At 31.8% G+C, this 64,238-nt stretch overlaps 4 protein-coding genes across 9 annotated transcripts in view; 2 read left to right on the top strand and 2 right to left on the bottom strand.

The window, feature by feature from the left end:
* The first annotated feature begins 8,500 nt into the window (after positions 1–8,500).
* LOC107449591 (protein unc-93 homolog A) lies at positions 8,501–18,222 on the top strand. Its single transcript, XM_016065171.3, has 4 exons — positions 8,501–8,703; positions 11,938–13,206; positions 15,500–15,767; positions 17,773–18,222. The coding sequence occupies exons 2-4, from the start codon at positions 11,959–11,961 to the stop codon at positions 17,982–17,984; spliced, it is 1,728 nt and encodes a 575-aa protein (XP_015920657.2). The 5' UTR covers positions 8,501–8,703; positions 11,938–11,958; the 3' UTR covers positions 17,985–18,222.
* An 8,372-nt stretch (positions 18,223–26,594) lies between these two features.
* On the top strand, positions 26,595–38,048 carry LOC107449590 (uncharacterized). The gene is made up of 4 exons (XM_016065170.4): positions 26,595–26,804; positions 29,581–29,716; positions 33,351–33,434; positions 34,302–38,048. Exons 2-4 carry the CDS (start codon positions 29,597–29,599, stop codon positions 34,629–34,631), a joined length of 534 nt encoding a protein of 177 aa, XP_015920656.1. The 5' UTR covers positions 26,595–26,804; positions 29,581–29,596; the 3' UTR covers positions 34,632–38,048.
* A 2,511-nt stretch (positions 38,049–40,559) lies between these two features.
* LOC107449580 (uncharacterized) lies at positions 40,560–55,485 on the bottom strand. The gene is made up of 7 exons (XM_071185982.1): positions 55,318–55,485; positions 50,034–51,227; positions 47,370–47,549; positions 45,525–45,631; positions 43,777–44,048; positions 43,067–43,227; positions 40,560–42,008 (listed from the first exon to the last, which is right to left on the bottom strand). The coding sequence occupies exons 2-7, from the start codon at positions 51,204–51,206 to the stop codon at positions 41,820–41,822; spliced, it is 2,082 nt and encodes a 693-aa protein (XP_071042083.1). The 5' UTR covers positions 51,207–51,227; positions 55,318–55,485; the 3' UTR covers positions 40,560–41,819.
* Positions 55,486–61,070: 5,585 nt separating this feature from the next.
* The window catches only part of LOC107449588 (uncharacterized), a 15,973-nt gene continuing 12,805 nt past the window's right edge, over positions 61,071–64,238 (bottom strand). For 5 of the 6 annotated variants that reach the window (XM_043047699.2, XM_043047702.2, XM_016065166.3 and 2 more), the window contains exon 5: positions 61,071–61,822. In XM_043047699.2, the coding sequence (XP_042903633.1) occupies positions 61,496–61,822 (327 nt within the window). In that variant the 3' untranslated portion in view covers positions 61,071–61,495. The remainder of the gene's footprint in view (positions 61,823–64,238) is intronic. The other variant, XM_043047700.2, reaches the window with a different exon arrangement.

Raw genomic sequence — 64,238 nt, 5'->3', positions numbered from 1 at the left:
CCGATCAATCACACATTTTCTTGCAATCACTAACAGCAATGTTTGACGATAGATCGTTTCAATTGTTGCATTAATTCTCATTTTCTTAATTTCATTTTAGCCTCTTATATTTTAATTATAAAAAGGTTCTTTTCAGTAGCAACTATATGGTAAATATTTGATTTTTGATTCAAAATACGAAATGTGTAGTAATTACAATGTTGAGCGTTTGTAAATGTTGTTTGCAATCTAGAGATATTTCTGAAACTGTTTCTCCTTTTACCTTAAAAATCTGGCAAAGACGGAGAAAAAAGTATGTTCAATGATGTATAAACATAAAATCTAAAAAGTTTTTATTCATGTGCCCATGACGTTGCTTTTTTTTACCATTATTAATTATAGTTAGTTTTTTCTTTTAATGTCATGTTATCATACTCCTCGTTCTCTTCAAATATGCTTTATTGGGTTTAAGTTTGGCAATTGAGGTGGTGGGCTAAAAGCTTATGGTCAATTATTGAGACATTGGGCACAAATGATGAGAGACGTTTGCTTATGATAGCAATTTTAATTAAAAACAAAGTTTCCAATATCCAAATTTTTGGCTGATTATTGTAAATGTGATTTAAAATATTTAAATAAATAGGTTGATTCATTATGCCATCAATAAATAACTAATTACCTTATCCTTATGTTGATATGCATCAACATACAAAGACACCACCACCATGCTTATCTGTTCCAACTGAGTTCTTTGGATAAAGTTCCTCATTTTTTCTGCTTCATAATGCACATCAAAACCCAACGTGTTAAATTTGTTTCCATTAGCCGATAAAACATTATTACTATATTAGGATCTATTTATCATTGATTTTGCAAAGTAAAGCCTTATCGAAAATGAAGTTTAAGCAGAATATTTTTATAAAATTTTGCAGAGATTTTTACAACTTTCATATGGGAATTTATGAATTTTTTCACAAATTTTATAATTTTAATTTCAGATCATGTTGATATGAAGTACGTCTTTTAAGCATTTTATCACATATTGCACAATGGAATGGGACAAAATAGTCTAATTCAGCAATATTCATTGCTGATTTACCTCTTATGATGACAAATAATCATCTTTCAAATGTTGTCTGTTGTATAATTATGACTACGATCCATTTTTAAATGATAGAAGAAAATATTATGGAATTAGCCAGCAAAAATTAAATTTATTTTGTTATTTTTCTATTGATTTCTTAAAAATAAACTTTTACTTTATTTTTAAAATATTCCATGATGATTTGCTAAAAAAAGATTATACATCTTATTATTAAATACCCATTCTGAAATATTCATTTTAATTAATGAAAAAAACCTTATTTCAATAAAAGTCATAAGTGTATGACACTTTTGGAAGCCACTGTAAAAATAAAATTTTTTTGATGTATAATCGCCTAGAATCTTTTTCTTTTGCTTAATGAAAATATATTTATATTATTTTGCTTATTAAACAATACTTATTTTTTGGTCGCTCTTTATTTGACATTTGGTACACTTTGTAAAAAAACTACTTAATGTATCACATTAAAACATTTTTTATTCAATAAAAACACTATATTCTACTAGCTAAAGATATTTTCTCCACATCAGTCTTAATTTTTTTTAAAATTTATCCAAACATTAAAGAATTAAAAACTAATATTTTACTAAGTTGTTAAAATCAATTTAGTCTGATTATTTTTCAGGGTGATATATTAAAAGAATAACATTTTAAATGAAATATTTTGTAATATTGACACTTTTCTTGTACCTATTCTACACTTTATGAGAAAAAAACATGATGACCTGGAAATTTTAGTATGTTTACCTGGAAAACATGAAAAAATCAGGGAAATTTAAAACCTGATTAAAGTGGCATTTTTTACAATAAAAAATTTTAAAAGATGAAAATATTTTATTTAAGATTTATTATAGTTTGTATAATATTATTAGTTTTAAATCTAAAAGATATTTTAATAAAATTTGTTAGTTTATTAATATTTTTTGTTACTTTATACAGTATTTTTCTGAAAAATCTACTCTAAGCTCTAAGCTTTTCAACTTATTATGAATGTTTTGGGAATGTATTATTTAATATTTGGCCTTGGTTTTTCACACTACTGTAGTGTTGCTACAGCATACTTGTTATGCAACCTGTTCTCTCTTTTTAAAAGTCTCTAATCTCTCCTTTTTATAGTTTCTAATTTCAGATTGATTTTTTTTTCTATTTTTATTTTTCATGTTTTTGAATGTTTGCATTCTTAAGTGCATGGGGAAATTTATAATTTTAAGTGAAAAAATTTGAAGTTCTATAGATTAAGAATGGTATTTATTGGTAAAAAGTCTATTATCAAGAAAAATAAACAAATCACTTTGAATCTGACAAAGAGTAAATATAATCTATAAAAATCTTTTTTTTTAAAAATTCATTTAATTGAAAAGTAGGCCTACAACGATTTATGTGCAGCTAATTGTGTGTTAATTTTTTTGTCATTTTTACAATAGTGTATTTTTTATAATTCTTATTTATATATATTGATTGTATATTAAGATAATAAATTTTATTCTTTTCATGTGAATTGTGCTTTTAACATAGGGAAAGTATTGTAAATAGAGAATAATTTTTTATATATTTTTGGATTGTAATAAAAAGTTTTCAGGGAAGTGGGCTGCAACATAAAAAGCTTTAATCTTTTTCTTATTTCATTATCTAAATCTTATTCTTAATTTATTATTCAAAACTAAACGCTTTCTCACACTTAATTATTCACTCATAATTTTATTCACACATATAAAATTTATTCTTTTTATGTTCATTGTGCTTCTAACATACGGAAAATATTGTATATAGAGAATACTTTTTTATGAATTTGCCTGGAACTTTTTTTTTTGCCATTCATGTTTGAAGTACTACTTATTGATTTTAATTTTATAGCTTGTGTGGTCTTTGAAGGTGAAAAAAAAATTTCTATATGGTTTTTTGATTATTTTTCTGACATTTGTCCAGAATTTTTATATTTAATATTTTTTGCTTTCCTTAAATTTTCATGTTTCAATTATTTATTAATTTTAATTTACAGCTGGTATTCTCTACAGACGAAGAAGAAATTGTAGTTTGATCTGTTGACCTGATGTTCTCTTTGCTTCTATAATTTCTTTTTAGCATTTGTCTGGAACTTTTATATTTCATATTTTTCTGCCTATTATAAATTCCATGTTTAAGGTATTAGTTGATTTTAATTTATAGCTTGTGGTCTCGAGATAAAGAAGAAATTGTTATATAATTGTTATATTTGGACCTACAGTTTTCCTAGCTTGTTGTAAAAAAATTCATCTGCCTGAATTTATTACATTTTTTTTCTTAATTTATATTTCCTTGTGCTAGAATTTTTCTTATATTTTTATGACTTTCATTAATGGTGATATTTCTATAATTTAGTTATTCATTAATCTTAATTTAATCTTAGAAATCTAAAGAATCCCAACCTGCTGTTTTCCTTGCTCCTGAAAGTTTTCTATAGAACCTGTACTTGTTGAGTTGCTATTTTGAAACTAATGTATTTCTGTTTGTAATAAAAGATGTTCATAATGCATTTACAGCCATCTTAATATAATGGTATATGCGTTGTTCACTCTTAAGTTTCTATTCTTTGTTTTTATTTGTGCTATGAAATCTTTTACTAAGAACTTAATCTAGTGTTCTTGATCTCTTCTTTCAAATTTAGCACTTGGTTTTAATATTTTCTTGGTTTTATTCTTAGTTTTCTTTTCCTGGAATATTTTCTCTAATTTTTGCGTAGAAACATTTCTTCAATTAGTACTTTTACTATACTATACTTAAAAGTAGTGGGCAGTACTTTATTTGTTATTTCATTTTATTTATTATAGGTTGCTCACACAGCTTTTACCTTTTCAGTTTATAAAAATATGTATACTAATACATATGTATATATTTTTCCATCTTTCAGCTTTCTCTTGGGTTTAGTAAATGCACATAATCACATTTTTATATCAGATTAGTTTAAATGTTTCATGCTGTATCATTCGGGATAAGTGTATGAAGTATCATCTATGTGACACCATATGTGTATTTGGCTAAATAACTAACTCCATTGAAGTTGATATTAGTAAACTATGCAACTTCCTTGGAGTTGATGATATTTAGTCATTAGTTAATGAAAAAGAAGCCAGAATGTTCTGATATTAAAAGCTTTGAAGGGTATACTTTTTATTTTACTTTTTTTTTCTGTTGATTTGAAAAGAAGAAAAAAACATTGTAAAAACTTACAAAGATTAGATATTTGACTTTAATGTTTTCTTGCTATAGGATTATTATCATGAACTATTTTCTTTTGGATATGTTAGCTTTTTTATTCATTTCGGCATTAATTTTTTTTATAAATTATTTATTTAAGCAACTATATTTAAATTTCCGTTCTCAAAATTCGTTTTATAGTACAGTTAATCTTGAAATTCAATTTCATAATAATGTGAGTTGTTAAACATGATGAAGTTTTCTTCCAGATTACTTTTAATGTTCTAAGCATGAAAGTACTATTTTCCATCCCTGTGTTGGATGGAATTATTGTTCTTAAATGATTAATTATGTGTATGTGTTGCTAAATATCCGTTTCCATTAGAAAAAACTACATAAAAAAACTTTACATAAACCAATTTAGTGCTTAGAAATAAAGTTTCTTACAATATAAGTTTTTTTTATAATATGAATCCAATTATTAAATTATTCTCTCCTTGCGAACTTTCAATTTTCCAACTGGCCTTGCACCTTTTTTCCTGCTCTTTTAATATTTCTTCTTGCAATTGTATTTCTACATATTTTTTTGNAAAAGGTTTCTTTATAATATGAATCCAATTATTAAATTATTCTCTCCTTGCGAACTTTTAATTTTGCAACTGGCCTTGCACCTTTTTTCCTGCTCTTTTAATATTTCTTCTTGCATTTGTATTTCTACATATTTTTTTGGCAAGGATTTTTACTATTACTTAGTTCTGATGGTTATTTATTTTAAGTTCTCAGCTTGCTCTTTGACTTAGTTAAAACACAAAATTATGCTTATTTCAAATTACTTTAAATGTTTTGGGTCCTAGAGGGGTGTTTTCCTTATGATTAGTGTGTGAAGTGTCATCCCTTGAGTCATCAGAAAAGCTAAATAATTGACTCCATTGAAGTTGATGTTAGCAAAACTATGCAACTCTTTGGAGTCAGTGATATTTGGCAAAGAGGTAAATGAAGCAGAAGTTCTCATGATGAAAATTGCCTGGGTATGACTTTTTTTTCTTCCTATTAATATGAAAAAATAGCATAAAATGTTCCAAATAGCATAAAGTAGCTCCAAATTTTAGAAACTCGATTTTTTTAGAAGGATACAAAAAATGACGTCTAACTTGTTATTAAAAAACATCAGATTTTTCTGTTGATTTTTCTTTATTGATTCTTGTTTTTGTGAAGCTTGATACTTTTTTCCGTTTCCTGAGGCAGATGTTACTGGTTTGCTGGTTTTATACAAATTCCATCCGTCTGGAAAAGGACAATAATTGTCCTATTTAGAAGCATACAAATAAAATACTAGCATTCATTTAGTTTTTCTTTCCTTTTTTTCAAAAAAAAAAAAATAATTTAACTGCAGAATATCAACTTATGCATCGTAAAATCAAATCCCTGTATATTTTTATTTATCAATCTCTCATCACGCATAAACAAAAATTAAAGACAAAAACAAAACATTAAAACTCTTTTTTTTTTCAAGTTCCTTCAATTAATATTAATATGATTTATAAATCCTAGGTCAGAATGTTCAGACACATTGTCGGTTTTATTTCTGAGGATGACAAATCGTGTTTATACAGATCTTGTGTCGCGTGTAGATTGCAATTTCCTCGATTCCAAAAATATCAAAGCATTTTTCTTCTGTTGTTGTTGTTGTTCATTTACGTCGCACTAGAGCTGCACAATGGGCTATTGGCGACGGTCTGGGAAACATCCCGGAGGATGATCCGAAGACATGCCATCACAATTTTGATCCTCTGCGGAGGGGATGGCACCCCCGCTTCGGTAGCCCGACGACCTGCACGCGAAGTCGAGCACTTTACGGTAGAACAGTTTAACGAGGACCCATACCGCACACCCTCGGTCCCTACGCAGACTGATCCAAGTGGTCACCCTACCGCACACTGACCGCAGCCAGTGATGCTTGACTTCGGTGATCTGCTGGGAACCGTGTCTTAACGATCAGTTCACTGCGGTGCCATTTTTCTTCTGAGAAAGGTTTTATTTATTTATTTTTGTTTGTTTTTGTCGTAACTTAAAATACTAACAATATGGCCTCTCCACTCATACACGATGGTCTGGTCAGTACAGCCCAAATTTAAACTGGATTCGTCGCTGAAGACGACCGTTTTTCGGTTGATTGAAGTCCAATCTTGCTCAGAACGGCACCACCCCAGACGGAGGTTGCACCGACCTCTTCTAGAGTTTGTGTAATGGTATGGGATGCACGAATATTGATTCCCTGACATTCTTCTGCCACATATTTCGATGTCTTTAAAGCAACTGTGGGTGCTTCACTGTCCTATTGAGCATAAACATTTATTCTGGCTTATTTCGATATTTGGGTTAACGGAAACTTTTGTTGAGCTAAGAATTCCTTAGGCACTGTGAAATATTTACATACTTAAGTGCCACATTTTGAATCCCTTAATTTGTCTTTAGTAATTTCCCTTACTATTGCACTGCAGTAACTTGTAATCTAATACCTGACAGAGGTCGAAACATCCCCGAGAATGGCCGGAAGACATGCCATCGCAATTTTTATCCTCTGCAGGGGGAGCTCCCCTGCTTTGGTTGCGAGCACTTTACGGTAGAACAGTTTAGCAAGGACCGATAACTAGCATCCTCGGCCCCTACGCAGACTGATCAAAGTGGTCACCCACCCGCTTACTGACAGCAGGCAGTGGTGCTTAATTACGGTGTTCAACTGGGAACACTGTCTTTACCATCCGTCCACTGCAGGACTAAATAGTAGTAAATTTGAGAACTAATCAAATCATGGTATGACTTAATACCAATAAAAGAATTATGTTTGATTACTGATCAAATGATAGCGGCTTTCATAACTGATTGAAAGAGATCGAGTGCTCATCAAAAGACAGTGAGTTGGATAATTAATCTAATGTAAGTGGATTTGAGACTAATAAAATTTTTTAAAAAAAGTTTCGTTTACTGATTAAATGATATCGGATTCCGATAAAAGGTTAGCGTGTTCGAATAATATTCAAAGGAGTATGCAAGTAGGCTTTGATCGTTAACAACAGTGCCAAGATATTCGAATGCATTAACCCCTACATATAGAATATTGTAACATTAATACATATAGAAGCATTGTAGTTGAGGATGAAAATTCCTTTCTTATATCTTCGTTAATAGAAAGGCCCGTCCCGCAGTTACGTTAAGACACGGTTCTCAGCAGATCACCGAAGTCAAGCATCTCTGGCTGAGGTCAGTGAGCGGATGGGTGACCACTTGGATTAGTCTGCGTAGGGACCGAGGGTTTGTAGTATGGGTCCTCGTTAAAATGTTCCACCGTAAAGGGCTCGATTTCGCGAGCAGGTCGTCGGACTACCGAAGTGGGGGTGCCATCCCCTCTGCAGGAGATCAAAATGGTGATGATCATCCTTCAAATCATCCTCAGGGATGTTTCCCAGACCATCGCTAATAGCCCATTGTGCAGCTGTAGTGTGACGTAAATGAACTACAACAACAACATAGAAAGGCCCATATATGTGGCTTCGAGAGCTCGAAAAGCCTGTTTCACCTCCCTTTCTGACCTTCCAATTATATCGATATCATCAGAGTAGGCCAAAACTTGGAAGTGACCTATTCCAGAGAGTGCCTCTTCGGTCCAATCCACTATCTCGGATACACTTCTCCAAAGCAATGTTAAAAGGCAAGGGAATGACGCAAGCCTCTTTCAGTTACAAAGGGTTCAGAAAGATGGTTTTGAATTTTAATCCTGCATCTCACATTATTGAGTCGCTATGCTATACAATTATTTAATATCTAAAGTACTAAACTTTCAAGAATATGTACTGATTAATTCTCTATTTTTATTATTTTACTAATCAATACAATACGCTTAGCAATGGGGCTCGTTCTGAGGAACGCAGACTGTATATTTTATTGAAAATACATTTAAAAGAATTTTTTTGACCGCTTTAAATCAATTGCTGGTTGATAAGGTGACTGACTCTCATGCCTAATTTGTCGCTGTTTTTTTTTCTACTTCATAGCATAGGAAGTGCGAAATGAAAAGTTTTACAATGTTTTTAACTGTTTCGGAATTTTTACGACTATTTTTGCTTTATTTTGCTTGAATTAAAAAATCACGCTTTAGCCATGAAGGTGAATATTCTTAAAATCTACGTCATTTTATCAAAAAACAAAGCCTATAAAAAGCAAAATGCATTGAAATGAATGACCATAAAAAAGGTAATGGAATGATAAAAATAAGATAATGCTGACAAAACAGCATTAGCCATCGCGTATTATTTTACGATCATAATTATCTAAAAAGTGTAATACATTGTCCATATCAAGGTTTTCGTATAAAAGAAATTGTCACGCAAAACACCGACATGCAAAAAGTTTAATAATTCTGATCACCTATAGCACATAAATAGCGGGTAAGTCATTGTGCATTATGTTAGTGCTTCTTAACTATTTTATTTTTATTTATTATCGAAAGAAACTAGAAAAAATATCGCTTTGAATAACTTTTGATTTAATGATCGGAGTTGCACTTTTTTTTTACCGACTAGTTTTTAATCGGATGATCAGACTTCCACATTTTTGGCGAATAACTTTAAATCTCTAGACAATTTTGACTAAGATCATTGAGTCACTGTTGATCTGATCTGCAGAGCCTGACTAAGGCAGGGGCATACGGGGCAGTTTCTCCGGGGATCCACATAAGAGGGCCCCCCAAATGGAATAGAAAGCTTATTTTACGTTTCCTTCTTTATTGAACTTTTTTTAAACAAAATATCAGTACAGTGTAAAACTCATAAGTTTTATGTTAGCTTCTTCATTAATCTATCGTATGAACGCAAAAAACCTATCTTTCGTAAATCCATGGTTTTCTATAGTGGAATTCCACTAAATTTTCACAATGACGATGGACACATTTGGTCAATAAAAAAACCTGAATTTTCACTTACCCAAAAATATGACGTGTTTACAAAAATACGGATTTTTCATTGACTTAATTGAGCTATCGTAATTGCGAAAATTTAGCTGAATTTCGTCCTCATGTCAGTAATTATATGAATTTTTCGCTGTTAGATGACGAAATTAACAATCAGAAAACTGCATTCGACATGATGGACATAGAATTGAGAGAAAATCAATAAAATGGACAGAACGGACGATGGGAAGGACTTTATAGCTATTTTAGGTTCTAGTCAATTTTGTTGTTAAATATTTATAATGAGGTGAAAAATTTAAATACCTCCATAAAGTCCGGTTCTTCATTACTGAAGTGGCGAAGCAAAGGGGACTGCAAAAGAAGTTTTTGCCCCAATTAGGCTAAGTCGGACCATGCTGATCTGATCCTAATAACTTTTTATTTCTAAATAACTTTGTTTTTAATAACTTCTGAACGTGCTCAGTTATAATTTCTGTTTGAATGACCGTTAAATAGGTGTAACTTTGATTAGGATCCAACAAACAGATGTTCAGAGTTTGTCATCTTTTGAATTTTGTTTTGCATTGTTCTATCATTTAGTAACTAACTGTACTCTGAATAGAACACTCTTAATAACTTTTGATCGGATTTTCGACTGCAAAGACTCACAAATGATTCTTAAATATGTTAATTAATTAGACAGTTCGCTTACGTACTAGAGATCCCAATTATATGTACAACAGGGTGCGTAGCGTTTGTAAAAAGTACTTAAAGGTGCTTTTTTGGGGATTTCGCTGGTGTTTTTAAAAAGTGCTTTTTTTTCCACAAGTAATTTTTTTTTCTTCAGTGATATCTGGTGGATCCCATGCATTTCACGAAAAATGGGGTGTTTGCTACGTAATCATTCACGAGGACTTCATGTCTTATGTCGTACCCACGACATAGGATACGACTATTGTCGACATAGGACTTAGCGATGTCGTACCCACGTTATGACTTGCGCATGCGCGCACACTTAAAACCGAAACCCGAGTGCTCCAATTCGGATAGAGAATATCAGATCCTTATGAAATGTTTCTCTTTTTAATTTAATTTTATTCTTATTTATTTTACATTACTTCTAACACTTTTTTGACGTAGGGGGTAAGGGTACTTTTGTTCTGAGTTCAGGGTCAAGTTGAATTCACTCGGGGATGTGGGGAAGTACTGATTGTTTTGATTTACGTCCGTTTCTTTTTGGGGGGTTTTTAACGCTAAAACTGTTTATAAAAAGTTTTTGTTTTTCAATAATGTCATTGATTGAATATGAGTTTTTTGAGTGCTTGAAAATTTTTGTAAAGTGCTTGAAAAGATTTTAAAAAGTGCTTATTTTTGATTGAAAGATTTGGCTACGCACCCTGTACAAACAACTTTAACAAAATTTGATGACTTGATAGCGAATAAAAGAGATGTTTATGTGAAATTGAAGTTGAACGATTGAAATCTGCCTCGATATCAATCCTCCTCGCTTAAGCGTTGGTAACTGCTTTTAACACTAAAGATACCATAACCGATCAAATGACCATTTAAGAACTCTTTCGAAATGAAAATCTTACCGCATTTGACTTCATCACTTACAATTATATACAGTTAATATTCTATTATTTTTTGTATTTTGTTTGTTTCGAATAATATCTGTCGCATACCTACCACAACCGGTCATTTAACCGGGAGGACAATTTATTGCTTTATAAGGTTCAGAAATGACAATGTAATGCGTATTGCATTCGATGAGTTTCTGCAAAGACTGTTGCGTAGTGATTTCAATCAGAATTCAAATTTCAAGAAAGTACCAAACATTTTAGATTGGTATTTTTGAGTCAGAAAAAGTGATAAAAACTAAACATTTTGGTAAGTAGCTTATGTTTTATTTTGATAGCTTTACTTCATTTCTAACTAACTCTGTTAGTTCTTACCGAAAAAAATGTCGAAACAATTGAGATAGCGCAAGTTCTTAGAAACAAATAATATTAACTATAGGAATAATTATATGAATTATAATTATAAGAATTATGGACATAATAAATAATAATTAGACGAAATATGTTTGCGGAAAATGTACAACACCTTGCATATATAAAAAATGCGTGTAGCAATGAATTAAAAATTCTTATTCTTTGTATTTGTAATACATAAAAATGGGCAATATACAATTTTGTTTGACTATAATAATATTTAATTATAATGTTTAGTTATAATAATATAATTTTGTTTCATTCTAATGCCCCGACATTTGAAATTCTATGGTAGAAATAGATATATATTAAGTGTTGGTAACTTTAGTGTCAAGTAGGTTTTCACATAATTTTCAACAAAAAATATATATTAAGAACAGTACTGAAAATAATTATCATATACATAATCATTGTCTTCTGATGTGTGAATGTGGCCCACCCTATGAACGGGTATCTATGTCAGTGTGGCGTGGGTAATGTTGCTCGCCTCTGTGACTTAGGTTCACAGGTGCCCACTGGGTAACGTTAAATGAGTAACACTTCCGGTATCCTCTAGGGCGAAGAACGAAAGTTAAGTGCCTGCTGTTATTAAAAAATAAATAAATAAATAAAAGTATCACGTGATAATTAATATTTTACATAGAATCTTATAGTGCGTCTAATAATTTGGCCAGGGGCTGTATATTAGTGGTGCAGATGCAATTTTTTTTTAAGTATCTTAAATTGTATATCTTTTATAGGTAATTACAAGGAATTCGGTAATGAATGACCAAAACAACGAAAAAGGGGCGACGACTCACCGGGAGGAAACCACACATGCAATGAGCAAGAAGCGCATCGTAAAAAACATAGCAGCGGTATGCACTGGTGTATTTACTCTCTTCACCGCCTATGATGGGCCTACCATGCTACAAAGTACCATGAACAAAGAACAGGGGATCGGTGTGGCCAGCCAAGCCATCATGTATGGCGCATTTAGCATATCGGCACTCCTGTTACCAAAGTACGTTATCAAGAAATTTGGAAGCAAACGGACTTATATGTTTTCTATGATGGCTTATGTTCCGTATATTGCGGCAAACTTTTATCCTCATTGGGATGTTGAGGTACCGGCCTCCATTTTGATTGGTCTAGGCGCTGCCCTGTTGTGGGGTGCCCAAGCCACTTATTTAAACGACGTATCTGTCATGTACGCCGAACTTTGTGTATCGGAAAAGTTCCACAGCATTTTTACCATTAGTCGTTCGAAAATGGGTAGTTACTTTGATGTGATGGTGCAAGGTACGAATAACATCCTGTTTCCTCGTTACTCTATGCCGGATTTTAAAATCTCAAACGATGAGCATCTGAAAGGTAAAAAATATTCATTGGACAGCGACGAGAGGAAAGTGAACTTTATTGAAAAATATTTAACCGATGTTTCTGTCGTTGCTATTCCAGAGGCCAGTAAGTCTACTAAAAGAAAATCGATCGATTTCGATTCGCCATTAGAGAGCCGCCATTTTGAAGAATCGTTGAAAAAGAAATCAGTTGTTCACGGAGAGACCCATAACTTGGTGGTAAGAAAAGTCGAAACCATCACGGCTCGCGTGTTTGGTATACATGGCATGTCTTACCTCGTTTGCCATTTGTCAGGTAATTTGCTGTCCTATTTAATTCTCAGCACTGGGGAACTGCCTCGTAACTATTTAAATAGCACCACAAGTTGCGGTTGCGGTGCTCGTTACTGCAATGGAAAATCTACGTGCTTCATTGACAACGTAGAAGAAGTGTCGACCGACACAAGAAACCTGTTGTCGAGTGTCTGTGTTTCTCTGGCGATAGTTGCTGTCTTGGTTGTTGCTTTGTTCGTGGACCCTTTGGAATCTAAAACGGAGGCGGAGCCATTCAATTTGAAATTTTTAATGGCTACCTATAAACTGGCTAAACGCACTGATTTGATATTACTTATTCCATCATCTTTTTACATTGGACAAGTACAAGGTTTTTACACGGGAGAGTTTACAAAGGTAAGATATGGTATATTACATTGACCACACTTGAAGAGGGTGGTCACAGAACAGAGAAAAATTAAAGAAATGTTCCGGAATATAATTTAAAAACTCCAAAAAGTTAGCAAAAATGAAATATTTTGAGTTTGAGGTACTAAAAAAATTACTCTCGCAATTTTTACCGATTTGCAAAATGGGTCTTGCTTTAGATTTCATGACGTTTCCTCACTTTTCAACTAAAATAATCAAAAGTAATAGTAAACAGTGCGCATGCGTTGCTATGGCGACCGCTGCTGTTTGATAATTTCTTTAGAATTCTTTTTTTTTCACATTTGATTTTGTTGTGCATTAAGTTGATGAGTTTAGTTTTGAGACATGGGACCAGAGAGATCCCATAAATATTTTTTGAGTTGTGAATAAAAAAGAATTTCATCATTTAAACGATATTTTTGTTTTTATTGTTCGAATTAAGGATCAGAAATTCTAAACTACCGTTCAAACTGGATCGTTTTCAATACTAATTCAGGTAAATATCATAAATATGGAGGGCAAAAAAGAAACTAGACAGTAACTATTTTGTCAGTGGGTAACCTGGAATTGCCTTTTGGCTTTCACAAATTTTTTTTATTTATTTTAAAATTATGTTCAAGTAACTAGCATAAGCTAGTATAAGATTTACATGGTTAATCTAAGTGTAACAAATTAACAAATGAAATGTTATGCACGGTGAGAAAAAAAAAAGATCCATCATGAATAACTTTTGATCTAATAATTGGTTCTCCACTTTCTGGACTCAATCTTAATGGTTTGAGGGGGTAACCTCAAACATGCAGATTAATGAGTGCAGTACTTTAAGTAACGAAATCAGACACAAAAATGTACTTTCTCTGAAAAAAAAATTTTTTTCGACATATTTGAATTTTTGGCCCACAAAATACAGGGGAAAGGCTGGGAAAGATTGTCCTGATTGTTTGGCCCCCTTAATATTAATTTTATTTTTATCTTAATAATTTATTACTTTTATCTTAATAATTAATCTTTTATCTTAATAATTATTTAAGAGAATCTAAAATTTTTTGCACACTCTTTTAAAATTCGTTTGTTTTTCAAACGTAATTCTATGCAAAAAATAACTGTTAGTAAATATTTATTATTTTGTTTAACAGTAGTCGGAAGAATTTTGATTTGTTAGGTATATCATTTCTTACATCATTTTAAAGAATGTAAATTTATTAGGCAAAATACAAAATTTGAACGCAATCAGTTGAATGGCTCCTGAGAAATCGAATTTTATAGAAGTATTCTATTACAACTTCAGACTGAAATGTGAAGAAAAAGATTTACCGTTACATAGATTGGGATCATGTCTTTGTGACTTCTATTTGTAATCCTCGTCATATTTTATAATTCCATTCAGAAATTCACACAGGGTATCTGCTATATTTTAGATTTTCAAATTCATGACTTTTCATGACTAATTCCAAGAATTTTTCTTGACTTACCGAAGTAACTATTTTCTCTGAGAAAAACATAACTCTAAATTTAAAAAAGCATAATAATAACATTCATTGAAATGATGGGTAGAACCAAAACTGTTACACTGTGCATCTTCATATATATATATATTTTAAAAACAGAGTAAAGAAAGAGTTGAAACCGTTATAGTTTCAAGAGTTATAAAATAGCCGAAAAAAATACAGAAGCAAATAATTTTTTTTCCTGCAGAATTATAGTCTAAAGCTATTTTTCTTGTTCATCGGAAAAGAACGAAATGCTCCTGATTTTTCTGTTCTCATTTCGGAATTGAAAAAAAAAATAGCCAATGACTGTCTTGCTTCAGCTAGAATTTGAAATTGATGAAATAAAAAAAATTATAATAATAAAAATTCTAAAATCACAGAAGTTTAAAAAATAATTCGCTCTTGAAATGATGTTTTTTCTTTCATTTTTTGAAAGAACACCATGACTCTTAAATATAACATGATAAAAACATTGTGCATTTTAATAAAATATGACTCTGAGAGGGGATTTTGTTACAAATTAAGATATTCGGAACACCGTAAAATTGAAGTAAATTCCATTTCAAAAATTGGATTTTTCGGCGACCTAAGTCCATAAATTTCCATGAATTTTTTTTGAAAAAAAAATAGTTAAAATCATGACAAATTTTGTTCAAGACCGAAATTCATGACTTTCCACTCGCGCAGAGAATAGGGTATATTCATATGAAGGGATGTCATTACGAAATACCACAAACCACATCCATTCAAGCCTTACTAATCAGTTCTCTTTTTTTCTCTTTCTCCTTTAGGCTTACATTGGGTGTGCTTGGGGTACTTACCACGTGGCACTTGTTTCCATCTGCTACGGATTGTTCTGCGCGCTGTTCGCATCCACATCGGGGTGGATGGTGAAGGTGGTGGGGAGAGAGTGTGTATTCTCATTGGCTGCTCTGTTGAATGTCGCGTCTATCGCTCTGCTTCTTCTGTGGGAGCCCAATTCTGTCAACACACACATTTTCTTCGTATTCGGTGGAATGTGGGGAGCATACATTGGAATCATCTGGTCACAACTTCGTGGTAAGTTCTATTTTATAACCGTCGTTGAACAGCCGATCCAATTTTTGGGTTTATGACTATTAATGTTCAACTCCGTAGCCTTGTCATTTTTGTACCAATCCAGAAGACAAGGAAACTCCTGGATCAGTACCCCCAGAGGTATTGATTTGTCATTGGAGCATGGAGGATTTTGCGACTCGACAGATTTAACGTGCACCAGCCACCATTTACAACACGGAGAGTCTTCGGCAGGCGGGGATCGAACCCACGAACATGGGTCCAGTGCCCTACCAACCAGGCTATCCCGGCCTGAATCAAACATTTGGACAAATTAGCCTACATGTGGGGATATTTGGAGAGAAATTAACGGAGAGGGAAAACACATTCATCTTGAATTTCATCTATACGATGTTAAAAACTATATTGTAGTTGCGAAAGAGTAAGAACAAAAAGTATTCGTTAAATGTAAAGTTATCGTACGGCAAGCAAAATCTAGAGCTCTGAATTAAAAGTTTGTTTACGGTTAGGGTGAAAAACACAGTAAAACAGCTTATTATTATCAAATATACGGCGAAAATCGAAAATAAAAGAGGAATTTTTTTAATGTACGCCACCAAATTATACGACTAAGAACTACAATCGTACGTAAGCTTCCCTATTATTAACTTCGTGTACTTCTAAACAGGTATATTAATTTATTCATCTAAGTTATCTTAATTTTAAGTATTCTAGTGATTTTAGTAAGAAATTAAATTTGTTAAGAATTAAATTCGTTATTTAACGATTTGGCAACTGATTTGGCAAGCTTGCCAAATCGTTAAATTAGTATAAAACAATTATTTTTGCATCGATTTGAGTCCCGCAGTGAACTGATCGTTAAGACACGGTTCCCAGCAGATCACCGAAGTCAAGCATCACTAGCTGGGGTCAGTGAGCGGGTGGGTGAAAAATTGGATCAGTCAGCGTAGGGACCGAGGGTGTGCGATATGGGTCCTCGTTAAACTGTCCAACCGTAAAGTGCTCGACTTCGCGTGCAGATCGTCGGGCTACCGAATCGGGGTTGCCATCCCCTCTGCAGAGGATCAAGAATGTGATGCCTTGTCTTTGGATCATCTTCAGGGATGTTTCCCAGACCGTCGCCAATAGCCCATTGTGCAGCTCTAGTGCGACGTAAATTAACAACAACAACAGCAACAGCATCGATTTGAATGCAATTTCTGGCTATAACTATTTTGTTTTATAATCTTCGTTGAACAGCCGATCCAATTTTTGGATTTACTACTACTAATGTTCAACTCCGTAGCCTTGTAATTTTGAACCTAATCTAGAAGACAAGGGAACTCCTGGATCAAGTATTGAGAAAAATTTGCCTTCGTGGAGGACTTTTTGTTGGAATTAACCGGCATTTGCGTTGCATGGAGAGGAAGACCACAAGAGCCTCCCACGGTTAGCCTGACTGCAAGGGGACTCTAACCCATCATTCGTCTACCACTGAGGATATTTCACATCAGCACTTTGGTCGGTGCAAGCTGGATGCGAAACTCGTATCGACCCACAATCGCTGGGATTCGAACCCGGTTCACCCCATTGGAAGGCGGACCCTCTATCCCCCGAGCCTTATCGACTGTAACTGTTGGAATAGATGAGATAATTTAGATAAATGAAAATACCTTCTCAAAAGCACACGTAGAAACAGTTTGTAATAAGGGAAGCGCCCCTAGAGTCGTATGATGACATGTACGATCATGGGCATTACGATGACATTTAAAGTTAGTTTGTTCTCATCTAGTTTCCAGTTTCGAAAGTTGTCAACTGATGGCGCTGCTGACTGCAAAACTCTCAATGAGCAGCACCATCTCCTTTACAGCTTTGTAACTCATTTGAAGGTAGGTAAAAATAAATCGCGTTGTTTACGAACACAACAAATTTTTCTCCATTGTCGTTTTTCTTTGGAAATGATATGATATTTAAACGATACGTTATTTAAACGATACGATATTTAAACTACAATTTTTAATTTTTGCAGCCTTTTACGGCGTCCTATTCAAAGCTGAAGAAGAAGCGGCTTTCGCTGCCTTTCATGTGTGGTATGCTCTTGGTTTCTGTTTGTCATTCGCCTACAGCAATTACTTTTGTACCTACATCAAAATATATGTATTATTAGCGATATCTAGTCTTGGTTACATCGGTTACTTTATTGTGGAAAAGAAGTTTTCAAAAGCTAAAATTAAAAAATGAATTATTTTTCTTACTTAACATGATCTGCACTTGTAGAAGGTTTTTGACTCACTAAGAACCATTGTTACGCTGACGAATTACGTTTCGTTGTTCCTAAATATGTTCGACTTCATATAATTAAAGTGTTTTTCAGTGATTCAAACCAGGAATGTTCGGATGTGGTTCGTAAAGAGAGAAAAAAATTAAAACGATCCTCATACTGTTACAATTATAGAATAAAACTTGTTTTCTTCTGGAATCATTAAAATTCTTTTTACTATATAATTTTTTTTTAAAAAAAAAGGGGGGGAGCTTACTGTACATAAAAGAAAATTTGATAGCAATAGATTAAAAACTTTACGGAACTATAGCAACTGACGCCACCCTTTATTAATAATTATAAAATGTAAACGATGTACGTCAAATATATGCTCTATAGCTTTTTATGTAACCGACATATTTTTTATTACTTCTTTACTTTTTGGGGGGTATGAAGTATAAAGAATTTTTTTTTTCAATGAAGTTAAGTTTTTCCAACATAACTACAGACACGGACAGGAAAAAATCCAGTAGGTTTTATGAATTAATATAAATTTTCATGATAATTGTTGCAAAATATGCGAAATATTTTACACATGGGGAATTCTTATAGTCATCAAAATAGAGAAACTGCAATATTTTCGTATTACAATGCAATATTACATTGCAATTTCTTTTTCATGTTCAGAGACCACTTGCTATAAATTAAAATCAGTAAATACTTCAAACACGAAAATCGTGAATGGCAGAGAAACAAAACTACAGAAGCAAAATGACAATTGAATAACAATTTCTCTTTCATTTTTAAAAATTACTTGCAAGTTAAATAATTAAAAAACAAAATTTCATTTTCATTTAAAGGCATAATAACAAGAAGTTGCACACTTTGCATTATTTAGTTCAAATACAATACGTGAATTGGAAGCAAAATTACAATGAAAAAGTAATTACGGAGAAAATTTACCGGAGGAAAAGAGACTGAAAGTTACAAAACCATATTACACTTTTATCTTCAGGGATTATAAGCTTTAAATTAAAATCAATAATACTTCCAACACAAAATTTTTGAGAGAAAAAAAAATTATAAAAGTTCCAGACAGATGATTATTAAATTTTACAAAAGCAAATATTGCTGCAAGACAACAAAAATAACAATTTCTACTTTGATTTTAAGAAAACACTTGCGAATAAAAATAAAAATTAAAAAAATGTCAACATTGAAAGCTATAATAATAAGTGATACAATTCGCACTTTCTAACTCAAATAAAATACATAAATTGAGGGAAAAAATTTAGTAGATAACAGAAAACATTTACAGGAACAAATGAGACTGCACGTCAACAGACCATATTACAATTTCATTTTTAGAAATCACAAGCTTTAAACTAAAATAAAACTTCAAGCACAAAAATTTTTAAAGGCAAAAAAATATGAGTTATGAAATTTTTAGCCATATGATAATTAAAATTTACAGAAGCAAATAGAGCTTAAAGACAACAAACTAAATAACAATTTCTACTTCGATTTTTAGGAAACATTTGCGAATAAAACTATATCTCAAAAACGAAATTTCAACATTGAAAGCCATAATAATAAAGAGTGCTGCATTTTCTAACTGAAACACTGTATAAATAAATTGAGAGAAATCTAGAGAAAATTTACAGGAGCGAATGAGGATGCAAATTAATAGACCATATCATATTTCTTTTTTTCTTCACTCATATTAAATTGAAATCAACTCTCTAAACAAAATTTTTGAGAATAGAAACGTAAAAGGGCCAGGCCAGTACCAGATGACATTTACCGAAGCAACGATGGCAGTAAGTCAAAAAACCATAGAACAATTTTCTGTTTCTTCTTTTTTAATTTCTTAGAAATTACTGTAACGAATATGAAACCAATGGTGGTTCAAAATGAAACCAATAAGTAATTCATAACTAATTGTAAAAGCCAAAAAAATAAATAAATAACAGAATGTTTGTATTCTTACAGAAACAGGAAACATGAATTATAATAAATTTGGGAAATATTGGATAGCAGCTGGTTAATAAATGCAGTAAATAAAATGCATAAATCAATGAAATGAGTTACAGGGTGCAGAAAAAAAACCTGGCAAACTATTTACAATATTAGTATAAATGGTTGCAATTGCAATAATATTAGCATTATTTCAAAATAATATTAATATTCGTATTAAGGGTGAATAAATTAACAAAATATAAGTGGCAGAAGAAAAAAAATATGAAAACACAGATTTAAAAAAACAAAAAGTAAATTTCTATTCCGTGATGCAAGAACTTAGTTTTTTTCCTCCATCCTGTATAATAAATGCAGGGAGATGCCATAGAAAAGATGGAAACATGTTAGTGTGATCATTTTTTTTCTTACAAAAGCTCAATATACCAAATTTATTTATAAATGAAATTAATATGAATTCCAACAGATGACAGGAAAAAAAATTAATTTTTTTAAGAATTAATAAACAAAATACATAAATTGCTTATACTGGCAAAAATTTGCTTATACTTAAGACAAAGATGAACCCAATAAATTAATTTACAATTTTGATTTAAGAAAATAATAACATAAAAAAAAATCAGATACAAAGAAATGAAAGATATCCTCGTCATTTGTTGCATTTTTATGAACATAAAATTATTTAATTATGTTGTAATATTAAATGTGAGATAGTCATATATTTTTTTTAAATTATATATATGGCTATTTTACAATTTTAACAACTTAGATAATTTTCTATATATTTTTTTTTTTTTGCTTCGTTAACTTTGTGAACATAAATGCGATTGGAGCGAGCACAAAGAAAATGCATTGTGATTAAAAAGAAATTAACAATTGTAATTCAATACGTTAAAAATAAATACAAATAGAAAGTCTATAAAAAAATCTCCTGAATAAAAAAGCATTTTATGTATGTTTAAATATAAAAGTATTTAATATATATTAAATATAAAAATATAAAAGTATTTCCAATAAACTCGGGCAAATCGTGTCATTATTAAAACACTACAGTGCGTCTATATATCGTCTAATTTATCGTCTAATTTAATATATCGTCGAATTTATACTATACATCGTCTCATTTAAATCATTGATACATGAACGTTAAGTCTCGTAAAAACAATAAAGCTGTATTATAGTATTACCCGATAATTAAGATTTTACATAGAATCTTAGAGAGCGTCTTATAATGTGTCCNTAATATTTTATATATTTTTTTTTTTTTGCTTCGTTAACTTTGTGAACATAAATGCGATTGGAGCGAGCACAAAGAAAATGCATTGTGATTAAAAAGAAATTAACAATTGTAATTCAATACGTTAAAAATAAATACAAATAGAAAGTCTATAAAAAATCTCCTGAATAAAAAAGCATTTTATGTATGTTTAAATATAAAAGTATTGCCCATAAACTCGGGCAAATCGTGTCATTATTAAAACACTACAGTGCATGTCATAATGTGGTCTAATTATTATAATATACTAATGTAATACCTGGTATAATAAATATTCTATATTTATATAATATATCGTCGAATTTATACTATACGTCGTCTCATTTAAATCATTGATACATGAACGTTAAGTCTCGTAAAAACAATAAAGCTGTGTAGTATCATCTGATAATTAAGATTTCACATAGAATCTTAGAGAGCGTCTTATAATGTGTCCAGGGTGTATATAGGCTACAAATACACTGTTGTTCAATGATATCACCCTTCAGATACTATCACTGAGGGGGGGGGATAGATAAATCGTATCTTTATTATCTATTCCTTATACATTTCTAAATTCCCTTATCACGCACCTTGAAGAGAAGAAAGAAGAGGATGTGGTAAAAAGGATATAAATAAAATCTATTGAAAGTTCTGTTAGATAATAGATTTCAATAAGAGAAGGAAGGTAATGTCAATAGTTATATTACTTGCTCTGACAATAGAGCACGTAATACAATACGGACGTGACACTTCCTTTCCGCTTTTTATTCTTTCTTCTTTTATAAATGCAAATACTTTTTTCCGAGAGAATACAGTAAAAGTTCGAAGTAACGAGAGTTTATTACGAGAAGTCCGTTATAGCGGAATCTCCGCCAAAATGCTAACATTAAATATACAAATAGTGTATCTTTGTAACGAGTTAAAATTTAGTGAACTTCCGCTACTGACGACAAATTGTTTCGTTTGTTTTTTCGTGCTGTTTAAGGGAACTATATAACACAAATTAGAAATAGTAAATGAAAAATATTCTTATTTATTCAATTCCTAATTTCCTAATTTTCAGTCGTTCATAAAATTCTTTTTATTCATCCACTCAATTTCAAATACATTTTTTTTAAACTTGTAGTTGGTGATACTTGATGTTAATACAGATTTTTCAAATACTAATTCAATTTTTAAATTTAATTAATTTTAGTTCCATGCGGAAGAAAAATTTTTGACTAAAATAAAAATTTTCTTCATTGATCTAAATAGGAAGAAACTTTTTTTAAAAAAAAATTTATTACTTGTTTCTGCTACTATTAAAGAAAAGTGAAAAACGGACGCTTTATTATAACAATCTGAAACACTAGCTAAATTATCTTCTTTTTTTTAAAAAAAAAAAATTCTTCTGATGTTTCTCTCCCGGAAACTTCAAAAGAGTTTTTGTTGACAAATTCATCTTGATAATTTATTTCTGAATTCGGTACTGCACTTCATTTCATTGGGTTGTTTGGTACTTTACTACTGATAACAAGGAAGTGGGATCGAGTATTAAACACATAAGAATAGGTCAGAAAACTGCTCAAACGATAGTGGACTCGAGAGTGAGTTTAAGTACCGTTGACTACTGATCAAAAAACAGTGGGTTTGAGTCTGGCGCAAATGAGAGTGGGTTCGAGAACCAATTAAATAATAGAAGGTAGGTAGGTACTTTATTTACGTCGCACTAGACCTGCACAATGGACAATAGACCGCACTAGATTGACTACGGTTTGGGAAACATCCCTGACGATGATCCGAAGACATGCCATCACAATTTTGATTCTTTGTAGAGGGGATGGCACCCCTGCTTTGATAGCCCGAAGACCTGTGAGTGAAGTCTATCCCTCTACGGTAGCACAGTTTAACAAGGACCGCACACCCTCGGCCTACGCAGACTAATCCAAGTCGTCACCCACCCGCACACTGACCGCAGCCAGTGATGCTTGATTTCGGTGATCTGCCGAGAACCTTGTTTATTTGGTTAAAGAAGGTATTTTACCGAGCAATGAGCATTTTCACTGCTTGCGATTTCTTTGCTTGCGAATAATCTCCTCTGCAGCCCGACGGTAACCCGACGACCTGCGGGTGAAGTCGAGCACTTTTCGGTAGAACAGTTTAACGAGGACAGATATCACGCACCCTCTGTTCCTACGCAGGCTGATCAAAGTGGTCACCCACCCGCCTACTGACCCCAGTTAGTGATCCTTGATTTTGGTGTTCTACTGGAAATCGTGTCCTTGCGATCAGTCCACTTTACCATGCTCGTTGTAAATTGTCGTTAACTCATGCGTCGTTTATTAACTCGTTCGGTTTTGAATGCAAGTTGAAGTTTAGTGTATGAAAGAGGATATAATGAAGACGTTTTAGCATTAAACTGGTATATTTGCATAAAACGACAATTCGATTTGTTAGAAAATGGTGAATCTCGCTCTCGATTAAAAAAAAAATGAATCTTAAAGCAGCTATGTCATGACAAATTGTACAGTTGAAGTTTTGGGATCTAATAAAAATTTAAAAAAAAATTCTTTTTGCTTCGAGCTGGTAATAACAATGCATTTTTCTTCTTTTTATTCATTCCCCGAAAAAAATGAGCTGTGACATCGAATCTTGGCCCTTCATATACAGGGAATCTATAATTAAATGACCTTATTTTTAATCTATCTATAGTCGTAACCAATGATCGGATACAGTGCACTACAAGTAATCGCTACTTTTTGTAGTAGTTTGTTGCGTAGTGTGCTACTTTAAAAAAAGAAAAAAGTAGTGTAGTGAGTGAGTAGCGCGATACAAAAAAAAACAGTAGTTAGTAGTGATTCCTGGCAACTACTTTTAACGTTAGTTCAGTGTATGAAAGGGGTTTTGACACAACTCATTTTTCGAAAAAATTTTCGAGGGTTTGTCAAAGGAAGCCATTTTAAATGCCCCTAACTGTGACTGTGAGTTAACAAGAATTGCGTATTTAGAGTTACGTAACTTAGTCATTATGAGTGACAGATAATTTGACTCTTCGGTCACGCTTTCAACTGCGAATCGTAAAACATGGATGATATTTGAAAGGAAGGAAACATATTTTTGTTGTTCTTAGAGGAAATAAAAGACTATTAAACACTTAACCAAATTGCAAGTATTTGATAATTTTCAAGCATCTCTTAAATCACAAAGATTTCAATTCTTTCACTATACACTTATTACCTAACACAAAGCCATGTAGAACATAAACTAATTATCCATCGAAGTTACCAAACACAATAAAAATTTATATACATGTATCACGGAAAGAATAAAAAATGCATAAACAAATAATAAATCTAAATTAAATAAAAGACGTAGACGAAAAATAATTATATTTCAAAACATTCCACGTGTGATACGGAATTGTATTTAATTAACTTCACGTTGATTAACATTCTAGCTCATGAGGAGAGACTCAGCTGAACTTTAACTCGTCATTTTGCTTAAAAACAATCAGCTGGCTCTGACGTCATAGATCACATGTGTGGGTATCATGAACTTCTGAAATGCAAGTACCCAATTGGAAAACTTTTGCTTTGACGAGGTTCGTAGGCATGTAGTAGGTAGATACTTTATTTTACGTCGCACAATGGGCTATTTACTGGCGACAGTCTGGGAAACATCTCTGAGGATTATCCGAAGACATGCCGTCGCAATTTTAATCATCTGCAGAGGGGATGGCTCCCCTGCTTTGATATCCCGAGGACCTGCGAGCGAAGTCGATCACTTTGCGGTAGAAAGGTTTAACGAGGAGCAATACCGAGCATCCTCGGTCTCTACGCATACTGATCCAAGTGGTCACCCACCCGCTTACTGACCGCAGACAGTTAGGCTTGACTTCGATGTTCTACTGGGAACCGTGTCTTTGCTTTCAGTCCACTGCGGGACGAAGAGCTACGTAGATCAAGAGTTTTGAGCAGAAAATAGGAGCAAAAAAGATTCCTAAAGAATATTCGACTTAAAATTTTATAAAATGAATTAAAACAACGTAAATTTTGCTGTATGTAAAGTTACATATTTTAATTGAGTTTAATTTTAAAATCAGATTACAACAATAAAAATTAAAGCAAGAGGGGTTCAGGAATAGCATTTTTTTATGTGAGCATGAGAGGGGTTCGTAATTTACTTATTTTTGCGGACAGGAGGAGAATCCAAAATTGGCAATAAATGTTTATGTAATAATTCTCTGATAGACTCGTGATAATTACGTAATAATCTTTTACATGAAAAATATTGATATTGGTCTAGAATATTTTGTTTATACTTGTAAATATTGCTTTTTAATTAATTACAATAAGATATGTAGGCAAATGTGTATTCACTATTTTGTTTAAAAAAATAATAATAATACACAAATGTTCTTAATCTAAGAAATTAAAATGGTGGAACGTTTGATAAAGATATAAGAATTTACAATGTAACATAATTTTGTTAATTTAAATATTTCTTTTGTAGAGTAAATTACAAAAGAAAAAAAATTCTTCTTTTGTAAAGACAAAAAACAATTATTATAATTAAATGTGTACTGCTTTTAATGAAATAAATGTAAAACAAAAAATATAGGAAACGCATTCGATTTCAAATTTTATTTTTAATTTTTAACTCGGTTATTTTAATGGCCTTTGCGAAAATAACTATAATTTTAATAAGATATGTACTGATTTTAATGAAATAAACATAAAACAAATAATATACAAAGCATGTGTTAAATCCTATTTCAAATTTAATCTTCAACTTGATTATTTTAATGGCCTTTGCGAGCATAACAATAATTATAATTAGTTATGAACTGATTTTAATGAAATAAATGTAAAAAAGATAAACTCGAAATGTTTAATTGATTTATTTCAAGTATTTTTATTTTAACCAAAATGTGAGACGTCACACCACCTCCCTTTCCCTTATCACAAAATGTCACAAATCTTCTCCAAGCGTGACAACCACTTATTCAAAATTACAATTTGATTTTTTTTTTTTTTTCATTTCTGGAATCTTAAACGTCCAAATACATAACAACGAAGAATTTGTTTCTTCGCTATAATTGTTTCTTCTTCAGTAATCAATATTTCTTCTAGAATCATTCATGCACCCCTCTTATAAGCGATTCCTTAGAGTAAGTGACACACTTTAAAAAGAATAAAAATGTATCATTTTCCTCTTTTTTATTTACAAATCCTTTTCATTTTAGCAATCCATGTAGAAAAAAGAATAGATATGTTTACTTGCGCAATTTTAGATCTCAGCTCTTCAGGCGTGACGTTAAATGACGCAGCAGTCACGTGAAGTTATCCATCCAATGGGAGAGTCTTTTTATCTGAATGACCGCCAAATTTTTATAGATTTTGCCATCCTCGCCGTCCACAGAAAATATTTATTTGTTTTTATTGTAAACTTTGCAAATACTGTCACCTAGGGGGTCACGACGTCCGATTGCCCCCATAGATAGGACATCGAAAGAAGCAGCTGTTGATGTTTCACTTGGGAAGAGAAAATCACTCCTCTACTTCCAAAAATAAATGAGCCTTCACAGGTAAGCATTTAAAAACAAACATCTACTTTTAATCGTTTTTGAAAAGTACCATCTTTTAAATTTAATTGATATAAATATGTTTTTTTTTAATCATTCTAAAATGTTTATAATTAGCAAATAAATTTTAAACAGAAATTATATCGAAGCACTTTTTATCAGCATGTTGGTAATTTTTTGTTCTTATGTTTTATCGAGGTTCACAAAAACCCGAGTTATTAAGAAAAAAACCAGTCCACTCGAATTTTTAGGGGGTTTTTAATGGAAAAAAAACCATTAATGAAATAAATTTAAACCTACTTAAAAATCCATTTAATGAAATAAACTCCGGGGAATAATCCCCGGAGAATAATTGGATTTTTTCATGAAACGACCCGATTTCGCCCTGACATAAGTTAGTTTTTTTTTTAAATATATTCTACCTGCATATTTATATGTAGTAAATATAATAATGAGATATAGTATGAACTGAAAGAAATATTATCGTGATCTGTGGCAGATTCATCGCCAATATATTTAAAAAAGCCAGCGATATTTTTTTTAAAAAAACATTACAGAAAGGGACCAACTTGTAAGGTATAACTCGTAGCCAACAAAAGAACATACATCTATATGGGGTTTTTTTGTTCGTATTTTTTTTCTGAAATTTTGCAAGTTTAAAATCTGACGCCTTGGCGATTGCAGTTGGCGCGACAGATCACGATACGGAAATATCTATGAAGTTACTGAACTTATTCTTTGTAAAATATAAAGCATAATATGTTACGTTATTGATAGTTTTAAATTATAAATAAACACATTTGCTTTAAAGTTATTGAATGGCATTTCTAGAGGTATTGTATACATTCATGAAATAAAATGCCCGTATCTTTTGAAGTCCAAAGTCCATTAGTCTCAAGTCCATTTTCATTTTTCAATGTATGAGTTCTTCATATGTCTTAGAATGTACAAAAATATTTACAACTGTTATCGTTAATATACATTTGGTTTTCGTAATGTATGAAAAAAGATTATACATTTTAAGCCTTTGTTTTCTGTGTTATTACCTGTTTAATTTTTAAAAATAAAGTTATCATTGTAAAAAAATAATTTTCTATTTAATGCATAATTGTTTTTGTCTTACTTTTAAAATTAAAATTAACATTGTAAACAAATTCTTTTCTATTTAATGCATAATTAAGTTTGTCTTATTTTTAAAAATAAAATTATCGTTGTTGCATATGAATTTATAGTCAACTATCATGACATACAAATTTAACAGTAGTTGTTCTTATGTTTCAGAACTCTACTTTTCAAAGAAATATTTTAGAATATATTTTTTTTTACTTTTTGGAACATATCTTGTTCTGAACTTGTTATCACGCTATCTCGTGACATGTAACCGCTATGTCGAAATTTTTTAGTACCCCTTACACTTTGAGAAATCAAGAGTATACTGTATTTTTAAATATGGATGTATGTAATATAAATTTGTCGATGTATTTTTACAAATCTCGAAGAGTTTACAAGGTGTACATTTAAATCTTAAGACCTAATATTTCCCCAGAACACTTTTTTTTTCTGTTACTATAACCTTTTTAACATATTTTTCGTAAGTAAACGCTATATTTTGTTGAAACTTTCTCTTTAATTGAGAAAAAATATATTTTATTTTGGAAAATATTTGAATAAGTAGCCCATGTGTTAAAATAATATTGAATCAATTAAGATAGTAATTGTCTATAATTATAATTTGTAAAAAGACACATTTTTTTACGATTAAAAATTTGTGGCATTTTTTTTTTATTTAATTGTTGGGACTGCCTGAATTTGTCCTTTCAGACAAAAAGGATAAAAAGAAAAAAAACGAAGAAAATTAAGAAAGTTAATGTTTTATTTAATCCCAACATACGTTATACTCACACTATTGTATTGATATATTTTGCTTTGGCTTTATTGATTCAATATTAGAAAGCACTCCTTTTTGCTGTTATAATCGTGTGAGCTGAAGAAGAGATTATATCTTTTCTTCATTTTGTTTTCCGGTTTTTTAATATATAAATACATTTTTCCAATTTTTTTAAAAAGATTTTTAATATTTTTGCAAAAATATTTTATTTGAAATTTTTCTTTTTCTCTTTTGATTAATATTATTTTTCATGTTTTCTCTCTATTTTCTCGATATTTTTATTCTCTTTCTCTCTCTGTGAGTGTGTGTTATAGTTGTTATAGCGTTATAGTTGCGGCAAACTTGAAGTAATGACAAATTCGCCTTCTATTGTGGGTTATCATTTTAACGTACTATTACTTAACTACGAATGAAACTAAATATGCATAATATCACAAAGTGGGGAATTCCTTCACTTTAACACGCAACAACACTTCAAGGAAAACACAGTTCAGATATCTAAAGTAACACCGGCTATATTTTTTGCAATTGTTCGTGAATTGCAATTTCGTGGATTTTGCGAGTGTTTCTTGATGTTTGTGCTCTCATGTTTCTTTTTCACGCTACCATCAACAGATATAAGCAGCATCTAATAATACTGCATGCCCTATTTTCATAAATAAATTTATAACAGACTAAAAAACTTAGAATTCCAAGTAATTCATATTTTTAAATTGGAGAAACCCTATCCTATTTTAGAGGTATATTGTAAAAACGAGAATGTTATTTTACTTATTTAACGAAATACTATAAAATTGTGAATCGAATGATTTAAATTTATTCATTTTTTTTAAAATTTCTTCATTCTAAATATATAAGATAAGAGTAGCTTTAATGAGAGGTCTCTTTCAGGTGAATGGAATAAAAAATGGAGATGAGCAATGGTCCCCCAATAATGGAATCAGAAGAGGCTAAAAAAGAGATCTTAAATTCTCTCTTCCAAACTATCAATGTAGCCAAAGAACATTACAAAGACCTCGTGAAAACAGTAAGTTTGCTTCTTCTTCTCTTTCTATTAAATGTTTTTTAGGAGTTCAAAATGCACTTTACATTGAGAGATTTTACACTTTCGCGTCTCTTGAGAATGAACATTCTTCCGTAAAAAAATAAAAAATACATTTTTCTTGTATTAACTGTTGAGAATGGAATTTGTTCTCTAGAAAATGGATATTCTTTTGTGGTAACTGTTGAGAATGGAATTTGTTCTCTAGAAATTGGATATTCTTTTGTGGTAACTGTTGAGAATGGAAATTCTTCTCTAGAAAATGGATATTCTTTTGTGGTAACTGCTGAGAATGGAAATTGCTCTGTAGAAAATGGATATTCTTTTGTGGTAACTGTTGGGAATGGAATTTGTTCTCTAGAAAACGGATATTCTTTTGTGGTAACTGTTGAGAATGGAAATTGTTCTCCAGAAAATGAATATTCTTTTGTGGTAACTGTTAAGAATGGAAATTGTTCGCTAGAAAATGGATATTCTTTTGTATTAACTGTTGAGAATGGAAATTGTTCTCTAGAAAATGGATATTCTTTTGTGGTAACTGTTGAGAATGGAAATTGCTCTATAGAAAACGGAATTTCTTGTGTAGTAAGTGTATACAATGCTACCTACTATAGAAAACGGAGATTGTTCCTTAGAGAACGAAGATTGTTCTGCAACAACTATAGAAAAGGGAAATCATTCTGTAGTATATGCACTGTGCAAAACATGAGTATATTATTGCGTGTAAGATTTGTGAAATCGCAAAATTCCTTTAATGTAAAAATTCCAATTTGACTCTCTGTATTGAATTGTGAACCAAGATAACTCAGTGGTTAAAAGTGTCAATGTAGAGGACTATGGTTCGATCCCCAGTTGCGCCATGAAGCCCATCTTTATTTTAAGTTCAGCCAAAAGAATACCAGAAGTCACGAATATTGTAATGTTCATGGTTTAAGTCATACTGTTTGTTTAATATCATAACCGGCGTGAAATAGCTGACCCGTTTTTGGGGTTACCACTATTAATATTCAACTCCATAGCCTTCTCACTTTGAACCCAATCCAGAGGAGAAGAGAACTCCTGAATCAAGGATTAGGCCAAACTAATCTTCGGGTAACACACTTTATTTGTACCAAATCGTATTTAAGTTACATGGAGAGGAAAACTGCGAAATCTTCCAATGGGTAGCCCGAGGATAAGAGGATCCTAACTCATGATTACTGACTATATTTTACTTCAATACTGTTCTCAGACTTATTAATTAGTGTATCACTATTCAAGAGTTTATTTCGAAGAAATATGGGTCTCTTAACGAATCCTCCACAAATTCGTGAAAGTGGTATCTTTACAAAATCCTTCACAAAAATTGTAAAAGCTGTCTTACACTATCCTATGTAGTTGCATGACAACACACTTGATTACTAACTAGCAAAACAAAAAATAGTGGAAATTCTTAATTTTCTTTTTTACTTAAGATTATTTATCGTTTTTATAATTATGCCATTCTGTAAATGTAACATATTTTAATTGTCAATTTTTGTTTTTTAACTAATCATTTATAAAAAATGAATTCTAGGGCTAGTGTAGTTATGGAGTTATTACTGACCTGTCAATTTTAGTTTTTCTCAAACAGTATTTATTAACAATATTAAAAAACTAATACGTTAATACTCGTTTTTTTTATTACACATAAAATTATAACATTTTAACAGTAGTTGTAAAATGTGTTTCTGAAGTTGTTTTAGTTCCCTTGCTTCTCAGAAAACATTTTATTTTGATCAGCCAAACTCGGTTATAAAGTAAAAACCAATTAAACTTTTAATAAAATAATATTTTTCGACTAAATAAATTTTAAAAATATACTTCTAAGTACAGAGAGAGTAAGTTGTCTTTGAAACTAATTTTTTTCCTTAGTTTTGTTTTGTTCTAGTCTATTATGCTGTAGTAGTTCTTGTGTTGTCCAGCTCTGTTATTAATTGAAAATTGCTATTTATTAAGCTTTAAGATTAATTTATACGTATTTTGTTAAGATTATTTGTATTTTATTCGAGATTGTATTTTTAGATTAAAATTATGTTCTTTTTTAGTTTTACTTAAAGTAATAATTTAAAAATATAATCATTCTTGTGATTGGACGCACTAACTAATACCTCTTAGAAAAGAGAAGACCTCAGCACGGGTTATCATAAACAAGAAATTTGATTTAGAAGACCGAACGTAATATCTTTCGTATTTTTCCCCCACTACGCAGCTTAGTACCCCGAACGTAGTGAAACCTTCCTTATTTTTCCTCCACTGCACAGTTTATGTTCGCTACGTCGGACTACTAAATAATCTAAAGCCTAAATAATCTACAGAATGTCTAAATTATCTAAATAATGTGCACATTAACGGTCTCCACATCTTTAAAGTTCAAAAGTCATACTAATCCATCAAGTAGTTTGTTGATTATATGAACGTGATTCCTTAGATACAGAAAAATAAATAAATGAATGTGACAATTTTAATTTCCTGAACTGCAAAAATATTTTATATGGTTTTACTCTCGGTACTATTTTTTCGTAGTGTTCTATCAACAGATGTATTAATTGACTTAAGTGACATTTTGTTAATTTATGGGTATAGAAAATTCTAGTTAAGATTTCTAGTAAAGATCACCTAAGCGAGTACTTATTAGGCAATGTGCTGCTGGTACTTTTCAGATTACCTAGATAATTTTCGGATTATTTAGGCAGTTAGAAAATTATCTAGGTAGTTTGCAGATTATCTAGGTAGTTTGCAGTTTACCTAAGTAATTTACAGATTATCTAGGTGATGTGACATTTTGTTAATTTAAGTGTACCGAACATACTAGTTAAGATTTCGAGTAAAGATCACCTAAACGAGTACTTATTAGGAAATGTACAGATTAACTAGGTAAATTTCAGATTACCTAGGCAGTTGGCAAATTATCTAAGTAGTTTTTAGATTATCTAGGTAATGTGCAGATTATAGAGGTAGTTTGCAGACTATCTATGTAGTTTGCTGTTTACCTAGGAAATTTATAGATTATCTAAGTAATGTGACATTTTGTTAATTTAAGTGCACAAATTGCTAGTTAAGATTTCTGGCAAAGTTCACCTAAACGAGTACTTAGCAATATTCAGATTGTAAGTATAGTTTGCAGATCACCTTGGTAAATTTCAGATTATCTAAGCAATTAGCAAATTATCTAGGTAGTTCGCAAATTATCTAGGTAGATTGCAGAGTATCTAGGCAGTTAGCAAATTATCTAGGTAATGTACAGATTATCTAGGTAGTTTTCAGTTTACCTAAGTAATTTACATATTATTTAGGCACTGTACAGATTATCGAGGTTGTTTGCAGATTATCTAGGTAGCTTTCAAATTAACAAGGTAATTTGAGAATGAAACATTTTTCGGCACCCTAGTTCACATTAGCTAAATAATTTACAGGATGATTTATTTCTACACTTTAGAGGTAACACTATTACGAAGCATAAGAATAATTATATAACATACTGCTAGTTTTCTGGGGGCAAATTGTGACGATTAAACCTTTTTTTTTGAAGAAACATTTCTTGAAATGCATGTATTTACATTGATTTAATATTTAGATTAATGAAATATTTTACTTTCAGACTCAAACTGTGTATCCAGGATTTGAGTTCGGTCATTACGATGTCCACCATCTTCCATTTCTTAAGATTGACAAATCAATAGAGGTAAGTGTGCAAATCTCGGGTTTATTTTAATAAGGGAGTTCTTTCCAAAATCATAAATAACACTGGGCGTTCTCTGAAATACGGGAACAGTGTTTAAGCTGATTAAATTTTTCAACTACAGTCGGGCTTCAATTTAACGAACTTTTTGGAACTCTCTTTGGAACCGAGAACATTTTGAAAATTTTATCGTAAAATAACTTCCAAATAGCGAAGTGAATTTTCAACTTAACGAACTTTTCTTTAAGATCCACATTCCCTATTTCCCGAAATATTTCAGAGCATTTCAAACTTGTTAACGCATTTTATGGGAAAATGCCCTCGAATTGATTTTCGACTCCACTCAATTTTCAGAGAAAGCAATAAAATCCATTTCCCTTTTTGTTTGCATTTCAAACGAAAAATGAACGAATTTTATCAGTAGCAATGAAACTTAGGAACGCATTTGGTAATGTATGTTTAAAATTACTTTCATATTAAATGCAGATAGAATTTTATACATAAGTTTAGCTTTTTATAGTTGAAAATGTATGTAGCATGATAGTGTAACACTGGATAATGTTTTGCTCTATTCTTGCTTTCCATGCAGATTTCTTTTATATGGTTACGATTTATGAAATAAATATTAGATACAAGTTTACAAGAAGAGGGTGTATCCATTGCTATTTTAATTATGTCCAGTGCTTATGAATTTAAAACCTGTTTTGTGTTGTTTAAGTATTTTAAAAGGTGATTTTCTTTTTAACGAATTCTCCATATAACGAACGTATTAACGGGATTTAGCGGCTTCGCTAAATAGAGATCCGACTGTATTTGAAAACGGCTGTGGTTTTAGCATTACCTTACGTATTATCTGTTTCATTGTTTCAGGAAGCTGATTTATGGTCCATCATTCAACTGCTACGGAAATATTCAGCTGTGCTCAATCACATGACCCAGGGGGAACAACTAGAGGAAGAATACCGCCTTTCCATTATGCAAGCTAGATGGAACATTGACCAACTTGTGGATTATGCCACTTTTATGGCAAGAATTATGGAAGAAAAGGACGTCACAGACGAAGGTCCACTCGTACTTCCAGACGAACTGAAGTTAGCGTCCAGTCCATCCAAAAGACAGAGAAGAGATATTTTGACCATCAGGGATTATGGGAAACTTCTGTGCTACATTGAAAACGTACTGATGCAATATAATGTTTAGAGCTCTCGAGAACGCCATTTTGTCAGGATAGACACATGATCTGTAAAAAACAAAGCTGAGAACTCTCAATTGCAATTCAATGGATATAAACATCAAAAATCATTGAATTATTCATTTTAGCTACGGAAGTCATTGGTTCATAAATTTCGTGGGCAAAAGTGCAATTTAGCTAAGACAACGATAAGAGCTGGAAAAAATTCTCAAGAGAGAGATTAAAAACCAAATTTAAAACTAATCTAAATATTTCTAAACGATAAAGAGGGGAAATAATGATAAGTCATATTTTAAACGATTCAAGAAAACGTTTCCACAATTTCAATGTCTTCAGTAAGAAGTTTCTGTGTATTCTGTAGGGTTTAGCATTTGGAAAAATTTTGAGAACTTCAAAAACACATATACCTCAAGAACAGCTTAAAGTAAAAATATCACCTATTTTAAAAGCGTAGTTTATGACTATATTTCATTATATTTAATGCATTTTTAATCGAATGCATGAATATTTTGAGGTATTGAGTTAGGTGTTGAGTTGATTTTAAAGTGTGGGCTTAGGACCCGTTTTTACTGCATACGATTCACGAACCTCCGACAACCATCGAGAGAGAAGAACATGATTGGTTTAGCTTTTCGCGGGCGAATACATTTCACCAATTGGGTTTTAATTCTCCTTCGACGATCATCGTATATGCTTGAATCGCATGCTGTGAGAATAGGCCTTTTAAAAATAAAAAAATATTCATTTACAAATTATGTTCGATATTTTAATCCATTCGATGTTCGTCCCAAATTTGCTGAATTTTTTTTAAAAAATCCAAACAGCTAGTACATTTTTAAAAAAGAAGAAAACATTATAAAACGTTTTTTCTTGTAGGCATAAGTGACTTCAGTTGCGAATGACTTTATTTATAAATGAACTTTTCAAACTCAAATTATAAGAAAAATAATATGAATACAACTTTTAAGCAACGATTCCACACAAATCGTCTTTTTGAAATAGTTTAGTTTTATTTTTAAACTTTCGTTCTTGAATTAAATACGTTGTCTCAATACATGCTTTGCTTTGATAGTTGTATAGAAATATTTTATAAACTGCGTGAATGTAAATATTAGAAATTAATCTACCTCATAGAACATGCGAAAGTAGATTTGACCTCTTAAAACCTTGTTTAACATTAAAAGCGTTAAAGAATGAAGAAGAAAAACTTTTTTATGTTAAATTGAAATAATACAGAAGTCGACATTATTTTAATACTCAAAGCACCTCATCAGGAAGACACGATGAAAATTTTTAGAAACAATCAATTAACATGTAGAATACTGACTTAGATATATTTCCCCCTTTATGATTAAGAATAAAATATTTTCTTACAAAATATTAATCTATTACTCTGTTTAGTGAAGTGGACAAAACTCGTTTAGAACTTTTTGTAATTCTAGAGAAGTGTATTTTTTGCCTTAAATAGTTTTGCTACTTTATTTTTCTACTTGAGGATAATATTTGCGAATGCTGTGCTTATTTTGAGATTGCTGCGCTTAAGATTAATGCATTTATTTATCTATGTGAATAATGCATTTATGCTTTTATCTACGTAAGAAATATAAAGGTGCGCCTTTATATTTTTTATAAAAATTCGATGCATTTCTGTACAGTTGCATTGATTTTAGCTTTTAAATTGTTAGCAAATATTCTACTGTTGAGAAATATTATAAAAATACAAAATACGTTCAAAGTTTGAAAAAGTTTAGTATTTTTTACTTAAAATGAAAGATGTTCTTTAATGACTGCCCATCTTCTTTTGTGGCTCTACAGCCCAATGTAGGCATTGTCCTGCTAAATAATGTGGTTCCTATATTTTATTTTCTTGACGATGGAGTTTTAGTTGGACATTTTAATTACAGTTAGATCGTTTATTTATATCATCTAATCATCACTTTTTGGAACTTGAGTACATTTCAAATTAGATATTTTTCTGGCCCATATTTTCATTCATTCTCATTGACCGCTCTTAATATGTATTTTAGGATTCTTGTTGAAAGTGAAACAAAAATTATGCTCATTGCATTTAATAGTTCGAGAGCTTAACCTTAAATATGGTAGTTAACTAAAGCAGATGTGTTTAAGTTACGAAAGGATAATTTAAATTACGAAATCAGGCACAAAAACGTACTTCATTTGACATGCATTTTTTCAGATGGATTTGGATTTTTTACTCTCGATACGGGGAGGGGATAGCCGCAATTTTGAAAATATGACCCCCAATAGTTTTGGCAGAAGACCTATCTGAAGTTTCCCTTCCTTAATTTTAATTTCGTTTTTTTCCATACACGAATTTTAAAAAAAATCATAACATTCGCTTCAAAAATAAAATGCCATGCAAAAAGTGCTTTAATAATTATTTATGGTTTTTTTATTGTTTTGATTAATAATAGTAAAAATATTAAACAAAAATAATGAATTGCGAGGTATGCAAACCTTAACATTATTTTGGAGAATAGAAAACTTGAACAAAAATGGTCAAATTCTCCTTGGAAAGTGAAACTTTAAATCCATGGCTTTTTTAAAAAAAAAAAAATTTCATAAATAAACGAAAATAACAATAACGTGTCTAAACTTTCGATCGCTCTCCTGACCAAACTCTTGGAACTATTTTTTTTTTAAAATTACCATTCATATCTTGTGAGTCTATAATCGAAAACCTTCGAAAATAAATGGTATTTTTACTCAGAAAATTTATATTTTTTTACTGTATACCGTTAAAAGTTAGTCCAAGTGTATGATGATCTAACCAAAAGTTTCTCAGGTTTTATTTCACTTTTTAAGTACTGTATAGTGTGTACCCACCTTCCTTAATCGCAATTTGTTAGATATAATTCGTCTATGGTAAGAACTCCCTCCACCTCAAAGCCTGAGGCCGTCTGCTGCTATGGAAATAAGAATAGCGCATTTCAGGGAGGGTAGTTTTTTTTACTCCAGGGCTGACACAATAGACAGAAGAAAAAGATTCACTTTCTCCAGCTGACCTCAGCAATTATCCTAACAATTACCCCACAACCCTAATTGAAATAGTTATACCTAATTACCATAGTCACCGCCACGGGTCCAGACGAATGGCTAGGGGAGTTCTTACTTTAGGCAAACTATATTTATTGTATTTTTTCATTGTTTATGTATTTGTTTTTCGGACCCAATGTGTTCATTTTTCGTTTTGTCTTCAGTTTGTACAAGAATTCAAAAACTATATTTTGAGGGCGATCAATATAAAACACTCTGTATAATACAGTGAAGGGTTCGCGTGTATTTTTAAAGACTCAAAAAAATATAATTTCATTAATTGTTTTATTATAATAAAATATTTGCTTTATCTAAAAAACAAACAACAATGTTTTAGAATATTTTTGGAAAAATTATCATGTGAAAAATTTTTTTTTGGAGACCTGATAGTAGACAGGATTTTTGCGATAAATACGGCTCCTTAAAAAAAACTAATGAATCTGTCTTATTAAAACCTTCCACATTTCTCAAAGAGTAAGGATGATACTTTCTCCCTTATTGCTTGTAAACAGAACAGGCGTCTCAAAGTTACGAGAATCCACAAGTTTCTCCTTTCCTTTACAATGGATTCGACATATTTTGTTGTTTTTTCTCTCCAACGTTTCCATAAAAAGTTGAACTATATTTCAGTGGAGATAAAGCAAGATTTGAGGAAACCATGATAACGGAGAAGAGAAGAGTGTGGACTCGCGTAACCTTGAGATTACCTAATCCAGTAACACAGGGTAATGATTTGTCCCGTAGGAAAATATTCTTAGTTGGTTGTATTATTGTATAATATTTTTTAAGAAAGATTTTCTTGTATTTGAATCTTGTGTAACCCCTTGAAAATTAAAAAAAAAAACATTAATGTCATGAATTTCAAAACAATTCAACTGTATTATAGTTTTTCATATGTCATCTATTTATTTAGAGTCAATCTACGTGGATAAATGTATTTGTGTTTAATAAAGAAATCTAACAAAAAGCTGAATATTACTCTCGAAACAGCTACATTAACTTCATGAAAAGTGACATTGTTACCGTAAATGATCGACATCAAGAGAATGTCGACAATCACTTAGTCACTTTTTTGAATATCTAAAATATTTGCTATTTCCAATTCGATATTAATTTATTCGGTGATTATCCCGGAATGTTATATTTCTTCTATATTTTAATACCTGCTGAGGATAGATTAGAAGAGAAACATCAGTGTTTGGAGTATCGGTTAAATGCATACCGGGCAGTGGCACTTGACATTATGAAAACATTGATGTAGGGCATACCGGGCAACTATATACTCAGCAGTAGCATTGAACCCTAAAAAAACATTAGTGTAATGTATACCGTGCAGTGGCACTCAACTAGGCCTATTACATATTTCGGACATTTACCAAAGCGACTGTATGATTGTCAACATTCACCGGTGGAAGTCAGCAACTCCCCATTTCTGTCATTCACAGTAACAGCATCAACGATAGTAATTGCACATTTTAGTGAAACAATATAAAAATGTTATTACTTTGCTACTGATTACTTTTGAGTCATTGAAAAATATTTTGCTTTTTTTTTTTTTCGTATATTTGTTACTCTTAGTTCTTCGATTTTGCGGCGATTTTATCAATTTTCATTTGTATTCGTGAGGACAGGACTATCTGGAATGCTGAAATCGTTGCTGGGTTTTTCGCGCCTGGTGACAAAGAAGCAGATTTCAAGCATTTCCAAAACAGAGTTTATAGTTATTTCTTACAGAAAATAGTATTTTACGCCAGTCCAAATTTTGAACCAGATTTTAGATTAACTAGAGTACTCATTTTAACTTTCGCTTTGTGCCGATGCACGTAATCGATGGTTTCCTAAATTACGCAAAGACAGTTTATTGACATTTCATCACCACACATGAAATAAACAAACAAATAGATACAAAAATAGACGGGGTTTAAAAATGATATGAAACATTTTGAGGAGTATGTTTGTAAGGCGGGATAAAATAAGAAAATAATTTTATGGAAAATGCAGATCATATCATTTTCGTCATAAACTACAATCGAAATTGGAAATATAGATTACAACAATATAGATAAAAATATAGATAATTAAAAATATAGAGAAGACATGGAAAATATTAAAGATAATTAAAAAAAAGAAGAAAAATTATTAAAATAGAATAAATAAAATAATTTTAAAATATATATTTTCGCATCATGATATAATCAAAGATAGAATCTCTTCATCAGCTCACACGGTTATATTCGTAAAAAGGAGTGCTTTCTAATATTGTATCAATGTAGCCAAAGCAAAATACATCAATACAACAGTGTGAGGAACGTATATATACATATTTTAATTAAAGAGCTTTTCCCATTATAACTCTAATGACAGACTTCTTACTTTACAATTATTGCTTTTGCAGTGGTGGCTCAGAGATAGAGGGCTTGCCTCCAAATGAGGTGACCTGAGTTCGAATCCCAGCGACGGCTAGCCGATGTGAATTCCGTATCCAGCTCGCTCCGACCACAGCGCTGATGTGAAATATTCTCAACAGACAGGCGGATCCTGGCTAAAAGTCACCTTGCCGACAGGCTAACCATAGGAGGTTTCCGTGATTTTCCTTTTCATGTAAAACAAATGCTGGTTAATTTCATCAAAATGTCCTCCATAAAGGCAAATTTATTTCAATACTTGATCCAAGAGTTCTCTTGTCTTCTGAATTAAGTTTAAAATTACAAGGCTACAGAGTTGAAGATGCGTAGTTGTAAACTCAAAATTGGATCGGCTGTTCAACGAAGGTTATAAAAATAAAAATATACATTTATTGTTTACAGTGTTCTGAATTCAAATCAATTGAATATTTTTAAAAAAAAAACCTAAAATGTAAATAAACTTGAATAGACAGATTTATTAAAGAGTAAATTTAATCATCCAACATTTATAAATTACAGAGATTATAAAGACCCTACATTATCATTTTTAGAAACTATCATTGTGTACAAGAGTGATATGAGATAACATCTGATAAGAGATAATCCCAAAATCTTTCATGAATTAAAACTTGAGATCCAAATTTTGACCGTTTTGTTTTCTTACTCAGCACAGTTTCACATGTTCCATTTCATACACGTTACACTTCAATATATCTTTTCTCAGGATCTATTGCACCGATATTCAAAAACATTTCCAGTCGCAGAAAAAAACAATAAATGCGTCTCGCACATCTTGGTATAACATTCAAAGTGACGGTGCTTGCGAGGGATTTATTCAAGATTTACAACTCATTGATTGAAGGTTTAGAAATCAGGAGACAATAAATTCAATTTCAAAAGTGAAATCGTGCAAATTTTTGGTGGCTCTGTTAGGGATTTATATAGAGATATTTTTAATACTGACTTAATAATTATTTTTAATAATAATTCTTTGATATTCTTAAAACTATTCTTTTTATTACTTATAAACAAGAAAAATATTTTTAAGATCTTGAAGGAAAGACAATTTTACGTGAATCGGTCATTTTTATAAGGGCAGGTTTGCACCAAAATTGAACATTTTTAAATGGGCTTCGATGTATCAAATATGACCATTATTTCATGGTCTGAGAAACATCAAAATAGCCGTTTTTATATGGGCCGTTTTGTATAAAAATTGATCATTTTTACAAGGATTTATCTATTTCAAAGTTGAACATTTTTACACGGGATGGTTTCTATCAAAATGGATCATTTTTACGTGAGCTGTTTTACATAAAAAGTTATCATTTTTACATAGGTTTATCGATTTCAAAATTGAACATTTTAACATGGAATGGTTTATATTAAAATTAAACATTTCTGCGTGTACTGGTTTATATCGAATTGACCATTTTTACATGGGCTGGTTTAGAAGAGAATTGAGCATTTTTACATACTCTGGGGTTGACCATCCAAATCTTTTCAGGCAGCTTAGCCATTTCTACTTTTTGTTGAATGGAAAATACTTTCAATTTGTTTTATATAAATCCATTAACAACCTCAGTAAGCAACAATAATAAAAAAGTTTAGAGTGTGAAGTTTCAGAGGCGACATTTCTGGTTTTATGTGCAGTTTGGTAACACAGTTTATAATTTTAGAGCAATAATTTTAGCTTCAGCTCTAAGCCAACATTCCATTAAATACTCCAAATCATCAGTGCTTTGGCCAATAATCTTCCAAATAAACTCCAGTTGTCTTGCTGATCCAGTCTAAATATTTCTGTATTTTAACATAAACACCAGGAACACCAGGCTGACCACAATCTATACCCCAGGACACGATACCGGCCAGAGCATAACTCTTATCCTTTCTGTAACAGACCAGGGGACCTCCTCCATCTCCCTGCAACAATTATAAGTAACATATTATGATAATGTGCAAGCAAAAAAATAAATGACATATTATGATATATTATGCCTGCAAAATTATAAATGACATATTATGATAACATGCCTGCAAAATTATAAATGGCATATTATGATAATGTAACAGCAAAGTAAAATAGACTTATGTTAAAATAGTTGCAGATTGATCCGTAATGACGCATACATTTTTAAACATCCTATCAAAAAAGAAGTAAATAAACTATACGCATTAATTTCATAAACAAATTTTTGAGAGAAGAAGACGTCTAATCGATATCTAATTCCTGCTGAAAAAAAGGAAGACTAAAAACATTTAAACCTGTTTGATTGCCAGAAGAAAGCGAGAAGAACTGTAAAGCTGTTATTACAGAAACCTCCTAGTTTCATTAGACAATCAAACTGGTTTACATTCCACTTTTCTACAAATTTCGACACCATTTTTTTCTGTTTCTTTTTCGTATGTTAATTCGTATGTTTCGGATGCAAATTAATTCGTATAAAATTTCGTATGTTTCGTATGTAAATATTAATTTTCAACACCTAATGTATTTATAAACTTTGTTAAGAGTGGTCAATGCGTTGCACCCTGTATTTTTAGAATCCTTGTAAAAAATAAAATTATTACTAAATGCACTTTGATAGTCACAACTGTTAAGCGATTGTTTTTTAAGGTTTTCCGCAATGACCCCATTTAATTTTTACCTTTTAAATATAAAGTCAGGAAGCGAATACACCGCAATTTGAGTGAGAAAAAAATATTATCAGAATGTGACGGGTCATTATTGAGCAAGCAGGATATAAACCATCAAAACCAATTTGATTGTCAGAAAAAAATTAAGTCAAATGTTAGAAATGTTTTTCATTGTGATTAGTCAGGTTTTAAGGTTTCAAACCCCACCATGTTCCGTAATAATTCGTCAGATTTTGATAATTCTTTTCTCCGATTTACGATCAACCTGATATGTACGTCATTTACTTCATTTTTGAAAATTATGCATTAAGGGTGGTTACTGAGAAACATCCTGGTTTTCTCACTTTGCAAGAGTCCAGTCCATACTCTCCTCCGGCGCACAGGAAACCATCATGCAATTGGAAAAATCGTCCCAATCTTGTCTTCCTCAGCATCTCTTCACACTGATAGTTATCGATCACCTGTAATGCCACTTCCTTCATAATGTTCGAAAACGTTCCTCCCTCTGCAATGAATCGTCTAAGAATTAAAATACAGAATAGAATAGAATTTAAGAACTGTCTAATTGCGATATACATCCCCTGAGAAATTATTAATGGCTTTCTTAAAAAAAAAAAGGTTCGTGAGTATAACTAAATAAAATTTAAAATGTCAAGAAAAAAATCCAATAAGAGTTCACTAACTGCATACGAACTATGTTTTACGAAATTGTTAATAACTGTAATGCATAACAAGTATTATGTAGATCTGTTTTGTTTCTTAAAACTAACCAGTATAATATTTATTTAGCAAATTGTTGCTCATTTTTATATATGATTTATGGCTCCTTTTCCAAAGATGTTTCATTAAAAAAATATAGTAACTTTCATTTTGTTTTGATTGGTAATATATGAGAAATGTATGACCACGGCGTGTCTAAAAATAACAGGATATATGAAATGATAAAAAAAAACAATTCACCACCCTCTATAAGTTGACTACCTAAGTTGATCACTAAAGTAATGAATCGCAAGTGTCCGACTTACACAGGCAAGACATATAAGCATAAACTTACTGTAAGCATCCTTTCCCCATCCTGTGACAACACAGTTCTGTTGGTCAAATATCTCATCGTATTTGGGGAGGCAGATGGTGTCTATGTGTGGAGCGAACAGCACAGCTTCCTCTAGACGTAAAATGGCAACATCGTTCCATAGACTGGTGTTCTTAAATTCCGGATGGACTATGATCTTTGAGACTCTGTAGTCCTCGTGAGCCAAGAATTCAGAAGTCGTCTGCGTATCCCACTCACCCAGACGAACTTTCAGAGGATAATCATCGTATTTACTGAAAGTCAAAGATTTTCTAATTGAGACTAAAAGTAATAATATAGTACACACACCACAATAGAACATATGAAGTTTTAAATACATGGGAATAAGGGTTTAAGTAGAAATGGACATAGTGGTTCCCAATTTTTTTCACAATGGAATCTTAAGAACCTTCTTTCGGTGGAACCCCGATTTTTTTAACGTCAGCGCTGTGGTCGGTGCGAGCAGGAAGCGGAATTCGAATTGACCGACCGTCGGTGGGATTCGAACCCCGTTCACCTCATTTGAGGCCGAACGCTCTATCGCGTCTTATGGTGGAAAGTACTTAAGAAAAGGAATTTACTTTTTAGTGTAGAAAATCTGTGACAACCGCGACTTGTTAGGAATTAAAATGTATACGCAGAACTATTTTTAGTTAAAAAAAAAAAGCAAAAATGCAATAGTTCAGAATTCAAAATAGTTAAAGTTATTTAATTTCTACTTTTTTAAAGAAAAATTACGACCGTAAGACATTTCTCGAGTTGTGATTAATTTGTTGTGGTATTGAATTCGTGGAATTGACGTGCATTTTCTTCCTCCAAAAGCGTGTTAAATATGAAATAGTTTTAATTCCGATATTTTTCATTTCTAGGAAAGAATAAAATATTGAAACGTAACTTATTCTACCAATAGAAAATATGTTCAGTGACTACAAAAATTACAGATTTTAGTGCATGCATAGAATTTTTTTTTCAAATCTTTGAAACATCATTTCTTAATTTCTTTCTTGCAACTTATGATTGTTTTATATTAGGCTCTTCCGTTATGAGAACACATTAGTACAGCAGTAATATGTCTGAAAAAAATTTTAATTGGATGAGCTCATATGAATAACGATTACGAAACATACATTGGAAGAACCAATTGTAAAACAGGTTTGTCTCTTTCAATATGTGGATGTTACTGTAAATGACAGAAATGGGTAGTTGTTGACTTCCACCAAGGAATGTTGACAATCACATAGTCGCTTTGGTAAATGTCCGAAATATATACTAGGTATAGTTAAGTACCACTGCCCGGTACACATTTTCCCTGTTATGTCCTACATCAATGTTTTTTAAGGCTCAGTGCCACTGCCCGGCATGTCCTACAACGATATTTTTTGAAGTTCAATGCCACTGCGTCGAATACATTTGCCCGGTATGCCCTACATCAATGGTTTTTAAGGTCAAGTGCCACTGGCCGGCATACATTTGCCCGGTATACCCTACACTGATGTTTCTCTTGATCTATCCTTAGCAAATATTAAAATATCGAATAAATATAATAATATCAACGAATAAATTAATATCAAGTCGGATGTAATAAATATTTCGGACATTCACCAAAGCGATTGTTGACATTCACACCGGTGAAAGTCAACATTCTCTTTAATTCATTCATTCATGGTACCATGGATAGCTTAGTTTTTCAGACAATCACGGTAGTTAATTGAAAGTAAGTGCGTACTTACTACAAATGAAAGACACAGTGTGCGACAGTCAGGACATGAAACTTATCAATGAGTACTCCACCGCACATGAAAATATTGACTTTCCCCTCAGATTTCAGAACAGCTGCCTAAGATAATTTGAAAGAGGACATTATATGAAAGCTTTCAGTACAATCGACGACTCAGGGCTTCTAACAAGCATTTTTTTTTAATATATAAATAAACAAGTAATATATAAAAAAAAATTGAATGTCAATTCCTTCTTAGGTCAACAAAGGAGGAAAAAATTTTTTGTTACTTTTTGGTAAATAATTAAAAAACTTTCCCCCCTATGAAACTAAAATTATTGAATTAAATTTAATGAATGAATCAATATTGAACAAGAAATTTGAACAAGATGTAGAGAGAGTGCGAACTAATAGTAAGAATTGAATAAAAATTGAAGCAACATATCGTTAGAAGTAAAACTCTTCAAAAATCCGATCTATCGTTAGCGAGGAGGTCGAAAGAGCAAAGTTGGGATTAAAATCATTAACTAGTTTTAAAAACTGGGATTGGACTAATATTTATTTCGTTAGAAATATTTTGTTCCTAAATTAATTTTTTTTAGACCGAAACTCTTTTAGATGTATTTCCAGGTGTTAGTTTACGCTTACTTCTTTATTGAAATTACAATCTCGAAAAACGAGATCGTTGTCTTGTAGTTTACCGCAATCAACAAGAAACCAAAAGAATTAAACCGTTACAAGACAATCTGATGATACAATTTTTGCCTTTTTATAGATCGAAAAAAAATCGTTCTCACTTTAAAATCAACAAATATCATAAATGTGTTGTTTTTTTTTCAAAATATTTAACTTCGTAAAAATAGCTAATAAGGCTATATTTTTAGTTACATTAACAACAATAAACATAACCTATATTTCTGGATTTTTTTTATCATATTTCTAAGAGTTTAAATAAAGCGGCTAACTTTTCCAACATGAAAAAGTTAGATTCCAAACACTTTTTAATTTTCACAGAACTATAGCTTTTCTTAACAATGATATTTTAAGCCATTGTCATAGTTATAGCTGACAAACTCACAAAACAGTTATAAAAGTAGTATCACTAAAAAATTTTATTTTATAGGACAGTCACTTCTTAGTGGCATAAATGCTTCTTGTAAAAACATTTATGAAATAATATATCTCTGAAAAGTGTTATTTCTTATGATAACAGTCATAAAATAGTATCTCCGTAAAGTGTTATTTCTCATGATAACAGTCATAAAAATAGTATCTCTGAAATGTGTTATTTCTTATGATAACAGTCATAAAAATAGTATCACTGAAAAGTGTTATTTGTTATGATAACAGTCATAAAAATAGTATCACTGAAAAGTGTTATTTCTTATGATAACAGTCATAAAAATAGTATCTCCGTAAAGTGTTATTTCTTATGATAACAGTCATAAAATAGTATCTCCGTAAAGTGTTATTTCTTATGATAACAGTCATAAAAATAGTATCTCTGAAAAGTGTTATTTCTTATGATAACAGTCATAAAAATAGTATCACTGAAAAGGGTTATTTCTTATAACAGTCATAAAAATAGTATCATAGGGAAGTATTATGTAATATGACAACGGAGTCATTGATACTAAAAAAATATTAAGGAAAATGTGAATCATGGCTCATTTTTCACTATAATATAAATAACTAAAAGTGTTATTTTGTATGATAACAATTAAAAAAAATCGTATCACTGATAAGTGTTATTTACTATGATAACAATCATAAAAATAGCATCACTTAAAAGAGTTATGTAATATGACGACAAAGTCATTGACACTAAAAAAAAATATTAAGGAAAAACATGACTCACTTGCCAGGGCCATTCCCCAAAATCAGCTTCACCCTTGTTACTGGGGGACAGAATCCTGCTGTTGATTCCACTTGGGTTACGAACCCCGCACCTGTGTTCGTATGGTGTGACGGTAGATGTCTCTGGAGTGTTACAGCAGACATGGAATGGACCACATGTTGGAGGCTTGAATTTACCATCCTTTCATTTCATTGAAATATATAGTGAATATATCAGTGACGACATTTTATATAGTGTTCTAATATCTTATTACTATCTTATTTCCTCATCACTTGATCTTATTATTTTCATCGACGTTATGTTATACCTTTGGCATCACATAATTGCAGCTACATCAAATTTCAATTTTGTAATTCTGCTATTTTGAACCTGACTCAGAAGATTCAAAATGGCAAGAAAAACTGTTTCTGAATTAAATATTGAGCCAAACGCGTCTTCATGAAGGTCTTTTTGATTGAAAATAACTCATATTTGTTGTTGAAGTAAAGGAAAATTATTGATACTTCACAAAATTAATTTATTATCCATCAATGGCATTTAAATCTTATTTAATTTTAAATAGGGAGCTGAAGAGGTAGAAAGATAGAAAGCCTTTTTAGGTCGCTCAGTAGGGTTCTATCGGAGTCATTGAATGGTTTTGGAAGTTAGCATGAGGCAAAAAAAAGCAACAAAGAAACAATAAGCTCCAAATGTCAGAACAGAGCCGTGGTAGCTCAGAGGATTTAACACTCGCGCCTCTCAATTAGGTAACCCGGGTTCGAATCCCAGGAATGACGAATCGATACGAATTTCGAACCCGGCTCGAACAGTGCTGACGTAAAATATCCTGAATTGTAGGCGAATCACGAGTTACGAGTCCTTTTTCTATCATGCTAACCGAGAGATGATTTCATGGTTTTCCTTTCCATGTAACGCAAATGGAAGTTAGTTCCATCAAAAAGTCCTCCACGATCCAAGAATTCCTACTGAGTTGAATATTGGTAAACTCGAAATTGGATCGGTTATTTAACGACCATTTTAAAAGGAAATAAAATGCGCAGAGCAGAAAAAATCAAACGCAATGACAGAATAGCTTTTGATCTACTGATCGGATCCTCTCGTACTAATGACCTTAATGAGTCGAGAAGCTAACATAAAATGTGCTGATAAATTAATGATATTTAATTCCTATTGATATTTAATTAGTAATTAATTCTTAATAACACTGGGGATCGGTTTTCTGTGGCACTAATAGTTATGCGTTGCGGATTTCAAATCTAAAATCAATTTTATTCTAAAAGCTACAATTTGTATGCAATTTATTAATTCAGAATACTCTATACTATAGTCAAACATTAAGTGTAGTAATTGAAACACTCGAATACTAAGTGGTTACCACTTCTCTGCCACGAAGGGAATGGTAGGAAGAGGACGATAACACGTTCAGTTTATAATGCGAAACGCTAAGGTGATTTTTCTCTTGTCCTAAATTATATTTTCAAAGGATTAGATAATTGTGTATAACCTATACGTTCTTTATAAACTTGTATATTCAAACAAAAAATATACTAATTTAAAAGTATAATTTTGTAAATAATATGAAGCTTTCCAAACAAAAATGATTCCTTATTTAAAATGCACATGCCCTTATTTGGTAAGATCAAGAAGTTGTATAAATACAATAAAAAAAATTCCAGTATAATTCATTATTATTTAATTCCTGTAAAGAAAATTTTAATTCAATAGTTATAAAAATGGAAAAAGTACATGTTTCGAGTATTCGATGATTGCTCTCATTCTTAAAAGACCTCAAAAAAACAAATTCGATAATGCTTCCTCCCTCAGAAATGAAGCAGAATTTTTTCTATATTTTTCAAAACTTAAAAACGTTCGATAAAAAAAAATTGTGTGGTTTAAGAGATAAAAACAAACTCAATTTTAGTGATGTTTATATTATTGCCAAAAATAAGTGGGGCAATTTTGATCCCACAACCCTGAATTTTTAAATGAATGAAAAATCTAAAGTTTAAAGTTATTCGATCCCTTAGGTCTTGAGAATGAAAATTTAAATTACGACTTCATGAAATTTTATAACTCAGAAACTGCTTGAAAAAAATTGTTCAAATTTTACATTTAAAATAACAAAGATACATAAAATGAAATAAAAAAATTTCGAATATTATTCAATGAAATAATGAAATATAATAAAAAAAATTATAACACGTCTTTAGATAATCAAATTTTATAATTGTGTGCAAAAAGTTTTGATTTACTTAAAAAGTTTCCGAGATAATAAGCTAAAAATAAAATTTACAATAAGGGGTCTTTATACTATCTATCGCTCTCCTACCAAACTAGTGGGACCGTATTGTTCATATTAGAGAAATTCGATGACCGTTTACCGTGACCAAATAATTTTTAAACAAAAACTCTTTGTAAATGGAGCGTCTCAAGTTTACGTGATTTTTACACTTTTACCCTCTCCGTTACCATAGTTTTAGCAAATCTTGCTCTTTTCCCCAGGCAATACGGTTCAGTAAGAAGTTGAAATGTGCTTTGTGTGACTTTCCGAAACTATGGTAACAAAGAGAGGGAGAGTATGGAGAGTGAGGAAATCGTGTAACCTTGAGACTTCTAATTACAAAGAATATATACAGCCTAGGTCAATGATATGTATTAACTTACTAGTGGTAGCTCATCTTCTGGTTCAGGTTTTTTTCTTGCGTCGATGATCCCAGCTCCGTCTGTTACTATATGACCCTCCCGGCACTGGTAGTAAGGTACACATACGCAGTTGTTGCCAGGAAGAGGTTTATACTCTCCAACGGAAACTCCAGGATCACCATTGTAATCATCATCTTTAGGATCATGGTAGCCGCCTAAATCTTTGTTTGGATAATCAGGCACATCAGGGGGGTTCACTGGTTTTTCATGAATTCTTGCTGGATCTGGTCTTGGTCGGCTACCTGGTCTCGGTCTGTGATCAGGAACAGGTCTGTAGGAATCTTCTTCTCCCGAAACATCAGGTTTTGGATGATATTTATCATCCACAGGTCTGGGAACATAGCGATCAGGTCTTGGATTATATCCACTCGATCCTATTCCACTTGGTTTCGGCTTGTAGGGATCCGAATTTGGGTTCACTAATGGTTTTGGAGGATATTCATCATCCACAGGTCTTGGGACATAGCGATCAGGTCTTGGATTATATCCACTCGAACCAATCCCACTTGGTTTCGGCTTGTAGGGATCCGAATTTGGGTCCACTATTGGTTTCGGAGGATATTCATCATCCGCAGGTCTTGGGACATAGCGATCAGGTCTTGGATTATATCCACTCGAACCTACTCCACTTTGTTTAGGCTTGTGTTGATCTAAGTTTGGATCTGCAATTGGTTTTGGATTGTACCTGTCGCTACCTCTAACAGGCTTAGGATTGTGACTTAGTTCAATGCTGGATGCATCGTCTTTGGTATGTAAGGGTGGATAAGCGTCCTCCACAGGCTTTGGGATGTAAGGTATTTTGTCTATAGGTGGGTTAAGATTATAAACCCTTTCGGGTTTGTAATCAGAATCATCGAACTTAACGCTCCCTGATCTTATGTCACTGTCTTTTTTAAAATCTTTATTCGCATTGGGTCGGCCATCCACTCCGACGCTGCGATAACCATCAGCAGCATCATGTCTGTAGTTTTTATCGTCTGATTCAAGAGGAAAACCGCCCGCTGAGGAACAACCATTTTGTGGTTCACATTTTGGACGATTGGGTCTTAGGTATCTGCCTTCAACGCTTTGGCTAGATATGGGTAGAATGAATTGACCGAAAAAGAAAACGATGTGAAGTGCAGCAAAAAACATCGTCGAACAACACCTGAAAATCTAAAAGGAAATGATTTATACTATTTATACATTCTCATCGTTCCTTGAATCGAATGAAATTGGAAATGGATACTAATTGCTATGATACATATTATAGAGTGTACCTATAATAGGCATTTTGAGATCGATAAAAGCTGTTTTTTTTATAACCGTCGTTGAACATCCGACCCAATTTTGAGTTTACTACTACTAATGTTCAACTTCGTGGCCTTGTAATTTTAAACCCAGTCCAGAAACTAAGGGAACTCCTGGATCAAGTACTGGTAGAAATTTGCCTTCGTGGAGGATTTTTTCACAAAACTAAACCGCAGGTGCGCGACCTGGATAGGAAAAGCACGAAAAACTCCCACGGTTAGTCTGTTGGCAAAGGGACTCTAACCCATAATACGTCTACCACTGAGGATTTTTTATGTCAGCACTGTGGTCAGCGCGGGCCGGGTGCGGAAATCGTATCGACCAGCCATTGTTGCCATTAGAGCCCGGTACACCTCATTGAAAAGCAAACGCTCTATCCCCTGAGTCACCACGGCTAGAACGATGGCCGAAATAAGTAACGCCTATACACAATTAAGGTATCAGATAACAGCTCAGTAAAGAAAAAAATTTTTTTTTTTTTTTTTTTTTTTTTTTTTTTAAGAAAATTTGTTTTTTCCATCTCTGTATAAAGCATTCATTAAATTGTGTAAGCAAGATTGAGAAAAAAAGTTTTTTTTTAAACGAATGAAAATTTTATAAAATGATAATACGGACATTATTTAGTTTTTTTTTTTAATAAAAAAAAAGGAAATCTTACAGGATGATTGGGCTAACAGCGTTCATAAAGTAATTCTTATTAAATAAAGAATGAAACGATTAAATAATAAGATTAATTGATGCGTTTTGAAAAAAATACTTTCAAATCATTACAAAAATTCACAAGAAATGTCTTATTATTATCCTTCTCCTATTCGGACAAAATTATTTTCTTTGCAAACTCTGTATTGAAATAAATCATACAATCAAATTAAGGTAACAGTAATATACAGTTGCCTACTAATTATTAATTCCTACCATTGTTTATTTTATTACTTACATATTGTTGTTTGATTATTTCATACTGATACAGATTTTATAAAATTTTTATGATCATTTAAAACCATTTAGAAAATTTGCTTTCGACGTTTTTCGTGTTTTCCTAACAAAAGAACATTATTTTTTCCCATTCAGTCAACTTGAAAAACCTGCTTGTAATTTTTTTACTGCTTTTTTTTTACTACATTATATTTCTACTGTGCTTTTCTTAACTTTTTTCTCGTGTTTGCAAGGACGGAGTTTTGAAATAAGAAAATCTACCACTTTCTGAGTGACTGGAGCACTCAAATATATTAAAGCTCCATTCTTAATAACAAGGAAAGTTTCAATTATTTCTTGACCGCCACAAATATAACTTTATATGCTTGAAATTTAGTGCTGTGCAACATTGGGAACACTTTCCAACTGGCTAAAGTGTTTAAATATCAACTGGGCAGAGGCCAGAACAATTTTTTTCCTACTCAGACTACTTTATTTTTGTGCTGCAAATCGTGATTATATTGATAGCTTTGTCTTATAGGCTTCTCAATTGGCAGCACCTTCTGTTCGCAAAACAAAAATGTAACCATCGTTGAACAGCCGACCTAATTCTGAGTTTACGATTACCAAGGTTACGACACTGTGGCCTTTTAATTTTAAACCCAATCCAGAAGACGAGGAAGCTCCTGGAGCAAGTATTGGGAGAAATTTCCCTTCGTGAAGGACTTTTTGGAGGAACTAAACCCCATTTGCGTTACATGGTAAGGAAACCAAGTAAGCCTCCCACGGTTAGCTTGACGCCAAGGGGACTCTAACCTATGATTACTTAGGATATTTTACGTCAGCACTGTGGTCAGTGCGAGGTGGGTTCGGAATTCGTTTCGACCAGCCATCACTGGGATTCGAACTCGGTTCACCTCATGGACAATCTATCCCCTGAGCCACCACGGTTCTAATTGAAATTTCATTTAAAAAACATGTCATTATAATATCTTGTCGCTATGGCAACCACTCTTATGAATTAATTGTTTGAAATATCGAATGAATTAATGAATGAAATGTTAAACTCAAAAATCAACTTCTTAATAAATGGATGTAACTGGCTGATCAGTTAAATTTAAGTAAATAAGTTTGGAGATTAGGTCCTAATTTCGAATCGTTTTATTTAATAACGTTTTTAATCCAACAAATTAAGATTCAATTCTTGTCCTAATAGTTTTTAAGTTAAAAGATAGGAAGTTTAATTCCAAACTAGTTCTTTCATAAATGCATTATATGACTAATAGAAAAAATTTTTCTTCTAAGCATTGACGTAGATTTGACATGATAAAACGTACTTTTCCTACATGTTTTCAAATGTTCAATTTAAAAATGCAACCATATTTATTTTTTAAGTTCGACTCTAAAGCAATTTTTCACGAAAAGAAATGTTTTAGTTTATCTTTAATAAATTGCAGACAACAGACAAATCATTTCTCTCTTTTAGAAACGTATTGTATGAGCAAAGAAATTTATTTTCTTCAAAAAATTGGCATAAATTTGAGATGATTTACCCTATTTCTTATACATATTTTCAATTTCCCATTAATCATTATTTGAAAATGCAACCATTTTTATCTTTGGATTCTGTAAGACATGTTTCAGAGGGAAAACGCATTAGCTAATTAAATTCTTCTATAAATAGTTTATTTTACAAGTTCAGCAAGTATATCATCAAAACAGAAAAGAATTTTAAAACCGTAAAATTTTGAGGAGCAATTCAAAATATCATCAAATAATATCTAATGTTTGATATTATTGATATTTTGAATTGCGTCTCTAAACTTTACGGTTGTTTCGAATGATCCGAAACATATTTTTTCGGTTATCTTTTTTTTCTTAAATTTTCACTTGATTTCAGAAGACTTTTGAAGTTTATTTCAAAATTTATAGTAAACTATTGCAATTCATACTAAAATATATCAATGAATAAATTACAACTCACAAATTGATTCCTAGATAGTTAAGAACAAAGCGGTATATAACATAGGGTGACTAAAAGGACTCGTATCATTTATTCAAGTCAACTAAAACTTAATTTAAATAACTCTTATACCTTCTTTAAGGCTACAGTGGACTTTTAAATAAAAGTTTTTCTTAAAAAATGCTACATTTCTGTAACTTGTAGGGATTGTTTATATTTAAAGAGGGAACACACAAAAAAACAATAATTTGATACATAAATCATACTATAACATGCAAAATTTAAATTTTTTCAAAAAAAATTCTCGATTTATTTTCAAGTTTAAATCAGCTCCTAACGCTAATTATTTCCTTAAATTTAAAGATTATTTGTTACTTTCAACTCTATTTACATTTCGCTTCAAATTGTAGGAAAAAAACTTGCACGTTTGTCTACTAATTTCCATACAGAGTAAAAAAAGCAAGTTTCGGCACAAACAAAAAATCGTTCCTCTATGAACGCTTTGGAACATTGAAATGACGATAAAATATGTTGTGGCAACTTATTTTGACATTTTTCTGGACAAGTTTTTTTTTTTTATATTGATCTAGAGAGAGTGTGTCAAAAAAGTTTCATGGAATAGTCATCAAAATTATAGCGCATGGAACTATTTCAATTTCCAGTTCGATGCAAAATTTTAGTTTTGAGAAACACTTCACAAAACACTCACAATAACAAGCTTTCGTAATAAAAAAGCAAAATAACACTAATATTGTCAAATGTTGTACAAATTCTTATGACTTTAATAATTATTATGCTTTTCTATATCATTTAATTAATATAAAATGGTCATAATTAGAAAATCGATCTTACGAGAGATTTTCTCGATTTTGGGAGTCCACTGTAGTCTTAAACGTTTAGTAATCTTTAAATGTTTAACGGTAACCACTCGAATGCCCAAAACTGACAAAATTAAGTAGCAAATGTTTATTTATAAAGCTTTATGCCCTTTCTTATCAAATGAATTAAGAAATATAATTCTTAATTTGTTTAAACTTATTTAGAATGCACTGCAGATAAGAATAAGAAAGTACTTACGTATGTGATTTCGAATTATGTGTCGTGTGTGTTCTGTGTTCGTGTTTGATGAAAAATGAACGAGAGGTAAGCAGAGGGGGGTTGGAAATGTTCTTTCAAGGTTAACGAGTGAAAGCAAAGAACAAAACAGGTTGTTTGCAATCTAATGATGGAAGAATAATATACCCCATCTTGATAGCCGATAAAGAAGGGAAAACCATTGAGAAAACTCCTTTAATCTTCATTTACTAGTTAAACACTTTATTGTTTCTGGGAATTCCAGATAAAAGTTAATACCAACTTTGAACTTTGCGTTTCCTGCTATGTGCAATAACTCTTCGTTTCTATTGGGCCCAAAATGTCAATCGTTTTCGTCCAATCGAAATTTTTCAGTATTTTGAAAATTAACGCTATACATTTTGAAAGCATAAAAAAAATACTTGTCTAAGTTTAAGGAAGCTTTATTAACTAGTTAAACAGTATTTTTTCACCGGATGTTTCCTAATTGAGTGAGAGAAAAAAAACTATGGTTTTCAACAAGTAACTCTTTGTTTCAAACGATCACAAAATGTCGGTCATCTCAGAAGAGTTTCAACATCTCTATTTATCCAAAAAACGCGAGCGAGTCTACTGTTTTGAGTGATAACCTTTATGTCACACTTTATGTTGCAGTGTAAAATTTTTAACTCTTAAAGTTTTAAAATTACAATGGTGCATAAAGAGCCGCGATGGCTCAGGGGACAGAGCGTTCGTTTGCCAATGCGGTGAAACGGGGTCGAATCTCGGTGATGGCTGGTCGATACGAATTCCGCATTCAGCTTGCACCGACCACAGTGATGGCATAAAATATCCTGAGTGGTAGACGGATCATACGTTAGAGTCCTCCTGCCGTCAGGCTAGCCATGGGAGGTCTTCGTGGTTTGCCTCTCCATGCAACGCAAATAAGGGTTAGTTCCATCAAAAAGTGTTCCACGAATAGGCAATTTTTTCCCAGTACTTGGTCCAGGAGTTCCCTTGTCTTCTGGATCGGTTTTAAAATGACATGGCTACGGAGTTGAACATTAGTAGTTGTAAACCCAAAAAATTGGTTCTGTTGTACAGCGACGATTATAAAATATACATTTGTGTGTCATATTTTGAAGTTAATTAGTCTTAGAGTTTTTTCACAGCAAAACAAAATGCGGAATTTAACATCCCAAATATGATTTTTTAATTAACTGTTGTTTTGTTTTTGCAGGAAAAGAAAAAAAAACCGACGTTTAAAACTTTCAAATAATATTGTATAATCATTATAAACTTTAATTGTCTCTTTCAACACTGGCTTTTTACGGTCTAGTGTGCGCGCCACTTGTCCAAAGTGAGTTGCTTATTGAATCATATGACCAATTGAATCATATGACTGTGGGAGATTCTCGTAGTTTTCTTCTCCGTGTAACACAAATGCGGTTTAGTTCCATCTAAAAATGCTCCACGAAGGCGTATTTCTGCCAATACTTGATCCAGGCGTTCCCTTGTCTTCTGGATTGGGTTCAAAATGACAGGGCTACGTAGTTCAACATTAGCAGATGTAAACCCAAAATTTGGGTCGGCTGTTCTACGGCGGTCATAAAATTATAAACTATGCTGTTGTTAATTTACGTCGCACTAGAGCTGCACAATGGGCTATTGGCGACGATCAGGGAAACATCCCCGAGGATGATCCGAAGACATGCCATCGCAATTTTGAACCTCTGCGGAGGGGATGGCACTCCCGCTTCGGTAGCCCGACGACCTGCATGCGAAGTCGAGCACTTTACGGTAGAACAGTTTAAAGAGGACCCATACCACACACTCTCGGTCCCTACGCAGACTGATCCAAGTGGTCACCCACCCGCACACTGACCGCAGCCAGTGATGCTTGACTTCGGTGATCTGCTGTGAACCGTGTCTTAACGATCAGTCCACTGCTGGACGAGCCGGGTTCGAATCCTAGCGATGGCTGGTCGATACGAATTCCGCATCCGGCATGTACCGACCACAGTGCTGACGCGAAATATCTTCAGTGGTAGACGGATCACGGGCTAGAGTCCCCTTGCCCTACCTTTTTCTCGAATGAGCAATAAACGGAATCAGATTATAGAAGGAAACGCAACATGGAAAAAAAATTGTCTAGTCTGGAGAACAGGCAAAAGTGGGGGTTTTTTAATATTAATTTCATTTTTGCGTATGTTCCCATATCTTGAAGTGAATCGATCGTTTTTTACATTCCATTATTAAGTTCCTGCGAAGATAAATAATTATTAATAATTATTTGTTGCATTTTATTATTTTATTCAATAGTCGAATTTAGAATTGTAAGGTATATAATTTTTTACATAATCTTGAAGTAATAACTACAAATTATAATTTGAAAATTCGATTGAAATCGATTGAATAGTTCGCGAGAAATGAAATTTTTAAATATAAGACATTTAGAAGGGGAAAAATCATTACATGCTGGTTTACGTCTTCGACGGTTTGCCTTTTTTAAGTATGCACGAGGGGGATGATTAAGTGGTTGCGCAGTAATAATTTCCATTTTTCTATGTGCGTCAGACAAAGTTTGCAGCAAAAGTTTGTCATCAGCATACCTAGAGTAGCATTTACAATTATTCTGTCATGCAATGTTGTCAAAACAATGTAAGTACTTCACGATTGATTTTGAGAAAAGCTTTTTGACAACTCCTTTCTTTCCAATTTTTTATGTTGCCGTGAATGACCGTGATCAAGAGAATGTCTACTTTCACTTGTGAATGTCACAGAGTCGCTTTGGTGAATATCCAAAATATTTGTTATGTCCTATTTGATATTAATTTACTCGTTGATATTATTATATTTATTCGATATTTTAATATCTGCTGATTAGGTATAACGTTCGGAGTGCCAGTTAAATGCATACTGGGCACTTGAAAAAAACATTGATGAAGGGCATAACGGGCAAATGTATACCGGGCAGTAGCACATAACTAGAACTAGCATATATTTCGGACATTTACTAAAGCGACTATGCAAATGTCAACATTCATTGATGGAAGTCAAATTCGATTATTCACAGTAACATTAAAACTACAAAAGCTAAAATAAAATCTTAGAAAACTGATTTGAAAAAATGTGGAGAAAAAAAATTCCAATATGTAGCTTAACATACGAAGATGCAAAACATAGAACTATCACAATTTGGAATTTTTTGCCGCTTATGTTGATTTTTCTACAATTTTTTTTAACGTTAGTGTTGTCTGACTTTATTTTCTTTTATATTTAGTTTGTAACTGTTTTATCCGGTTCCAGAAGTAATGTTTAATAACTCTAAAAATTTGTTTGCAAAGCAATAACTGCGGGACAATATATATTATTATGTTTATATTTTTTATAACTATGTATAGAATGATAATGTTTGAAAACAATTTGTATTTAGGAGCATGTACAGTTATTTTTATGTCATAGTTTTGTCATGTATTAAGAAAATAAGTTGTTGTCATGAGTTGGCGACCGCTTTGTCGCAAAAACGAACACTATTATGGTCCCAATAGCTCATAAGTTCCTATAAGCGGTTTATATGATATAATATATGTACAAATTGAAAATATCAATAATAAACAGTACATCGGGGTATTTTAACAATTAGATTAAATTATATTACTTTTACATTGATAGAAATTTCGTAATCCAAATATATTTTATCAAAAATTACAATAATATCGTATTCAATTATTGTTATGTATAATATTCGTAAATTTCTCTTTCTGATATATTATGTTACCTATAATGATCACGATATTATTGTATTTGATAATTATCAATAATGGTTGCGATATTTTCGTATTTATTAAGTATTATTATCCTTAATGATCGCGATATTGTTATATTTGGTACAATCATGTAGAAGAAAAGGGTTTTATTGATCGTCTTTTAATCTCTGTCAAGATTTTCTTTATTTTTAAAATTTAACAATATTTTTTTCTTTGTATTTTGCTTTAAAAAATGCATTACATTTTTGTTCATTACAATATATAAAAAATACATTGTACGCTACGGAATAAATTATTAATGGCATTCAATTAGCTGAAGGTTAGGCTATTTGTGCACAAAAGATTTTTCAGAGAAAAATATTTTATTCGTTTGTTAACCGCAGTCAACATTTAATCCAGAGTTTCCGTAGTAACAAAACAAACCCCTTTTGAAATGAGAGGAAATATACCAAGAATTGAGGTCATTCAGTCTTTTTTCTCCATATAACCTACAGATAAAATAATTGATTGTTTAGAAGGAAGCATTAGTATAATTAGCCTTCTATTTGATAAAAGGTATTAAAAGCAAATGCGTCGGATTTGTTCGGAGACTAACAAAATGGATTTTTAATCATCTACTAAATCATTTGTTAGTTGAAGCAGTCGATCATAATGTCTGTTATTTAAAATTCCAAACATTTAGACAAAAATATAAAATCGTTCTAATCGGTGGCAATCGGAAAAAGGAGCTATAAATATTAACGAGAGATATTTTGATGTCATGGAATCTGAGAAAAATTAAATTTGACTGGAGACGTCACTATAACATCAAATCTTGTTTCGAGAAAAATACATTTGATATTATCGAAGAACATTTTGTTAAAAGAATCTTTTTAATATGTAGATTTTCCAAACATCATTTTTTTTTTCATTTATCATTTATCCAAGTATCATTAAATTGCTATATTTTCTAACACACGAAATAAGCTTTCCCATTCTCATTCTTAGTATACTGTTGTTAAAAGTACAATAGTCCCGCAGTGGACTGATCGTTAAGACACGTTTCCCAGCAGATCACCGAAGTCAAGCAACACTGGCTGCGATCAGTGTGCGGGTGGGTGACCACTTTGATTAGTCTGCGTAGGGACCGAGGGTGTGCGGTATGGGTCCTCGTTAATCTGTTCTACCGTTAAATGCTCGACTTCGCGTGCAAGTCGTCGGGCTACCGAATCGGGAGTGCCATCCGCTCCGCTGAAGATCAAAATTGTGATAGCATGTCTTCAAATCATCCTCAGGGATGTTTCCCAGATCGTCGCCAATAGCCATTGTACAGCTCTAGTGAGACGTAAATGAACAACAACAATGAAAGTACAATATTTTATTTATTTGCAATTTGAGTGTGGGTAAGATGTAAGCTAGATTTTAATTCATTTGTTAAATGAGTATATGTAAGCTGTAAGTTAGAGTTTGTATCATCGGTTGATATGATGATATTATAGAGAAAAAAAATTGTGTTAAAATAAAGTGCAATATTTCTTAGTATTTTGTAAAAATGAGAGTCAGATTAATTTATTTTCGTCAAATAGTAGTTTTTAATAGAGAACGACAGAATATTGCACTTTCTGGTAGAGTTTCTTGACAACTGTCGCAGTTGAGATACAAAAGGAGCCTTCAAAATAATAAAAACTTGGCTACATAAAATTATTACCAATTACAAGCCTGCCAACTACTACGCTTTTTGTAAAACATTTTATTAAGTGGTAGGCATTTAAAAATCAAAGTTTTCAGAAATTTTAGTAATTTTGCAAACCTTTTAAAACCCTTACTACGAATGAGCTGGGACAAAGTTGGCGTTGCCTATGAACTTTTAAATCATTTATATGTAGTGGTGTGGAAGTTTAAATGAATAAAAATAATGCATTAAAACATTAACTTAAGCTACCGCTATATATATATACAGAGAATATGAGCACCCATTTGTTCATTTTAACGCATGTATTATACACTTAGAAAAGGACGAAATAACAATTTTAAGCAAAGGAATTTTTTATTTACTCTACAACCAAATTTTAAAATATAGACAATGTCCGGGGTTCGTACTCCGGAACCTCGATTGCAATTTGTATCTCCCTATTACTTTTCCAGCCAGTCACACTTGGCTGTTCAACTTATAAAAATCTTTTTTAATTTAAAGTACACTTGTAAATGAAACACTTTAATACTAATTCAATCAGAACCTTTTTCAATCTGATCTTAAAAATCTTCTATAGTTCCTCATTAGCCACGAGATCTGTTCGACAGTTCTCAGTGTTTAGATCTTCTGGTGTAAAGATGGATGGACATCGCCCTCAGCCTCGTTGTCTTGAATAAAAACTGCTTACGGTTGCAGGTCTTCAGTTCACTGGACAAAAGTTTTCATAGAAGACTTATAAACAAACCATTCTACTACAACGTTATTCATAGTTAGTCAGAACATTTTGTATGAGATCTAGCAATCGTCTGTAATCCCTAATGACTAGGTAGTCTCTAGTCTGCCTCGCCGACGGACTGTCCTCAGTGTTTAGATCTACCGGTAAAGACGGGTAAATGTCGTCCACCGCTTCATTACCATTCATTAAGATTGCCAACTGTTGGAGGTATTCAGTTAACTGAGAGATTTGATACTTGGCATAAATACAGGATTTCCTGTAATAATCGGGAGATTCTTCTAATAATATTTGATCCATGGCAACGGAAAACCTCTTCAGGTGATCGGTCAGCGTTTTCAGGTCAGAGGCCTCCTGAAAAGATAAAAGACAGTCACAATCCAAATATAAATCTGGACAATAAGAGATCCAGAGAGCAAAAGAAGGTTTTTTTTCGTTCAGCAAAAACATTTTAATGTAAGCCTAAAAAGGTTTTTATGTGGTTTGCGTGTAAACCTTCTAATCTTAAAACGAGATCTGTGACAATCTGCTCTATTCTACCCACATTAACCTAATCCGAAACCTTGGAAAACAACCTTCCATACAAAAACCTTAAATCGAGGTTGTCTTAGGATTTTCAAGCGTGAAAAAACCCTTGAATAAAGCTAGTCTCAAGGTAAAAATAATCTTAAATGTAGGTAGTTATAAGGATTCTTTCCGCAACGTCTTGTATGCTCAGTTAAAATCCACCTTGTCATGAAGTTTTAATGGACGATGCAATTTGATACTATCGCTAACGTGACGTCAGCTTACGCGAAATGGCCATTTTACTTAAGTGACAATACTTTAAAAAAAAAAAAAGCTTTAAATATAATTTTCAGCTATTTTAGGATGAAAGGTATTAAACTGCAATATTTTTGCTTTATTGGAAAAAGGTTTTTAGTGCAAACATTTTCGCGACAATAAAAATTGTGACACACAGTTGCCGTAAAGTTACATGCTTTCTGGGAAAGATTTTGTAGCACTCATTTCGTTCATTTACGTAGATTCTGGACAAGTTCTGAAGATAATGGGTAGGACAGATTATAAAATAGTGTCTTCACAAACTATGTGATATCTAAAATATATCGCACAATGCATGGATTTTACATGTTATAATACGAGGAAATTTAACCATTAGATCAAAAGTCGTAATATTCTCTCAGAAACAAGATAAGCAGGGTAACATCACAGCTGCATAATATATGGTAATAAAATTGATATCAATATGTAATAAAGTGGCTATTCAAGATTATGCAGCTTTCAACTGCACCTGGTGGAAAACAAAGTTAAATGGAAGGTTTCAAATTTAAAAATTCATGCAGTCAAATTTAAAAACTGTATGAGTTCGTATTGACTCGCGTGACGTGACAAAACATTTTTAAAAAAGAAAAGAAACAACTAGTTTTTACAATATGGTTTTATTTTCGATGTTTAAACTTCGCTTGATAAGAAACGTATTTTGTGATCGACATTTGTTCCTGTCTAGATTTTTCCATAACGTCACAGTGTAAGAAAACGTGATAAAACAAGCCCGTTTTAAGCTTTATTTTAAGGTTTAAGTTCATTTCCCATTCGTATTAAATCAATTCTGCTCATCAACTTTAATTAATTAATTTGTATATTTCGAACGCTATTTCCTCAGTTTTCCGCAGTGGTACAGTAAACTGTTTGATCTTGTCACCCATAGCTACTTTATTATACCCAGACACCTATTTTACAATTATCGGTGTAGCTGTTCAAAACATAAGAGAATGGATACCAACTTAATCATAAACAGTATATGATTTATTGATGTACTAAACAAATATTGAAAGACTTGAAAACTACAAAATTTTAAGATTTTGCTTTAATTTGTTTAAGTATGCATTTATTATCGTCACTTTAAGATTTTATTTATACTTCCGGTTAGTTGTCTTGTATTTTTAAAATGTACTCATACTTATATTAGTACAAAAAATGAATATAAAAACTCCAAATTATTTATTCTCCAAATTATTTATTATTTATTAACTTCACATAATTATCTTACGGAAAAATTTGAACTATTTAGTTTTTAATTAATTCATTGTTGTGCCCTTCAGTTTTTAAAGCAATGCTTGAAACGACATACTTAAGAGAATTTTTATTTACAATTAATGATGCTAACTATTTCTTTTTAATTAACGTTCTTGTAGTTCAATAAAGCAACGCTTATATATATACAATGCATAGATGTTACTGTAAATGACCAAAATGGGAGATAGTGGACTTCCACCGGCGAATGTTGAAGTCACTTTGGTAAATGTCCGAAATACTAGGTCTAGTTAAGGTATACATTTTCCCGGTATGACCTACATCGATGGTTTGTTAAGGTCAAGAGCTACTGCCCAGTATACATTTAACCTGAACTCCGAACGCTGATATTTTTCCTAATTTATCTTCAGCAGATATTAAAATATCGAATAAATATAATAAAGTCAAGGAATAAATTAATATCAAATCGGATAAGACAAATATTTCGGACAATACAAACGTATAATACAAAATGCAAATTATAGTCGCGTTATCAAGGGGAAATGGAAAAAAAATAAATATTAGTCTTTGTAGGGTAGTTTTTAAAACACGGAACCCCTTGATAGCGATATTTTCCAAACACCATTGAAATGAAACGCCATTATTTCACCCTTTTTATCTACGTCAACTCAGCACCCATTGTATATAAAATAGCCCAAAACACACGTCTGCAGTCCCACAATCGAACAGCAAAACT

This window comes from Parasteatoda tepidariorum, chromosome 9 (assembly GCF_043381705.1).
Source record: "Parasteatoda tepidariorum isolate YZ-2023 chromosome 9, CAS_Ptep_4.0, whole genome shotgun sequence".
In the NCBI taxonomy this organism is placed as follows: Eukaryota; Metazoa; Arthropoda; class Arachnida; order Araneae; family Theridiidae; genus Parasteatoda; species Parasteatoda tepidariorum.
Note: the sequence above shows the minus strand (reverse complement) of the source record. Positions and strands in the feature narration are given on the sequence as shown.

Excerpts from the sequence above, each read along its gene's own strand:
- LOC107449591 (XM_016065171.3), top strand. The coding sequence starts at position 11,959 with ATGAATGACCAAAACAACGAAAAAGGGGCGACGACTCACCGGGAGGAA. Across the intron at positions 13,207-15,499 it reads ACACGGGAGAGTTTACAAAG|GCTTACATTGGGTGTGCTTG; the intron begins GTAAGATATGGT and ends TTTCTCCTTTAG. Across the intron at positions 15,768-17,772 it reads CATCTGGTCACAACTTCGTG|CCTTTTACGGCGTCCTATTC; the intron begins GTAAGTTCTATT and ends TAATTTTTGCAG.
- LOC107449590 (XM_016065170.4), top strand. The coding sequence starts at position 29,597 with ATGGAGATGAGCAATGGTCCCCCAATAATGGAATCAGAAGAGGCTAAA. Across the intron at positions 29,717-33,350 it reads ACAAAGACCTCGTGAAAACA|ACTCAAACTGTGTATCCAGG; the intron begins GTAAGTTTGCTT and ends TTTTACTTTCAG. Across the intron at positions 33,435-34,301 it reads AGATTGACAAATCAATAGAG|GAAGCTGATTTATGGTCCAT; the intron begins GTAAGTGTGCAA and ends TCATTGTTTCAG.
- LOC107449580 (XM_071185982.1), bottom strand. The coding sequence starts at position 51,206 with ATGTTTTTTGCTGCACTTCACATCGTTTTCTTTTTCGGTCAATTCATT. Across the intron at positions 45,632-47,369 it reads TTGGGGAATGGCCCTGGCAA|GCAGCTGTTCTGAAATCTGA; the intron begins GTGAGTCATGTT and ends AAATTATCTTAG. Across the intron at positions 44,049-45,524 it reads CACTGTGTCTTTCATTTGTA|TAAATACGATGATTATCCTC; the intron begins GTAAGTACGCAC and ends TTTGACTTTCAG.